The sequence below is a fragment of the Arachis hypogaea genome, chromosome 9 (assembly GCF_003086295.3).
Source record: "Arachis hypogaea cultivar Tifrunner chromosome 9, arahy.Tifrunner.gnm2.J5K5, whole genome shotgun sequence".
In the NCBI taxonomy this organism is placed as follows: domain Eukaryota; kingdom Viridiplantae; phylum Streptophyta; class Magnoliopsida; order Fabales; family Fabaceae; genus Arachis; species Arachis hypogaea.
The window spans coordinates 23,758,668-23,830,756 of NC_092044.1; the positions used below are offsets into that span (position 1 = coordinate 23,758,668).

Consider the following 72,089-nt stretch of genomic DNA (forward strand, 5'->3'; position numbering starts at 1 on the left):
TGACATGTGCGCATACCTAACGCGTGCATGTGATTTAGAGATTTGCACAGCGACACGTGCGCGTACCTGGCCCGTACGCGTGACTGACGTGTACACGTGACATGCACCACGTGCAAAAAACGTTGGCGGCGGTTTCTAGGTTCCATTTTGGCCCAGTTCCAAGCCCGAAAACACAAAATAGAAGCTGCAGAGTGGGGAAATCATGATTCATTCATACATCACTTCTCATTATTCACAATTTAGGTTTCAGATATAGTTTTCTAGAGAGAGAGAGAGAGAGAGAGGCTCTCTCCTCTCTCTAGGTTTTAGGATTTAGGTTTAGCTTTTCTTAATTTCAGAATTCTATCTTGCTTCAATTTGGGTTTCTTCTGCTTTAATTGTTCTAATTCTTTGGTTTACTTATTTCTCTTGTTAATTCGTTTATTCCCCAAATTGGTTTATGAATGATAAACCCCGTTTTGACGGTTTATCTTGTATTGATTTTAAGGGCTTTTATCACCTTTTACCCACATTTATTCAATGAAATAGCATGGTTTTGTGATTGTCTCCTTATTTGTGCTTAGATGTGAAAACATGCTTTTAGACCCTTAATTTGATGGTTTTAATCTCCCTTTGATTCCACTAGATGCCTTGATATGTTTGTTAGTGATTTCAGATTGAAAAGGGCTAGGAATGGATCAAAGGAGTGAAGAGGAAAGCATGCAAAGTGGAGAAATCATGAAAAGTCAAAGAAGTTGAACTCGCCCATGGACGCGCATGCGCACCTGGCGCTTGCGCGCACCTGCGAATTACCCCATGGACGCGTACGCGTGCTGTGCGCGTACGCGTCGGTGCTGGTTTATGATTTTTTAATGAAAACGTGACCAACGAATTCTCAAGGGTTGTGGGGTCCAATCCCAACCAACTTTGGCGCCAAAGATGCTATTTAAAGCCAAGGATTGAAGAGCAAAGGGACATTAATTCATTCACACTCATTAGGATTAGTTTAGAGTTAGTTTCTAGAGAGAGAAGCTCTCTCTTCTCTCTAGAATTAGGATTAGGATTAGGTTTGGTTCTTAGATCTAGGTTTTAATATTTGCTTTCTTCCACTTCTATCTTTCAATTCTTTGTTGCTACATTCATCTTCTTCTACTCTTTTGTTGTAATTCCCTTTATGTTGTTCTTATATTTTGTTGTAGATCTAGTATTGTTCCTTCTACATTCTTCCAATCACTAATCCTCTCATACAAAAATTTGTTTGTCACAAGTACAAACCCCTAAAATCTATAAACCGAAGTATTTAAACCTCGGGTCGTTCTCCCTAGGAATTACTAATAAAGTGTCTTGTTATTGGTTATGAGTTATTTTGGGGTTTTGGATAAGAAGCATGAAAAATAAATGGCAATGAAAATAAACTAACAACTATAAAAGGCTCTTGGCAAGGTATGAAAATTAGAAGTCCTATCCTAGTTATCCTCCTCAATTGTGATGAGAATTGTTCATTGCTACCACTTAGTTAACCCTTACTAAATAAAGGAAAGTCAAGTGGATGAATTGACTTGAGCCACAAGTCCTAGCCAACTCCCAAGGAAAGACTAGCTTTAGTGCACTCCAAACCAATTAGCAATCTCTCCAATTACCAATCAACAAAGGAATTAGATAACTCAAGTGTCACTAATTACTCTACCTAGGCCAAGAGGAACAAAATCTATACTATATCTAGAAGAGGCATTTCAACAAACACATAAAGTGCAATAGAAGTAATCATTATTAAATGCAAGAATTAAAGGAATCTACAACTACAAAAACAAGAGATCAATGAACTCCATGTTAGATTTGATTTTCTATTTTATGCAATTTGAAGTATTTCAGATTTATGATTGTTTTCTTTAATTTATGTTATTGATGCTTTCAATTGGTTGTTTGGATTTTATTATCTCTTATTGATTTTCTACGTTTTTATGTGGTGCCTTCCAAGTGTTTGATAAAATGCTTGGGAGGGTTTTAAGTTAGATTTTTATATTCTTGGCTTTGGTTGAGTAATTGGAGACTCTTGAATTATCAAACTCCTTTGTTGATTGTTAATTGAAAGTTGCCAATTGACTTAAATTCCGCTAACTCTAGTCTTTCCTTAGGAGTTGAGTAGGACTTGAGGATTCAATATTGATTTATCCACTTGACTTACCTTCACAGTTGGAGGTTGACTAAGTGGGAGCAATGAACAATTCTCATCACAATTGATAAGGATAACTAGGATAGGACTTATAATTCTCACACCTTGCCAAGAGTTTTATTAGCTATTAGCTTTGCTCTTGCGATTTACTTTTCTTGTTCAACATTTAAAAACCCCAAAACACACTTTTCCATAACCAATTATAAGCACACTTCCCTGCAATTCCTTGAGAGACGACCCGAGGTTTAAATACTTCGGTTATCAATTTTACTAGGGGATTGTTACTTGTGACAACCAAACTTTTGTATGAAAGGATTTTAGTGGGTTTAGAAGCTATACTTGCAACGATAACTTATTTGTGAATTCTAGACCACACAAAAATCCGTTCATCACCAGACCCTGCCCAGCCTCCATGACATTCTTCCCTTTTCATGTCCCTTTCGCCAAACCCAAAGCATAGCCATCCACCCTTACTCCACTATCGTCATGGACCCTGCTCCCTGACCCCTACCATCAGCTAAACCAGCGTCTTCGAAAATCCTAGAGCCGTCTTCCCCTCCCCTCTCTCCCCTGCTTTCCCCACTCATTTTTTATCAATGTGTTTATTGCAATTAACTTTTTTAATTTATGTAAAAAAGTGAACGAAGACTAATTTTTGGATAATGACACCATATGAATCCTTTATTTTAGCAAGCTTAAATATAAAAATGACGGTGTTATTCTTATTCTTATTGTTAATATAAAGTTCACCATACACTACATACATAAACGTGAAAAGTCTGACATTTAAACTTTATGCTCTATATGTCATACTCTTTTTTCTATAATCTTTTCCTTCTTCCTCTTCTACTAACATAACAATTTTCTTTCCAATATTAATTTCATTGGAGAGGCCTTAAAAAGCAGAAGTGACGCTTTCCATACCCATTGTAATGTCTTCAATCACTTGTAATTTGTTAGTTCGAAGATGATTTAATGTTTTTATCATAAAATTTTGAAAATAGTGAATCATGAAGTCAGGAGTTAAAAATTCTTGTATGGTGATTTTCTTGTATATAACATTCACCAAATCTAGTGATGCTCTCTTTCTTATATCAGTATACTCCGATATTGCTCCACAAACAACCACTCTACCAAATGTGTTCATATTATCAATCACTGTTCTAACATTTTACCCCAGTATTGTCAAAATATGTCAATTCCCTCAGAAAAATACCTAGAACGAAATAAGAACAAAACTACTTATGATACATTTTTTACTGAAAAAAGAATTTAAATTTATGTTATTTTTTTAAACATAAAATAATACAAAAAAAAATTTATTTAGAAATTAAAAAGATATTTAAAAAATTATAAGTAGTTAAAACTTTTAATTATTTTTATATTTATGACACTTCATCTTGTAAAACTCGGTCAAACCGTAATTAATTAAATAATAAATTAAATAGGAGCAAATATGGTTAGAAAATTTAGCAATCAAAATTTGATAATTTAAATATGATATTTGGACTCAGTGAATTTTTCTAAGTCGAAAAACTTAGTTTTCTGCATAAAAATGCGCACTGAAAATTTGATCGGTAATATCGGCTGAGATCTATCTGGTACTGCAGTTGAATAAATTAATTATAAGTGAATAAGGTTAAGAAATGAGAAATTATAATTTGGGAAGTCAGAAATATTTAAAATACGATTTAAAACTCTAATCTTAAAGGTTTTGGCCCAAAGTTGGGCCAACAGACTATAACAAGTAAATCGGGACCAAGTGGACCCAAGACCCAACATATATAAACATTAGCTATGGGTGTGGGGCGTAGCTATGGAGAAGAGAGGAAGAAAAGAGAAAATCCTAACTCCATCAAACTTCAAATCACCATAACTTTTGATCCGGAACTCCGATTGACGAGTCGTTTGTGATCACACGTCACTCTTCTCATCCTCTACAATTCTATCTAAGTTTTGTGGTGAGTATTTTACTGTCCTCTGCCCAGTTTTCGTTTTTCTCTTTAAATTTGAATTTGGTTTGGGTTTTGAGGAATTCTTGTGATCTTGGTTATTTAGGGATGCTCTAATATGAGCCATTGATGATATTCATCATAAAGTACAGTGGGTTAAGGTAAGAAACCTTTCAACCCTTGTGATTTATTATTTTCATGAATCCTAGGTTAACGTATATATGTGAAATTGGTTATGTTAGTGTATTTGGTGATTTTGGTACACAATGGAAAGATTCAATTGGCTTGTGGAACTTTGGTGTGGAGGTTTAAGCTTGTGGGCCTTGGAGAAGAGAATTCAACTTTGGGTGTGAACCGTCGTCATTAAGGAGTACCGTGTAGTGTGATGAGAATTCCTAGGCTAGATGCCCCTAGGATTAAGTTTGGATTGTGTAAATAGTTGGTACTAATATGTTAGTTGATATGTAATGTAAATTAATGATTGGGTTGAGAATTGTGTGAATTTGTATGTTTGGTGTGTAGAAAAATTGATGAATTGGATAATGAATATTGGTTTGTGGAATATGCATTTAAATTGTGAATTTGGGTCGGAGGCCGTGAATCTTGGGGCGAAGGCTAGAAAGAGGTAAGGAAGGTAAGTGATGTGTCTATTGTGTGATGTCATATGAGATTGAATGGAATTGTGATTGTTATTTGGCTACAATGGATTGTATAGATTATGTGATTATTAGTTTTGAAGGAGGAATTGATGTCTTTGTTGATAACGCATGTGAGATGTATATGATGATATGGATTTATATGTATTGGGGGTTAATGAAATTGGTATTGTTGGAGCTTGAGATGTGGAATGAAGTATATGATATGGTATTTTGTTTGCAATTGAGTTATTTGATTGAGATTGGTCAAAATGGTGGATTAGTGGATTGTGAATTTAATGAGAATGTTGAAAATATGAGTTGAGGAGGCTTGATATTGATTTTGGTAAGTTTTGAAAAAGTTTGAAATTGGTTTGTGATGAAAATTTAGTTTTTGTTGGTTTTTATGAAAGTTGTGATTTTGGTCTACTTTGACGGAGCATAAGTTGGTCTCCGGATCCCCGATTTATATCAAGATTATTTAGAAACAAAATTGGATCTGAGATGTTTATGCCGTTCGAAGAACGGGTGGAAAATGATTTGAAACGAAAAAGTTAGGCCCGTCGGAAGTTTGGGGTTTGGAAATGTAATCCTGCAGCTTTTTAAACTTAGTAAAATTTTTGGTAAAACATACTCCGACGCGCATGCATGGCCAACACGCACGCGTCACTCACGATTTTTACCCTCTCACGCGTGCGCTTGGCCGACGCGTATGCGTCGCTGTAATGATGCAAGTGCGTGGTATAAATTCCAGAGAGTTGTGATGGTAGCGTGTTGGTTTTGTGTGAAGAGCACAAAACGCATCCATGCGTACGTGTGGCTGACGCGCACACGTCACCCTGCCTCTCTACTTTCCACGTGTGTGCATGGACGACACTTATGCGTCACCCGCTTTTTTCCGCTTCCCATGCATGCGCGTGGGCGACACGCACCCGTGACCTCGTTTTCAGCAAAAATTGATTCTTGAGTTTTTAAAGCCAAATTTCAGACTTCTAAGCCTCTATTTTCATCCTTTAAGTCCTAAATTTTTATAGTATGCCTAGTAATGAGAAGAAGCTAGGAAATGTGATAACTTGTTGATGAAGAAAGACTTGGAGTAGTGAATTATGATTGAGGAAGTGCAGAAATGATAGTTTGAAAATGAATGTGACGTTTGTCCCCGGGTAGTAGGCAGTGGCATTGTCCCTTGCTCTGGGTATGAGATGGGAAAGGAAAATTATGATAAACGAGTTTAATTATGAAGTTTTGAATGAATGTATGCCTGTGATACCTGGGTAGTAGCAAGGGTTGTGGTTCGTCTCGCTTGCTCCAAGACATTGTTTAAGAATTGGTAATAATGAAGAGTGATTATGAGTGAATGTGGTAAATGAATAATGATGAAAAATGTTGAATGTGAGTATGCTTGTATTTTCTCTCTGGTTGTAATGGTGACACAGCACATATACCCTATAATGGTGACAGGACACATATACCTTCTAATGGTGATGGGGCACATATTCCCTCTAATGATATTAATGTGCAACAGAGAGACTGTGTCCAGGTTAGCTACCGGACACGTCGGGTTGGCTTGATAACCAATAGATGATATCATCAGCCATATGGCAGGCATACATCATTTTCATATGTTTGAATTGTTTGGGTTTACCTATTTGTTTGGGATTGCTATATCATATATGCTATGTTATTTGATTATGTGCTACTTGTTCTACTTGTACCTCATTGTGTATTACTTGCCTGTATTACTTGTGTTTGTACAACTGAGAGGTTCCTCATGCTGGTGTCGGTTGATGCTGAGGGCTGTTCTTGATGAGATGAGTTGATGATGTGATTGAATAATGATGATGATTATTAAATGAGGTAATTGAGCTCCCTGGGTAGATGCAGTGAAGTGATTTCACTTGCTCCAGGTAGAGAATGAGATCATTTGAGCTCCCTGGGTAGACGTAGTGAAGTGATTTCACTTGCTCCAAGTGAGGATATAAGGTAATGATATAGAATTAGTGAGACAGAATAGCTGGGAATGGTTTTGTTTATGATTCTGATTATGAATTGTCGAAGAATTAGAAAGTTGGGAAGCATGAGGATCATGAATCAGATTTAGCATTCCCTTATGACAGTTGCCTATTCATGGATTAGCGAGAACATAGGATGAATATTTGGTGAAAGGAAGTTTAGGATGTTTAGTGAGTTTTTATTACAATGCATTGTATTTATTTGGCACTTTTACCGTACTGGAAACCCATGGGTTGGGGGTTCTCATTTCGTATATATCTCTTGTTTTTCAGATACAGGTCCAGGTGCTCAGAAGTGAGCTGTGGTTCATCTGAGAGACAGCGAAGATCTTTATATTCTCTACTTTATATTTCGCTTAGAATCTCTCCACCTTTATTTTGAAAATCCTACATTATGTATTGAACTCTTTTGAACTTGCCTATAGAGGTTTTTATGTTTCTTTCGAGAGAGATTAGGACATACTATTATCAATTATTATTATATTACACCCTAGCCAGCCTAAACTTTGCGGGTCGCAGCTAGTGGCTATTTACTTATGCTATATGTCTATATACTGTCATTCTCTTATTCTTCTTAATGCCTTTATCTGTATATTGCTTTCGACATCACGCTTTATCTTTTAGTTGTCGATGCGTGAGTGATACGACTTCACGATTGTATTTTTACTTTTTTCAGGCTTCTCGATTAATACTCCTTTCACTTTTACTTATAATTATGTATTAAAAATCCCCTTGAGAGTCGTACCACCTTATTATCATTGACTTATGACTCGAGTATAAGGATTTGAATATTAGGGTGTTACACATCCCATTTGATTAGGAGTGTATTTGGTGTAATTTAACATTTATACGCTATATATATTGATAATAAAAACGTAAAATAAATATTAATTTATAAATAATTTTGACCAAATTTGCAATTTCTTGAATTTATATTAGGGTAAAGTACTAAATTGGTCTCCTACGTATGGGCGTATTTCTGTTTTGATCCTTAAGGTTTAAAGTGTCCGTTTTGATTTCAAAAAAGTTTCATTTAGCTTCAATGTAGTCCCATCGTGAGGTCAAAGTTTAATAATTAATGGAGTGTCTTACATAACAGTAGTATAAGAACAAGATCGATAATCTAGCGAACAAGTACAAGCTCCACAAGCACAAAATCAACCGTGGATGCATCAATACATTTATTTATTATTTTTCTTACCATTTAAATGAAATATTTTTTTATAGAATTAAAGAGAATGATAAATAAATATATTGATGCATCTATGGTTGATTTTGTACCTCTAGAACTTGTATTTGTTCTTCATATTATCGATCTTGTTCTTGTACTGCTGTTATGTAGAACATTCCGTTAATTATTTAACTTTGACCTCATTGTGGGACTATATTGAAGCTAAATGAAACTTTTTTGGATTCAAATAGAATATTTTAATCAAAATAAGATTACGCCCAAACGTAAGAGACCAATTTAGTGCTTTACCTTTTATATTATTTGACAGCTCATATTGATTTATATATGTACTACTGTTATATAGATCAGAATTAAACTCATAAAAAATATTTAAAATTATTTTATGAGTAAGAAATTAGTATTTTAATTAAAAATATTAATCATTCATATTTTAAATAAATAAGATGTAAAATTAAATTAATATTAAAAATTAGTGAATAATTATAATCAACTAATATTTTATTTTAATCAAAGATATAAGAAACCCTTAATTAGTAAAATGTGGGTGAAATATAAGTTTTTTAAAGCTAATGAAATCAGTACACTACAGCCAGAACTTTGTAGCGATTATATTTTGATTTTGTGACAGTTTTAAACCACCTCTAAATCATCGTCCTATAGTAAATAAAGAAGCATCACGGCTTAATACTTCGATTAAACTAAGTACATTTCATACCTTCTAAGAGTAGAACTTAGATCTGTTTCTTCTTTGTAATTGAATGCACATCAAATCGTAACTTATCTTTAAAAAATGCCACCTACATAAAATTACACAAGGGTTACGCTTTGTTAACGATATACGTACTCAATGCAAGTTGGATACCAAAGTGTTAATAAGTGTTGACCTTGTTTTGACTTCCAACACAACCAACAGCATAGCAACCGAAAAGCTTTGCATATTGCCAAACCAAACTTCCAATACTTCCACAAGCTACTGACACAAAAACCTTTTCTTCCCCTTTTGGGTTTGCACAATTCAAAAAATTCCACATAAGCTGTCATTCCCCAAGCCCCAAGAAAAATTCAAGATTTTATAATTTGCACTGATTTCCAAACATAAGCGGCATATATTGATGTAGAGCAAAAAGAGAGATTAACTAGTAAAAGATGTGTTAGCATAATTGGAGAGGTGGAGACAAAACAACAATGCTACATACAAATATTATTATTTTAAATTAGTATTTAATCAGTAATAATTTGTATTTATATTTATAAAAATGTATATACAAAAAAATATATAATTTATATTTATAGTTATTAAAGTTTGCACATAAATTAATATAATTTATACATATATTTATTAAAATTTGTAGAATTTATTTATTAAAAATAATTTAATATTTATACTAATCAAATACTAGTTAAAATTATTATAAAACTTATGGCCTTCAAGATTTTCTAATGTACAAAATATTAAATTTAGATGGATACTATCATAAAGACTTTATAATTGTCTTTATATGAAAATATTTTCTGTTGACTTTTAGATGATAGATTATATAATTAAATTTTGATATGTTCTAAAAATGTTGTTTTTATTTAAAGTGTGCCTAAATAAATAAGTCACATTTTTTAACAAAATATCTTTATAAAAAATGTTTTTGCCATCTTCATTTAAATAGTTGTCTTAAATTTATTGATGCGTTTCATCAATAAGGATGGAGCATCGACGGCAGGTATGGTGCAAGTTTCGACGGAGAAAATTGGGCTGCCACTTGAGAGTCCATTAAAGGTAGGATTGTCGAAGACAGGGACAACATGTTGAGTCTCGGGTTTGTTATTGGAGCTCCCTTTTTGCTGTTTTTTATGGATAGTTTCAATATCATAGCCTGGAATGTGAGGGGTGCGTCTAACAAGATGGCCCGTGTGCATTGCAAAAATTTGGTGAGAATATATAAACCATCTTTCTTCTTTCTCTTTGAGACTCATACCATGTTTAATAATTTAAAATTTTTTTGGGAGAAGTTGGGTTTTCATTGTGTTGGTATTGAGGAAGCAGTAGGACACAGGGGTGGCATTTGGTTTCTATCTTCTATTGCTAATGCTTCTTGTGTGGTTATTGATCAAATTGACCAATGTATCACAGTGAAAGTGAGTGTGGGTAACTTAGTTTGGCTTTGTAGTGCAGTATATGGGAGTCCTCAATTCGAAAAAAGATGTATGCTTTGGGATCATTTGCGTTCTATTAATTCAGGCCATAATAGACCATGGATGGCCATTGGTGATTTTAATGAGATTGTGGCACCAGATGAGAGTACAGGTGCTTATTTTTCTTCTCACAGAGCTAGTCTATTAGCTACTACTCTAGATGACTGTGAGCTCTTTGATCTTAAAGTGACTGGTAGGAGATATACTTGGTATAGAGCAGTTCAGGCTAGCAGGGACTTGGCTAAAAGGTTGGATAGAGCTCTAGTTAATGAGGCGTGGATGTCAATGTTTCCTGAGGGTTATTCTGAAATTCTTAGCAGGCTTCATTCTGATCATTGTCCTATATTAGTTCGTTGTCATGGTAGCCCCAGAGTGAAAGGTTCTCGTCCTTTTAGGTTCCAAGCTGCGTGGGCAACACATCCTTCTTATAAACATGTTATTAGTAAGGCTTGGAATCAAGAGTTTGGAGGCGTTACTGAAAGGCTTAAGATGGTTCAACAGGCTTCTTTGGACTTCAACTCAAAGATTTTTGGAAATATTTTTGTGCGAAAAAATAAGCTCGAATATCAGATTGATCAGATTCAACGGCGTTTGGAGGTTACCGATGTGTTATCTCTGAGAATTAAAGAAGCTGAACTGAGGGAAGATTATAATAGGCTTTTATTGCAAGAGGAACTTTTTTGGTATCAGAAATCTAGAGAGCAGTGGGTCAAGTATGGGGATAGAAACACTAAATTCTTTCATCTTCAGACTTTGGTGCGTAGAAACCATAATAGAGTACATGGATTATATGTTAGAGATGGGTCTTGGTCTACTGATCCAGATATTCTCCAGGAAGAAGCCCTCTCTTTTTACAAGAATCTCTTTGGTACAACGGAAGAGGTTGAGGTTGATTGTTTAGGGGATGTTCCGATGCCCACTCTAAGCACTGAGGCTTGTGCTAGGTTAATTGACCCTGTCTCTTTTGCGGAAGTCAAGTCAGCAGTATTCAGTATGAGCCCTTTCAAGGCTCCTGGTCCAGATGGCTTTCAAGCTTATTTTTTTAAAGAATATTGGGAGATAGTAGGCACTGAGATTTGGAATATTGTCCGGAGCGCTTTTTTGGGAGAGTTCTTAAATCCTAGCATCATGGAAACTCTGATTGTGCTTATTCCTAAAATTGATAATCCTACCTTTATGAAGGATTTCAGGCCTATTAGCTTGTGTAATGTTGTTTATAAAATTATCACCAAAGTATTGACTAACCGACTTCGGCCTTTTCTTCCAGATATTGTTAGTCCTTTACAAGGAGGTTTTATTCCGGGTCGTGGTGCTCCTGATAATATTATTGTGGCCCAAGAAATTTTGAATTTCATGAAGCACACAAAATCCAAGAAAGGTACTCTTGCTTTTAAAATTGATCTTGAAAAAGCTTATGATAGGGTGGATTGGAGGTTTTTGGAGAGTACTCTCATTGCTTTTGGTTTTCCTATCATCACTGTTAATTTGATTATGACTTGTGTCCGTGCATCCTCTCTTTCTATTATGTGGAATGGGAATAGATTGGATAGTTTTGCTCCTAGAAGGGGGCTTAGACAGGGCGATCCAATGTCTCCTTACTTATTTGTGCTTTGTATGGAAAGACTTGCCTGCTATATATCTCATAAGGTGGTCGAGGGTGTGTGGAAACCAGTTTCTGTCACTAGGGGTGGCCCAAAATTTTCTCATTTGATGTTTGCAGATGATCTCTTACTCTTCTGCCAGGCTACAAAAAGTCAGGTCCAAATGGTCATGTATTCTCTTAATATTTTTTGCAAGGCATCTGGCATGAAAGTGAATCTTGAAAAGTCTAAAGCTTTTTGTTCTAAAAATGTGACTGCTCGTAGAAGAAATATTTTTACTAGTGTTTCTTCAATACGTTTTGCTTTGGACTTAGGAAGATATCTTGGAGTTAACCTTAATCATTCCCGTACCAGTAGGGCTTCTTTTCATTCGGTGATTGAAAAGGTGAGGGGAAGATTAGCTAATTGGAAAGGAAGGCTTCTAAATAAAGCAGGGAGACTTTGCCTGATCAATTCTGTTGCAGCATCCATCCCTATCTATCATATGCAGGTATCCTTTTTTCCAAATTGGGTTTGCGATAAATTATCTTCTATGATGAGACAGTTCCTTTGGAAGGGTCAAGTTGATGGTAGAGGTCTTTCTCTTGTGAATTGGAGGACCGTGATCACTCCAAAAAAATTTGGTGGCCTGGGTGTTAGAGACCCTACGTGTGTTAATATATCTTTACTTGGTAAATTGGTGTGGCAACTTTTTCATTGTCAGGACAAGCCTTGGGTTGCTCTATTGAGGGTGAAGTATCTGAGGAATGAGGGAGTTTTAGATGGCCCTGTCCCTTGCAATGCTTCTCATGTTTGGAAGAGTATCTCAAAGGCTTTTGGTGCTCTTAAGGATGCCTTTTCTTGGTGCGTTGGGTCACTTGATCAATCTTTTTGGTTTGACAATTGGAGTATTGAGGGCCCAATTGCTCAAGATGTCCCTTTTGTACATATATCTGACTCTGATTTAACTATTAGAGACGTTTGGAAAGATGGTCAATGGAATCTCCATGATATTTTCTCTATCATTCCAGAAGATGTCAAACAGCGTTTGAATGCTTATAATCCGGATTTGAATGCTGGAGAGAGTTCGGGTTGGTCGTGGGGTGTGGCATCTTCTAGACTCTACTCAGCTAGGAGTGGGTACAATTGGCTAGCCAAAAGAAAGTTTGACTGGAATGAGCATGATAATTGGTTGTGGGTATGGCATTTGCATATTCCTGAGAAGTATAAGTTCTTGATTTGGCTCAGTCTCCATAATGCTATTCCTACAGCAGAGTTTTGTTTGGGTCGTGGTTTAGCTTTATCTAGCACCTGTCATCGGTGTCAGAATGGTTCTGAATCCATTCTTCATTGTCTTCGGGAGTGCCCTAGTGCCAAGGAGGTCTGGACCCTTTTAGGCTTGTATTCAGATAACTCGAATTTACATGATTGGCTCTACAGAGGTGCAAGGAGTGGAGATGCTTTTCTTTTCTTTTCGACTATCTGGTGGATTTGGAGAAGCAGAAATCATGACTTATTTAATATAGATGATTCATGGAGTGCTAGTAAAGTGGCGAGTTTGATTCGTAGTTCAGTAAGGGATTTTCACACTATTTTTGCTATGCATCAATCTCTGTCTCCTCCTTCACTTTGTTTGCATTGGGTTCCACCTCCAGTTCATTCTGTTAAATTGAATTGTGATGCTAGTTGGTTTGCTCCTTCTGGCTATGCTGGTTTTGGTTGTATTATTCGCAATCCTGATGGATGTTGGTTGAAAGGTTGCACTGGAAAAGTCGAAGTGTGCAGTGTTCTTTTTGCTGAATTGTATGCAATTTGGAGAGGTTTGCTTCTTGCTTGGGAGAGTGGATTTCGTGAGGTTATTTGTGAAACAGACTGTTTAGAAGCTCTTTTCTTGGTAAACCAGAGAATGCTTAGTAAGGATATTCCGGAATGGGATTTGGCAAAGCATATTCAGGAGGTTATGAATTGGAATTGGAGAGTCTCTATTCTTTTAATTCAGAGGACTGCAAATAGTGTTGCAGATTGCTGTATGGCTAAAGCAGCTGCTTCTGTCGCGGACATTCACTCGAATTGGAGCCAACCATGGAGTGAGCTTCAACATCTAATAGATTTAGATATGACCCTAGCCAATTAATTTGGTTTTGTCTCTTTTTTCTTTCTTTTCTATTTAGTCACCAAAAAAAAAAATTTATTGATGCGTTTATTGTAATTAACTTTTTCAATTTATGTAAAAAAACGTGAACGAAAACTAATTTTATTGGATAACGACATCATATCAATTCTTTATTTTAGCAAGCTTGAACATAATAGCAACAACATTATTCTTATTCTTATTGTTAATATAAAGTTCACCATACACTACATACATACATAAACTGAAAAGTTTGATATTTAAATCTTCTACTATATATCTCATACTCTATTTTCTATAATCCCTTCATTCTTCCTCTTCTACTAACTTAACAATTTTCTTTCCAATATTGCTTCCATTGAAGAGGCCTACAAAAGCAGAAGGGATGCTTTTTATACCCAATGAGATGTCTTCAGTCACTTGTAATTCGCCAGTTCGAAGATAATTTGATGTTTTTATCATAAAATTTTGAAAATGGTGAATCATGAGGTCAGGAGTTAAAAATCCTTGTATGGTGATTCTCTTATATATAACATTAACTAAATCTAGTGATGCTCTCTTTCTTATATCAATATACTCCGATGTTGCTCCACAAACAGCCACTCTACCAAATGTGTTCATATTATCAATAACTGCTTCCAGCATCTTGCCTCCAACATTGTCGAAATATATGTCAATTCCCTCAGAAAAATACCTAGAATAAAATAAGAGCAAAACTACTTACGATACATTCTTTACTAAAAAAAGAATTTAAATTTATGTGTTATTTTTTTAAAACATAAAATAATACAAAACTTTTTTATTTAAAAATTAGGAGAATAATTAAAAATTATAAATTAAAACTTCTAATTACTTTATATTTTTTACATTTTATCTCATTTTTTTGTTGTCTACAATATTTTTTAAATTGATAAGTCAAACATTAATTTACCAAAAATCTGAGCTCTATTTTTATTTGAATAAGAGTGTGTGTTTAGTGTAATTTAATATATATATATATATATATATATATATATATATATATATATATATATATATAATAGAAACGTAAAATAAATATTGATTTATAAATAACTTTGGCCGAATCTGCAATTTCTTGAATTTATATTATTTGACCACTCATATTGAGTTATATATATGCGCTACTGTTATATAAAATTGAACTCATAAAAAATATTAAAACTATTTTATGAGTAAGAAATTATTATTTATTTTAATTAAAAATCTTAATCATTAGTAATTTAAATAAATAAGATGTATGTAAAATTAAATTAATATTAAAAATTGGTGAATAATTATAAATAACTAATATTATATTTTAATTAAAGATCTCAGAAACCCTTAATTAGTGAAATGGGATAAAATATAAGTTTTTAAAGCTAATTGAATCATCATACCACAGTCGGAATTTTGCCGCAGTTATTTCTTGATTTTGTGACAGTTTTATAAACAATTTTTAAAATATTCTATAGTAAATGAAGAAGCATCACGTCTTTAGAAAAACAAAAAAAATACTTAAAATTTATCTTATTTAATATTTATTAATTATTACAATAATAAATAAATACTAAATAAGATAAATTTTAATTATTTTTTATTAATTTATTTTAATTACTAAACATTTTCGAACGCCTTAATACTTCAATTAAACTAAGTACATTTCATACCTTCTAAGAGTAGAGCTTTGATCTATTTCTTCTTTGTAATTGAATGCGTCATCAAATCCTAGCTTATCTTTAAGAAATGCCACCTACATAAAATTACACAAGAGTTAGGCTTTCTTAATGATATACCCAATGCAAGTTAGATACCAAAGTGTTAACAAGTGTTGACCTTGTTTTGACTTCCAACACAACCAACAACATAGCAACCAAAAAGCTTTGCATATTGCCCAACCAAACTTCCAATACTTCCACAAGCTGCTGACACAAAAACCTTTTCTCCCCTTTTGGGTTTGCATAATTCAAAAAATCCCACATAAGCTGTCATTCCCCCAAGCCCTAAGAAAAAATGAAGATTTTATAATTTGCACTGCTGTTCAAACATAAGCGACATATATTGATGTAAGAATTTAGATTTTCTAAATTTGAGATTTTTATTTTAGAGAATAAAATAAATTATTTTATTATTGAATATTTTTTATATACTTTTTTATAAATAAATAATAGTGATATACTTTATCCTCTAAAATAAAATTTAAAATTTAAAAGATAAAAAAAATTAACTAATAAAAGATGTGATAGCATTATTAAAAAAAGTGGAGACAAAACAATTTTATTATTATTATTAATTTTGAAATGAAATTACCAATTCTATTAAGCTATCATAAGTTACAAAAAAATATCTATGATAACTTATTCGGATTGGTCATTTATATATACGTTAATATATAAATTTTGTTATTTTACCGACCAAAAATAACTTTAATAATTGATAATTGAATAATATGTATAATAAAAAAAAACTCATTGTTATTTGACTTTTGTTACTGACAAAATGGTCTTTAAGATATTTTAAAATTTGACAAACATGTTCCCAAATTCGCCGGAATAAATTTCCGACAAATACAATACTAATATGGCCACCGTATTTTGGTGACCTGGCAAACTACACCCCAAATCTAATTCCTCCCTTACTAATGCAGGCTCATCCTCCATCTCCCTCTCCATTACAGTCCTTCCCCCACCCAACGCAACCCCTTTTCCCTCTCTCCCCATCACAGCATTTCATTTCTCTCTCTTTCCATCGCAGCTTCCCAACACACATTCTTTCCTTCTTTTTCCTGTACATAGTAACTTATCAATTTTTAAATCTGTACTAATTCATAAGATATGGCCCATGTGATTTTTTATCGGGACCGTATGCTTTCTGCTTAAATTTACATTCACAACAAACTAGTACAGCATTCTGATTGTTCTCGTTGCACCACTCTTTTGTTGCTGAAATGGCTAAGAAATTGTAAGAGTGATTTTCAAAGATATTGAGAATGGCTTAAGGGGATTATGAAGTAGAATCAGAAAGAGAAAAAGAAGAATGAAGCAAAGTAAAATCTCTAAAATATTTGTCTCTTTGAAAATAAATAGAAGGGATAAATTGTCTTTTTAGCTAATATATATGGTTACAAATACGTAGTTAGTAGTTGTCAAAGCCATCTTCGATTGGCGAAATAGCATTTTGGTTAATAAAATGTTCTAGCTTAGATTAACATGTTTTAGTGTTTGTGTTTTATATAAGAAACAAAAAAAAAATTAGTTTGGTAAAATTTTTATTTTTTAAAAATTATAGTATCTGTATTTAGTAAATTAAATTAAAAATAATTTTTAATAGTATAAACAATGATAAATATGTTTGGTAAAATGATTTTTAAAATTTAAAATATTATAATAGATATCAATATAAAAATTAAATTTAAATATTAATTAATATATGAGATTATATTAGATTTTTTTAATTTTGATCAGTATAGACCAATTTTAAAAAGGGGGTTTATGCTACAAATCTAAGTATTTTTTTTCATCCAAGTTTATTCAAATAGGTCCAACATCAACAAAAACCACTCTCATTAGAAGAGCGTCATCACACGCACTTTATCTTCTTCTCCTCTCTCACGCTTCTTCTTCTTTCAAATACAGGCATACGTCATCTTTTTCTTCTTTCAAATTCATGTATACCTCCTCCTCCTCCTCTATTTCTTCTTCTCTTCTTTCGTTATCGTCATCACCAATAACACCAATATTTTGCTAATAGATTACTTTTTCAATCGAATTGAATGGAATACAATTGCTGAATTGAATTGAATTGAATTAAATGGACGCAGGTATTTTGAATCTGAATTAAATTGAATTGAATTGATAATCTCTAAATTGTAGATAGAGGTATTTTGAATTTGATTTTATATAATGGATTATGTTTCGTTCATTTAGTACTATACAATTGTTCACCATGAGTACTGTTCATACTCTGGGTCAAGCTATGCGACCCGGGATGTTCTACTGACAAGTCGACCAACCTCTTCAGGTCAAGACAATCCGACCTCTTCTCAAAGAGCTCAGTCAAATCACCAGGAAAGCCCAAAAAGGGCCCAAATGGAGGATCACGCCCCAAATCCTAAGGCAGCCCAAGCCTACAGAGAGAAGGGCGGTTCCCTTGAAGATAAGATGACCTCACTTGAAGATAAGATAAGATAACTAACTTATCTTATCTAAGAAGGTCACTCTACGCCATTATAAATACACTGGAGCACCCAGATATAACTCATACTCTGATTCTACTGAAAACCTGCTTAATACCCTTGCTAACTTAAGCATCGGAGTCCCTTGCAGGTACCACCACCCTCCGGTGATGAAGGATCAGCACCATCACCAAGTCCAACAAGTCGGACACAACAGCTTCGACCAGTACAGAAGATCTCGTCCGAGATCGGCCTACAGTTTCAGGTAACCCTCGGAACATTGGCGCCGTTGCCGGGGAACCTAGAAGTCATCCAATCGTCATGGCGGATGACCATGACAACGACCACAATTTAGATCTAGAGGATAGAACGCCGCACAAAAACGTGGACACTACACCAAAGGATACTTCTCAACTTAACAACAAAAAAATTCTCCAAACGCGGAAGCCATGGAGGCGCTTCAAGACCGTTTGAAAAAACTTAAAGAAGAAGCCATACGTCAATGAGAGGCTGAGAAAGACCTACAAAAGGAAATAAGGTGACGCTGGAAAGTGGAGGACAAACTCCTAAAACTCGAAGCTGATCTCAAGACCAAAGCCAACCGATCCCCTCATGAGGATAGCTCCCACAAGGAACAAGATCTATTCACCAAGGAGATCATGAAGACCAAGATCCCAAAGGACTTCAAAACATAACTTTGTACAACGGCACTACAGATCCCGGCCATCATCTCAGCAATTTCAGAAGTAGAATGTACTTCACCGACGCCTCAGATACAGTTCGTTGTAAAGCCTTTCTGACTACTTTAACAAAGACGGCAATTAGATGGTTCGACAATCTACCTCCTAGGTCCATCTCGAGTTTCGAGGACTTGGCCAAGAAGTTTTTGGCCAGATTCTTCATCTAAAAAGACAAGGCTAAGCATGCCCCAAGTCTATTAGGAATCAAGCAAGGAGAACAGAAAAGTCTTCGCAACTACATGGAAAGATTCAACAAAACGTGCCTGGACATACAGAGCCTACCAACAGAGGTTGCCATTATGGGCCTCATCAATGGCTTGTGAGAGGGGCCTTTTAGCCAATCTATATCGAAAAATACCCCACATCTCTGAACGAAATGCAAGAACGAGCAGAGAAGTACATCAACATGGAGAAAAATTCTCGACTAGGAGAGACCTCAAAATCCGGATTCACCTCCCGGGATAAGGACAAAGAGTCCAAAAAGAAGGAAGATCAACATGGAGAAAAAATAAAAAATACCACAATTACACCCCCTCTTCGGGCGTCTCTTGTGGATGTCTACAAAGAGGTTTGCCACACTGAAAAAATACCTCCAGCTCGACCACTCAAAGGCAAAAAAGGAGGAGAAAATCGGGCCGAATATTGTGAATATCATCGAATCCGTGGGCATTCCACCAATGAATGTTTTGACTTAAAAAATGTCATAGAAAAGCTAGTAAGAGATGGGAAGCTAGATCGGTATCTGCCACCCAGGACGATGAGCAAAGAAAAAGAAGAAGAGAAGAAGATGTCGGACAAACCGAGCGATCATCTTGTACACCAGAAAGACACGTCCACATGATACACGGCGGATTTGTGGGGAAGGAATCTCCAAATCATCTCGCAAAAGACATCTTAAAGAAATATATCATGTTGAAGGGAAGGAGGAAGCACCCGACATCCCCACGATTACTTTCACCAAAGAAGACGCATCCGGTATCATCTCAGGACACGATGATCCTATGGTCATCACTGTTATACTGGAAAACGCAAATCTCCACCGCACACTAATAGACCAAGGGAGCTCCGCCGACATCTTGTTCAAAACTGCCTTTGACAAGCTCGGCTTGGAAGAAAAAGAACTTAGAGCATATCCGAATAGCCTGTTCGGACTAGGAGACACCCCGGTTCAACCACTTGGATACATCTCGCTGCACACAACCTTCGAAAAAAGAAACCAGTCAAGAATACTCAAGATAGATTACATCGTGGTCGACGTAAGTTCAGCCTACAATGCCTTAATAGGTCGGACAACATTGAATCAGCTCAGTGCAATAGTCTGGACTCCACATCTATGCATGAAATTCCCAACTGCAGAAGGGATAGCTACAATAAAGGCAGACCAGAAGACGGCACGCCGCTGTTACCATGAAAGTCTAAACCTCAGAGGCAGAGGAGAAGAATTCCACACAATCAAACTCGGTGGAGTTCAGAGGCGGGAAGAACTCCGCCACAACCTGAAGGTGAAATAGAGAAAGTCTAGATCGGGGACACCACGGACCAAACGACCAATATCGGTACAATCCTAAAAGGAGACATAAAAGAATTACTCATACAGTTCTTACGAGATAACGTCGACCTCTTTTCGTGGAAGGCCGCAGACATGCTAGGCATAGACCCCAAGTTAATGTGCCACAAGCTAGCAGTCTATCCAGGATCTCGGCCAGTACAACAGAGGCATAGAAAGCTCGGACCAGAATGCTCCCAAGCTGTGGAAGAGCAGATACAAGCTCTACTGGAGGCAGGGTTAATAAGAGAAGTCAAATACCCACTATGGCTGGCCAACGTCGTCTTGGTGAAAAAATCAGACGGGAAGAGGCGAATGTGCACCGACTACACTGATCTCAACAAAGCCTGCCTAAAAGATCCTTATCCACTCCCAAGTATTGACACTCTGGTAGATGCCTCCTCCGGATATAAATACTTCTCATTTATGGACGCATACTCGGGATACAATCAAATCCCAAGTATCCACCCGACCAAGAAAAAACTTCCTTCTTAACCCCAAAAGCAAACTACTGCTACATCGTAATGCCTTTTGGTCTTAAAAATGCTGGAGCTACTTATCAGAGATTAATGAATAAGGTCTTTTCAGATCACATCGGAAAAATCATGGAAGTTTACATGGACGACATGCTAATAAAGACACAAAATGAAGAGATGATATTGTCCAACCTGACCCAAGTATTTGACACTATAAGACGGCATAGCATGCGACTCAATCCCACAAAATGCACCTTCGCAGTAGAAGCTGGCAAATTCTTGGGTTTTATGCTCACACAAAGAGGAATCAAAGCAAACCCGGATAAATGCCGGGCCATACTCGACATGAAGAGTCCGACTTGTGTCAAAGAGGTACAACAACTCAATGGGAGGTTGGCAGCCTTGTCCAGATTTCTAGTCAGATCGGCAATAAGATCTCTTCCCTTCTACGCCACTCTAAGGAAGGGAAAGAAGTTTGAATGGACAACGGAGTGCGAGCAAGCCTTCCAAGATTTCAAAAGGTTCCTGGGACAGTCACCTATCCTAACTCGGCCACGGGAAGAAGAACCACTCATATTGTACCTCGCGGTAGGAAGTCAGGCAGTAGCCTCAGCACTAGTTCGAGAAGACGACAGTGGGCAACAACCCGTATACTTCAATAGTAAAGTATTACAGGGAGCCGAGCTGAACTACCAAAAAATAGAAAAGTTTGCCTATGCTCTCATACTAACATCTCGACGACTTCGTCCATACTTCCAAGCCCACATCATTAGGGTTCGGACCAACCAGCCCATAAAAGGGATTTTACAGAAAACAGACCTGGCGGGCAGAATCTTGCAATGGGCAGTCGAGTTGTCTGAATTTGATCTTCAATACGAAGCTCGGACAGCCATCAAATCACAATACCTGGCTGACTTCATTGCAGAATTTACAGACACACCGAAAAACCCCCACAGAATGGAATCTCTATGTGGACAGTTCCTCAAATAAAACTGAAACCGGCGCAGGTGTGATAATTGAAAGCGACCAAGGAACCTAAATCGAACTCTCCCACAAATTCGGGTTTCCTGCCTCAAATAACCAAGCGGAATATGAGGCACTACTAGCTGGTTTGAAGCTGGCTAGGGAGGTTAGAGCTCAAAAGCTTATCATCTTCAGCGACTCACAAGTAGTCACTTCACAAATAGCAGGAAGCTACCAAGTCAAAGATCCCACCATGAAAAAGTACTTGGACAAAACCAGAAAACAGCTCGGACAACTCAGAGAATATGAGGTCCGTCACATACCCCGAGAACAGAATACCCGAGCTGACGCACTCTCAACACTAGCCAGCACCAAACCATGGGGCAACAATAGAAGCCTCATCTAAGAAATTCTGCAGAACCCATCAATTTCAGAAGAAGAAAAAGTCCTAGCCATAACAGGTCAGGATCAAGGATGGATGACTCCCATAATTAATTACCTCAAAACAGAAACACTCCCTACAGAGGAAAAAGAGGCAAAAAGGTTAAAACGGGAAGCACAATACTACACTATCATAAATAACACTCTATACAAAAGAGGGATTTCAATACCATTATTAAAATGTGTGCCAACTTCCAACACAAAGGAAGTTCTAGAAGAAGTACACAGTGGCATTTGTGGCAATCATCTCGGAGCGCAAGCACTTACTAAGAAAGTACTCCGGGCAGGATTTTATTGGCCAACTCTACAAAAGGAAGCTACAGAGTTCGTAAAGACATGTCCATCATGTCAGAAACATGCCAACTTTTACATCGCCCCGCCAAAGGAGCTCATCAGCGTGACCTCACCTTGGTCATTCGCAAAATGGGGACTCGACCTTCTTGGACCCTTCCCTCAGGGATCGGGACAAGTTAAATTCCTCATAGTGGGGATAGACTATTTCACAAAGTGGATCGAGGCAGAAACTCTAGCTAATGCCACTACTCAAAGAAGTCAAAAATTCCTATATAGAAATATTGTCGCAAGGTTCGGGGTTCCATACTCCATCACCACAGACAATGGTACCCAGTTCACAGATGCAGGCTTCAGAAAGCTAGCAGCCGACTTGAATATAAAACAACAATTCACTTCCGTAGAACATTCCCAAGCTAATTGACAAGCCGAAGCTGCCAACAAAGTCATACTGGCCGGGCTGAAATGGAGATTACAGGACGCAAAGGGAGCCTGGGCCGAGGAGCTCCCACAAGTCCTATGGGCGTATCGAACAACACCACATTCCACCACAAAGAAATCACCCTTCCGATTAGCGTACGGAATGGAGGCAATGATCCCAGTGGAGATTAAAGAAAGGTCGCCTAGAGTGATCCACTATAGTGAGAAAGCCAACTCCCAATTTCAAAAGGAAGAACTTGACCTACTTCCGGAAGTCCAAAAAAGAGCTCAGATTAGGGAATAAGCATTAAAACGACGAATGGCTGCGAGATACAATCAAAAGGTAGTACAGCGAGTTTTCGTTGAGAACGACCTCATGCTAATCCGAAATGATATCGGAACAACTTGATCTGGAGAAGGAAAGCTGGCAGCAAACTGGAAAGGACCCTACCGAGTCATATAAGTACTTGGAAAGGGCTACTAGAGACTGTCGAACTCGATGGGTGAGAGCTTCCTAGGTCATGGCACGCCTGCAACCTAAGAAGGTACTATAGTTAGGGATGATAAAGGATCTTAGGATAAGGCGTACTCTTTTTCCTGAAAAGGTTTTTTAATGAGGCACCAAGTCAAGACCTACAAATCACTTGACTTAGAGGATAAACCTCCCGCATGTATATATTTGCATTTTCTTTTGAATAAAATCTGTTTAGATCTTCTACAAATGCTCAAGCCGCATTAATCTGAAACATTCATCGTCCGATTATAAAGCTACAGATCGGCAGAAAGTGAAAATCAAATTCACTACGCGATCACGATAAAGACCAAAGATGAAAACCAAATTCATTAAAAGGTCGACCAAACGAGGGTTAAACCCAATCTCTACAAAATCGGCAAAGATGAAAATATAATAATGCAAGAAGTTATAGAAAGTGATCCATAGAAAGGACCTGATGAGGTCCTAATAAAATGGATTGCTAAAAAATAACTTAAAGACTGGCCGACGTAAAGAAGTCGGACCAGTTGCAATAACCAAAGTTATCAGTAAATCCCTGGAAAGAGGTCTGGCCAGCCCTATAAAAGAGGATTACTATAACTTAGAAGGGCCCGACGTGATGAAGTCGGCCCAAAACATAAGAGTTATAAAAGTAGTCCCTGAAAAAGACCTGAATAAGGTCCAAGAAAGAGGATTACAAAATAACTTAGAAGGGCTCGACGTGATGAAGTCGGCCCAAAATATAAAAGTTATAAAAGTAATCCCTAAAAGAGACCTGAACAAGGTCCAAGAAAGAGGATTACAAAATAACTTAGAAGGGCCCGACGTGATGAAGTCGGCTCAAAACATAAAAGTTATAAAAGTAATCCCTGAAAGAGACCTGAACAAGGTCCAAGAAAGAGGATTACAAAATAACTTAGAAGGGCCCGACGTGATGAAGTCAGCCCAAAACATAAAAGTTATAAAAGTAATCCCTGAAAGAGACCTGAACAAGGTCCAAGAAAGAGGATTACGAAAATAACTTAGATGGGCCTGACAGGATGAAGTCGGCTCAAAGCATAAAAGTTATAAAAGTAGTCCCTGAAAGAGACTTGAACAAAAGTCCAAAAAAGAGGATTACAAAAATAACTTAGAAGAGACCGACATGATGAAGTCGGCCCAAAAACATAAAACTACGAAAGTAATCACTGAAAGAGACCTAAACAAGGTCCAAAAAAGAGGGTTACTAACAACAACTTGGACTAAACCGACATGACGACATCGGCAACCCCAGCGTTATACAATATAATTCCTAAAAAAGACCTGAACAAAGTCCGAACAAAGCGAATTGCTGGAAATAACATCAGGCAAAGGAATCAAGCCAACCCAAAGAGGTCAGACAACGAAAAGTTCCAACACTCCCAAAACCTAGAAAGGTACCAAGACAAGTGTAGACAGATATTATATAAAGACATAAAGTTGTAATAATAGCAAGCTTCAGAGGCCACCAAAATTCAGCCCCAAAAGCTTGGAAACTACTTTGTTTTTTCAAAATAAAGTTGCTAAACAAGCAACCAAAAGAGTGTCAACAGTCAGCAAACATCATTCACAGAATAAAGAGTTTAAAAGCCCACAAGCCGGGCTATCTAAACAAACATCCTGAATAATCATTGGGGATCCAAAGACTTCTCGGTAGCATCAACACGGGGTGAAGGAGGACGAGTCTGAAGAGGCACTGCATCCACTGTCCCATCATCCCGGTTCAGGATGTGGCAATCCGGTTCTGACTCAGGACGATCGACCTCAGCAGTGGGAGTCAAAGAGGTCGGCACGACAGAGGTTTTGGTGGCAGGCAATGAAGGACGATCGATATCATCATCATCATCAGGGTCATCAGGAACAATCTTACCATCCCTAACAATGTTGTCCAGACTAAAAAGGGAAAGGTCAAGCTCCGACGCAAGTACTCGAACTTGCTCCTTCAGATTGTCATAGGAAGCATTAACACTGCCTACAAGGTGACCTTGAAGCTAGGTATAATCGGCCCGGACAGATTCCAAGCTGTTCCTGAGATCCATCATCTCTCTATAAGTGGTAACATAGCTATCCTTATGTTTTAACGCCGTGTCCTCAGCTAATTGTACAGCGGCCGCCAGACCAATAGCCCGAGTCTTTTCCCCCTCCAACTCCTTCTCCAGCTTGGTCACTTTCACCTCAAGCTCCTCTTTCAAACCTTTAATCCGGTCAAACTCTGATTTTGCCTCCTCTATAAAGGCCTTTGTAGCATGGATAGGAAGATCTTGAGCGGTCCAGTATAAAGCTGCTCCCATGTGTGCCAGTTTAATGCCGCTCCGAGTAATAAAATCCAAATGATAAAGAATGGATACATCATCAGTAGGCATGACACCATAAGAAGCAATATGTTGATCTACAAACCCGACAGCATCAAAGTCGGGAGCATCCAAACTAAAAGGCTCGACAGTCCGGGGTCTTTTTGGAGGAGGAGTTGCAGAAGGAGAAGAGGTACCAGCAGAAGTTTGTGAATGATCAACCAAATGAACCCGAGGAGTAGGGATCATCCTCCTCGGTCCAGGAGAGCTCGGAACCAAAGGCTTCGATGAAACTTGAGAAGACCCCTCCCCGGCCGGCTTGGCCGAGACGTTTTGAGCTACAGTAGCCTTCCTTTCCCTTTTAAAGGCCTTCATGGATTCGTTATTTTTAATCATCTCTGCAAATAAAACATCACAGCGGGAAAACAAATTACGAATCAGAAAAAATCTTATAAGAGATAAATTCGACAAAACAAGCAAAACCAAAAGAAGAATTGACCACTACCCAGCTCAGCTCAGAGAAGAGAGAGGTTTGCTAAGAATTTCTTTGTTTCGAGATGAGGAGGCTGCCCCTAGTTTTCTTCCAGCACAGTCACAAAATCTTGCTCAGTCTCATCTAACATCTCCCACGTATATTTAGATACCATTACATTATTTTGCCATTCCAAAGGAAAGGTGGGCTCATCATTTTCATCTAGAAAAAAGGGCCGAGCTCCTTCAACAGCTTAGACCCTAAAAAAGTAGTTTTTGAAATCACAAAAAGATTCATCAAACATGGAGAAAACTTTTTTTCCCTGAGAAGCTCGAAAAGAAACCCAAGCGACTTTCTTCTTAACTACACCAGGCTTTGTCAAAACGAAAAGATAAAAGAAGAGGGATTGTGAAGCAGGGATACCAAACTCACGACACAGCAACTGAAAGATTTTTATAAAACCTCAGGAATTGGGGTGAAGTTGGGATGGAGCTACATTACAGGACCATAATAGGTTGGTCTCGAAAGGGGTAAAAGAAAGAGTAATATTCATCTGACTAAAAAAGAAGTCGTATGCATAGAAAAAGGGCCGCTCTCTAGCAATTCGGGTAGAAAAACAGACCCTTTCCTCATAAGTTGGAAATACAAGCTCATAGTTCTTCTCATCACTACCATTACCACAAATCCTGTGAAATTGCCTAAGTTGCTGACAAAACTCGGAGTCAACCAATGAAACACACAAAAGAACCATAGAATCTACCCAATCAGCCATGCCCTCAAGGACTTGGGAAGATGTCTCAACAATATTTTTGCGAGAAGACATAAGGTCAACTAGTCCTACAACAGGAAAAGAAGAATTGGATTACTAAAAAAAATCTCGGACAAAGCAAAACAACTCGGATAATATAGTCCAGCGCAGTACAGGCAACAAAAGGAAACCCCAGGACCCATTCCAAAAAGATCCAGAGGCATCCTTTGGAGGTAGAACAAGGACTCAGGAAAACCTACAAGACTAACATCCCAACAAAACTTTCATCTAAAGCCCTCTCCCAAAAGGCAACATCCCAAAAAGAAAGTCATTACCCAGAAAGCTACAAATCAAATAAAGGCATCAAAATAACTACCTTCCAAAGTCACGGTCTCAGCTTATCAGCAAACGAAACTACCAAAAATAAGTCATCAAAGATGCCACCTTTTTCAGAAAAATAAACCCTCAATCGGGCAAACGACACAAAATCAAAACTTTCTACAAAGGTTCATCAGCAAAATTATTGTTCATACCCAAAGTCATCACAGTTACCAACAAGGAGAAAAAGCATCAAAGGAACAATCTTTCAAAAGCTTCAGTGACAACATGCATTACAGCAAAATCAAAAACCAAATGCAAAACAATGAAGGAAGTAAAAGAGCGGAAAGAAGAACCAACCTGGGAAAGCCGAAAGCCTCAACGAAATTAAAGATAGGAAATGGAGTCAGGAAGTCACCCTTTCACAAACAAGGAAAGCACAAAATAATCGCTGAAGCAGCGTCGCAGGAAGAAAAACAAAAACTGCAAACTTCAGGCAAAAATAGAAAGAGAGAAAGAAAAGGGAAGTTACAGAGAAGAGAAACCGTTTTTCTGAAAAATGAAAATTTAAAATGGAAAGGCTAAGAGAAACAGCGCAATCAAAAATAATTAATGAGGGCACTAAACCCTCGCCTGTTCCCAAGGCTAAAAGCGCTAATGTAAAAGCACGCACTTTTAAAGAAGAAACAAAAGAAAACGTTCCGCATTCAAAGGAGAACTCTACAAAGAAGAAGTCGACAAAATGCTCGAGTTCGGCTTCACCAAAGAAGGATCGAAGTTCTAAAACTAAGACTCGACCTCAAAAGAAAGACCGAGTTCGAGCAGGGGCACTGTTCATACCCTGGGTCGAGTTGTCCGACCCGGGATGTTCTACTGACAAGTCGACCGACCTCTTCAGGTCAGGACAATCTGACCTCTTCTCAAAGAGCTCGGCCAAATCCCTAGGAAAGCCCAAAAAGGGCCCAAATGGAGGATCACGCCCCAAATCCTAAGGCAGCCCAAGCCTACAGAGAGAAGGGCGGTTCCCTTGAAGATAAGATAAGATAACTAACTTATCTTATTTAAGAAGGTCATTCTACGCCATTATAAATACACTGGATCACCCAGGTATAACTCATACTCTGATTATACTAAAAATATGCTTAATACCCTTGCTAACTTAAGCATCGGAGTCCCTTGCAGGTACCACCACCCTCTGGTGACAAAGGATCAGCACCATCACCAAGTCCAACAAGTCAGACACAACAGCTTCGACCAGTACAGAAGATCTCGTCCGAGATCGACCTACAGTTTTAGGTAACCCTCGAAACAAGTACGTATTCAGTTCATTATGCATAAAGCTGTTTGAATTTGATTTTATATAATGGATTATGTTTCGTTCATTCAGTACTATACAATTGTTTCACCATGAGTACGTGTTCAGTTCATTATGCATAAAGCTGTTTGAATTTGATTTTATATAATAGATTATATTTCGTTCATTCAGTACTATACAATTATTTCACCATGGTCCATGAGTACGTGTTCAGTTCTCAAAAAGCTGTTTGAATTTGATTTTATATAAGGATTATGTTTCGTTCATTCAGTACTATACAATTGTTTCACCATGAGTACGTGTTCTGTTCATTATGTAGAAAGCTGTTCGAATTTGAATTTATATAATGGATAATGTTCCATTCATTTAGTACTATACAATTGTTTTACCATAATAACATGTTCGGTTCATTTCTGTTCTGTATAATTCAAAACTCTCCTTCTTTACATTCTACTGCTTCTTCACCAGAGAGAGAAGGAAGAAAAGACAAAAAAATATAGCAACAACAACAACAAAAGAATGACGATAAGGAGAAAACACGTGAAGAAGAAGGAACGTGAAGAAGAATGCGAAGAAGAAGAAGACACTCTGCGCTTAGATGAGCGTGAGAAGATGAAGAAGAAGCGCGGGGAAGAAAAGAAGAAGCATGGGAAAGAAGAAAGCGAAAAAAGCGCGTGACCTAAAATTACTTGAATGAACTTGGATACCAAAATTGCTTGGACGTGGAGAATATCTCTTTAAAAAGCTCCTTCTTAAGTGCTTTTGAAAGCGACCATAACTTTTAAAAGCAGTAAGTACAGACACGCTTTTTGATTTATCAATGCTTTTGAAAACTACAAACATCTCTTCGAAAAGTTTTACCAAACTAAGCCTAAAGTTTAGTTTGATAAAGCATTAAAGCTTTTATTTATCAAAAATAGCTTATAAAAACTAGCTTTTTAAAAATCGTAGCATATGTGTTTAGTAAATTAAATTAAAAATATCTTTTAATAAGCATAAGCAACAACAAATGTATTTTGTAAAATAATTTTTAAAATTTAAAACTATTATAATAGACATTAATGTAAGAATTAAATTTGAATATTAATTAATGTACGAGGTTATATTAGTCTTTTTAGTTTTGTGATAAACACAAGCCAACTTTAAAAAACTTTTTTTAGGCTGCGTTTGTTTTTTAGAACAGGACAAGATAAGACACTGAAAATAAGATATAAATGATGGAGACACATATTTTAATATTCTTATATTCTATTTGTTTATAAAGTAGAACATATTATAAAAATCTATTTTAGTCTCATTTTTTTTCATTCAAAACGATTTGAGAAAATAATATAATTGTGAAAAATTAACAAGAATAATAAAAAAATAAAAAATAAGTTGTGTTCTTTATTAGTATTTCTGTATCTTTTTTGTTAGGATGAACACAAAATACATTAATTTAATGTCTTTAGATATAATATCTCTATTAATGTCTTATCTGTCAAATACAATTTTATGTTTCTATGTCTCTGTCTTAGTGTCCTGTCACTGTAAACAAATATAGTCTTAGGTGTGTTTTTAAAAATATCCTAACTTTTAAAAACTGCAAATACAAATACATACATAAACTTTTTAATTTACTAAATATAAAAAATATAAATATCTCTTAAAAATACAAGAGCTTTTTGAACAGTGGAACTACAGTATCATCACACATGCTATAAATTAATCTTTAAAAATTATCAAACTGATAAAATAAAAAATTATGAAATTAATTACTATTGAATTTTAAAACTTGTGTATGTTCTAAGAGTAAATAAATACTCTTATTCTGTGTTATTTATTTATCAGTTTGATATTAGTTTTTATTTTAGAGTATAAAATTTTAAGATATATATGTGGTTTAAAATTTAAAATTTAAAATTTAAAATTTTAGTTGACTAATATTTTTTAAATTTAAATTAAAAATAATAACAAGCATATAATACTAATATGAAAGACAATTAATTTATCATAGTTAGAAGGTTGATCTTAAAACACTTTAAAACTTAAAAGTTTCTCATAAAATTATAACTTTCATCACCCGTAAATTTCACTATATCTTAATCTGAAAATAATTAGACTTTGCACTTTTTCACTTTACTAATATCATTCTTTATATATGGGATTGATCCAGGGACATTCAGTTTAAAGTGTTGGGTGAATATGAAAGATTTTCCATAGAACGATTCCAATATACTCACAAGGACCAATACGACGATGATGACACATATTTTAGGGGAGAAAAACATGATATTACTCTTCCAATTTTTTTTTTTTTCACAGGGCATGATTTACTTTGCTTTAATTAATTAAAAAATCAATTAATAATTAATTAAAATGTGTAGCCAATTGTGTAATTTTGTATAGGTAAGTATAGCACAAAGTGCTTGGGCATCTCTATAATAGCGAAGTATCCATGCAATATCCATGAGCCATGTAATTAATAAATAAAAAGCTTACCTAGAACCCCAAGATGATAAGTGAGTGGAAATTCAGAGGGCTCTAGTTTTCTCATGATGGTTCTTTCTTTCACTAAACAATACTCAGCCCAAGTGAATACTCCAAGAACCAAATCACCTTTCACGAACTTATTGTTACCAGAAGCCACAACTTTCCCAATACCAGGACCATCAATTGCCTGGAAAGTGAATACATACATCAACATATAACATTTGATTAAGTATTTTATTTAATTATAAGGTTTTATTAATTTTTAAAAATGGGTAATATATATATATATATATATATATATATATTTAATAAATTAAATTATAAATAAATTAAGTGTAATATATGATCCTTTTGGGCTTTTTTATTGAAATAAATTAAAAAAAATTTATTATTTCTCTATATACACATCCATGAAAATTATTATCTAAATACACAGCATCATTTCTTGGTCATTACCCACAAAATAGGTTTAGCCTCCAATTCAAGCAAAGTGCTCACGAATTGGACCAGGGTGCCATTATGCGCCAAGAGCTCAAAAAATGGGCATTTAAGACAGAGCACCCACAAATTGGGCCATTTCCTAAGTGGTACAAGCGAAATAACAATAAGTAGTATACTATTTACTTTACATTATTGTATCATATATCTTTTAAAAATTATAATAATGTGCACTACAAATAATTTATGTATACTACTTATCTATCATTGACACTAATTTTTCGTAGGAAAAAGAATAGAATAGCTATACGATGCAAATATTTGAGATGATGTCACAAAATTAAATTAATTGACTTTCTACCTTGGCTAATTAATTAACAAAAATTATAATAATAAATATTAAAAATTAATCATTAAATTAATTATTATATATTTATATATATTTTATATATATTATTTTATATTTTTTAATTAATTAAATAATTAAACCCGTCATAATAAAAATCAAATTGATAATAAACGAGTATAACTAAATTTATTTGCAGTAATATTAAATTTTTAATGAGATACTAAATATGTATTTTTGTGTTAGTGTTTGGTGTATACAATTATTTTATTAATAACAAATATAAATTTATTTCATTATTTAATCAAAATATCTATAATACATCATTGTGTTTCGTTTTAATTAGAGTGAATTATCTATTACCTTAGAATCAAGTACCAATTAAAAAAGTATTAGAGAATTCATCCTAGTTATCCCTATTATCATGGAATATGAAAATGTCGCATTCGAATCCTACTGCAAGATTATCTCAACTAAATAAATGAGACTTCACGGAATCTATTTAGAATAATAGCATCTAATAACTTTGCATCCACACTTAATCTATTTTTATTTTATTCTCATACCAAATCTTTAAACTTTTCTTGCAAACTAAAAAAGAAAGAAAATTGAAAAACGTCAAACAATGATGTGCCCATTTTGCTACTGTCTCCAATAATGTGCAGTCCTCCATTTCGCAGGTAACGGTTTTGAAACGGTGGTCAACCCACTCCTGTCATCCTGAGTTCCATTTCGTGAGAGGCATTCAAGAAATGGTAGCTAAACTTATTTCGTAGATGATGGCCGAAAAATAGTGCTGCGTATTTAGATAATAATTTTTATGGATACGTATTTAGAAAAATAATAAATTTTCTTTATTTATTTCAATAAAAAAGCCATTCTCTTGCAACATATTAAAGGTAAGTTTGGTAAATATTTATTTTTTTAGTGTGGCCTGTTATAGTTGGCTTTTGAAAGATATAGATTTGTAACTATCTCAGTTTTTGTTCCAACAAAATAAGATCATTTTACAATATGATTTGGATCCATTTAAAAAGTAAAAAATTAGTATAATTTGTTGTAGTATTAAAATTTTAAATTTTTTAATTTAAATCATAGATTATTTAAATATTACACTTTAAAATTTATTTAATTCAAAAATGTTTGAATTTTAATTTTTTTTCAAAAAATTAATAAAAAACGTAAATTCATGTAAAAATAATTAATGATTTAAAATTTAGATTGAATTCATACCATCAATAACAACCATAATTAATAAAATTTAAAATAAAATAAATTATTAGTACCACAACCGTAATCTGTTAAAATGTTCAAAAGTTTTAAAAGTTTAAACTTTAAATTTAAATTAATATTTTAAAATCTAATAGAAAGACATCTTCCATGATATTGCCCCTAAATTTTTCTTGCTTTACCTGGAACAAATTCAATTTGATTTTTTTTTATTATTATTTTGAACTCTACTGTAACTAAATCTATTTAGAAATAAAATTTGTATTAGATACAATATTTAAAATAAGACTAAAGAGAAAATATAACTTTTAAAAAAATGATTAAATATTACCACTTATATATTTCATTGAATAAAACATTATTGTAACATTATAACAAAAGCTCAATTAAAATAAATAAAATGTATTCAGTTGTACCCTTACATTTTATTACTTTATTTTTCATCATATTTTTATTAATTTTATAAAAAAAATGGATTCAAACTAATTTAATGTAAATTCTTTGTCAATTATTTATAAAAATTTTTTTTCAATTCAAACGCACAAAACTTTCAATTCTCACATCTATAAAATTATAATTTTTTTATTAGAATTTTTTAAATTTAATGAGCCAAAACATGTGATGTCTCAACCATGTAATGTGTTTTTTTTTATTGTTGTTATGCTTAATTAAATAAAATTTAGATAATATTTTAAAGTTTATTTTTATTAATGTGTTATATTTTTAAATATGGTATATAATTATTAATGGTGTAAGTCTATAATTTTTATTTTAATTAATTTTTCATAATTTAACTGAAATTATTTGAAATAATTAAAAATCATAAAAAATATAAATTGAATTGAGACTGAGAATTGAAATGATAAATTTTATATTGAATTTCAATTTATTTTTTAAGGTAAATAACATAAACAAACTAAATAGTCTTCGTTTCTTCAATATTACACCAATATCCTAAAACAAAATAGCTTACATGCATGTTCTAAATGTTTTTATATAAATCGAATCAATTAGATTTGATTTACACTTTTTAGCATTAAATCGATTCAATTAGATTCGATTTAGCATGTATTTATTGTACCAGTAATAAATTGAATAAAAGAAATTTGATTACTACTAATACAGCATTAATTGATTCGATTTACTATACATTTATATACATTATTGATATTTATTACTTTTAAATTGTTTGTTTATTAACTTTAAAACATAAATGTCAATAAAAATATCTTCATTTAGATTTAAATAAAATATAAAAAAATCAAAATAAATAAGAATAAAAATTCAACTTTTGTGTTTTAGTTCAAATTTTAGAAAGTTTATATTTTTATAAAGGGTAAAGTACTAAATTGGTCAGTACGTTTGAGCGTAATCCTGTTTTGATCCTTAAGGTTTAAAGTTTCCTATTTGAATCAAAAAAAAATTCATTTAGCTTCAATGTAGTCCCACCGTGAGGTCAAAGTTAAATAATTAACTGAATATCCTACATAACAGCAGTACAATAACAAGGTCGATAATCTGGAAAATAAGTAGAAGCTCCAGAGACATAAAATCAACCGTAAATGCATCAAACATTTATTTATCATTCTCTTTAGTTTTATAGAAAATATTTCATTTAAATTATAAGAATAATGATAAATAAATGTATTGATGCATCCATGGTTGATTTTGTACCTTTGAAATTTGTACTTATTCTCCAAATTACGGACTTTGTTCTTGTATTACTGTCATGTAGGACATTTCGTTAATTATTTAACTTTGACTTCACGATGGGACTATATTGAAGATAAATGAAATTTTTTTAGATTCAAATAGGATACTTTAAACCTTAAAGACCAAAATAGGATTACGCCCAAATATAGGGAACCAATTTAGTACTTTACCCTTTTATAAACTTATGAATTTGAAACGAAATAATAAACAATTTCTAAAAATTCATTAAAAATCATCTGCATCTAAAAAAACAGGGTAATTTACCAAAATAAAATAATTGAATTTCAAATTTACTAAAATATAACTTTTACAAAATGGATACCAAAATACAACCTTTTAATAAAAATCGAGTTAAAATAATTTAAAATTTTTATTTTATTTTTTAATTATTATTATAATAAATAAAAAATTTTAAATATAATAAACATATAGTTTTAGATATTATATATATAAGTTATAGATGTTAAATTAAATAAAATAATATTATTATTTTTTTAGCATTACTTATAAAAAATGGGTATAAATATAATAGAAATAAGTCATAAATTAATTTAAATTAAATGAACTTTGAAAAAATTGATACTTAAATTATTTTTTTATTAATTTAATATTAATATTAATTAATATTTTTTTATGTACACATTTTAGTAATATTTCCCTATCTAAATGGAGTGGTTAAGAACGTTTCTGAGTTGTGGTCATCCAAATTCTAATAGTAATATTTTGAGGATAATCTTCCTCTCCATGATGACTGTGTGATATTTAAAAGTAATATCCTAAAATAATCATGAGTTGTTGAAATTGCGGCTGAGGCTAAGACTGAGACTGAGGCATTTTGATGAATTGGATCTTAAAATTATTATGTGAAAGCATCTGTCCTATCGCGGTTTATACCTATTTACAGCCTTCACAGAAATCGCAAGACCTATCGCGGTTTTTGACCAAATTTTATAAATCGCTAGAGAATGTAACGGTTTATGTATGTTTGGAATTCGTAGAACTCTTCTCGCGACTTACATAGTTTACTAACAAGTTGTATTTTGGTATCATTTTGTAAAAGTTATATTTCGATAAATTTAAATCTCAATTGTTTTATTTTAGTAAATTGTCCAAAGAATCATTACCAAAACTTTTGATGTTGAAAAGTTAATATAAAGTATAGCTCTCTAAGATGGTATAGCAGTTAAAACTTAAATTTTTTTTAGCATTAAAATTAACAAATAGTTATATTTGTATAAGAGGGTAAAATATTAAATCGGTTCCCTACATTTGGATATAATCCTGTTTTGGTTCTTAAAGTTTAAAATGTCCTATTTGAATCCAAAAAAGTTTTATTTAACTTCAATATAGTCCTACCGTGAGGTCAAAGTTAAATAATTAATGAAATGTCATCCATAACAGCAGTATAAGAACAAGATCAATAATATGGAAAACAAATACAAGCTCTAGAAGTACAAAATCAACTGTGGATATATCATTATATTTATTTATCATTTTTCTTACAATTTAAATGAAATATTTTCTATATAACTAAGGAGAATGATAAATAAATGTATTAATAAATTTACAGTTATTTTGTGGCTCTGGAACTTATACTTATTTTCCAAATTATCGATCTTATTTTTGTATTGTTGTCATATAGAATATTCCATTAATTATTTAACTTTGATTTCACTTCACGGTAGACTATATTAAAGTTAAATGAAACTTTTTAAATTCAAATAGAATATTTTAAATTTTAAATATCAAAATAGAATTACATCCAAATATAAAAAATTAATTTAATATTTTATTCTAAATAAAATAATTAATTATATTTATATAATATGTAATTAAAATAATAAGTACCGTGCCGGGAGTTATGCGGGTGGAATAACTGATAACATCTTGGGAAGCGCTAAAGCTCTTCATGCGGTTGATCTGAAATGGGTCAATAGAGATATACAGATTCTTCACTATCATATCATCACTTCCTTCCTCTACTGACAAATCTAAAGTCTCTGTTTTTATCTCAAAATCTGACTCTTTTAGGACATCTTCGAAGTGATGCTTTATCACTATATATTTGTTACTCACTTCCATTTTTTTTTTAATTTCACCTTTGCGTACTTGCTCTGCTTGTTCCTGTGCCTCTACAGGTTGACAGAAAAAAATGAATGCTTGCATGTTGCATGAGGCTTTTAAAATGCGGGAAGGATATTGAAAAACGTGTAATTCTTAGATATATAGAGGAAGAAAGAATTATTTTTTTTATAATTTTTTGAAAAATAACGAGGTCCTAACAAAAAATATTATTTTCGACTAATGATATTTAATTTTGTGAGGTTAGTCCATTTTTTGTTAATAATATTTCTTTTGAGTAAATAAAATGTGTTTATCTAACACATTAATTGTTTAATTTATCTATTAAACATCAATTAGAATTGACAAATTTTTTTGTTAGAGATCTCATTTTTTTTGGATAATTCTCAGAAACTATTTATTATTATTTTTTCTGTATTTTTGGTTACATTTTTATATATTTCACTAAATTTTTTATGTAAAAATTATGAAATATTAGTGATTCTTAAATTTTTCTTTTACTTATAAAAATTGAATAAAAGATATACATATTATTATATTAATAAAAATAATATTATTATTTATTGTTATCAATCGTATTTATTTGTTACTAGTTATTCTAAAGTATTAAAATTTGAATTTTAATATTATATCTACATGATTAGTTGACATAAATATTCTCATTTATTATATCTATTTTAAATAAAATATTATGTCAACTTTTTTTATTATCTATTATAAAATAGAATATGTACTTCTTCTAATAATGAATTTTTATGTGAATTATTATGATTAATTTAAATTGACTACACCTAAAATTTAACATAATCCTAATAATATAATATTTTAACAATTTTTTTAAACAACAATAAAAAAATTAAGAAAAATATCCTCCATTAAATTTTTATAAATAAAAAATTAAAAATCTCTAATATTTTTTAATTTTTACACAATAAATTTAGTTACTATATATAAAAAATAACAAAAAATAAAAAAATCTAAATAGCTCCTGAAAATTATTTTCAAAAGATAATGAGACTCCTAACAAAAAAAATCTGTCAATTTTAATTAGCATTTAACGAATAAATCAACAATTTAATATATTATATAGATATGTTCTATTAACCCAAAATATATATATATATATATATATATATATATATATATATATATATATATATATATATTAACAGAAAAGTTAATTATTATCACGAAAAATAAAAATTAAGGGCAGAAAAAGGATTTTTTTTTGTCGAAAAAATCATTATCTTTTTTCTCTAATTATTATCACAAAATAGTTGAAAATACTTAATATAAAAAGGGGTGTATATATATATATATCATATTAATGTATAGTAAAATTAGTAATTAATATATAATATATATTAAAATATAAAATATATATTAAAAACAAATTGAATAATATATATTTATATACAAATATATAATAACTTTTATATATATATGCTCCATAAAATTTTTGTTTTCGTATTTCTGTCTAAGGTTGAATTACATACATAAATAATATATTATGAATGGAGGAGAACTTACACTGTGTGTCTAACAAATAATAAAATGATACATGCATCACTGTTGTGTATATATATGTTTTTTAAAGAGAAAGTACAAAGAATTAATTTTTAGCTAATTGATATTAGTTAATTTTTAAATTTAAAAATATATTTTTTTAATTTAAAATTTAGAATTTAAAAATTAAGATTAAAAATTTATAATTTAAGATCTAAATTTAAGATAAATAAAATAATTTTAAAAAATTAACTAATATTGATTGAAAATAAAATTAGTTCTCTAGTAATTTTTTCTTTTTACACCTTAAATTTTCCATCATCTTATTAGTACCATTCCTTATTCTATTTCGAGTTTGAATTCTCAAAATTTTAGATTTTTACTTTAAAAAATAAAATAATATCTCTCGTCATTTAATTTTTTTTATATTTTTTTTGTCATATTTATGAAATAAATAATAATAAATTATATTTTATCATTTAAAATAAAATTTAAAATTTAAAAATTTTAAATCCATATTATAAATTATCCCTCCCCATAGAGTATAGACTCCAGAGGAACGACACCAAACGGTCCAAATATTAGCAATTTAATTTACTTCTTTAGTTTTTTCACTAACCATATACCAAAGCAAACTGCATTATTCTACGATAAAATTGATTTCAGTTAAGTACCCTCAGAAACAGAACATGCACCTTAAAACAATAAAACTAACCTTTTAACACAAAAGGGAGATTGTTGATCCTGGTAGGCACAACCAACTGGAAAAGAACTGCGGACGGGAGGAAGGAAATTAATTAATTAATTATGATTAGAAAGTGAAGAGACAAGTGCAGCATATCAGTCACTACCATGTTATATTGCCCCCAAAGTAGAAAAACAATTACTTCTTGAATTCGTTATAGCCACAAAATAAAATTGAGGATATCCTCGTAATTAACCACGAAGAACACGTGCAAGTAGATAAGCAACCCCGACAAATCAAGCTTATCAATAACGTTTGGAAGGTTGGAAAAAATAGTTCAAATAATATAGTTATTTTATTTAATTTTATTAATTATTACTATAATTATTTATAATTTTAAATACAATAAATATATAATTATAAATATTATATGTATAAAATTATATATATATATATTAAATTAAATAAAATAACTTTAGGTGTTATCTTTCAGTCTTCCTGATTTTACAGCTAATATAGGCTTATTAGTTACCCATTCAAATCTTCCTATTTTTTTTTCTTCCTCATTTGACTCTCCTTTCGAGTTTGTTTGCTCCAAACGGAAAAGAAACATCTTTTTGTGTTACTTCCCTACCCTTTTTCCTTTTTATTTTTTTATCTATACATAATTAGAATATAAATAAAATTCTCTTCTAGTTTGCTCTTGTTTGTCATCATTTTTATTTCGTTTTTTTTTTATGTTTCATTTATTGATTTATTAATGATATTGTTGTTGTTTATTTATTTGTTATTTTTATTTTTTAGCTGCAAATACTCTTCTTTACTTAATTTGGGTAAAACAAATGTTATTTAAATTATATTCATTTGCATATTTTATTCTAAGCTAAGTTAAGTGCTTTACAATGGATGTGTTAGAGGTCCAAGTTAAAAATGACAAAGACGTAAGACAAGAATGGGGTTGAATATTAGGATAATTTTCGTTGAAGCAAGTAAACTATAAATTCTATCAAGTCTTTGAACTTGTATGCAATGGAATATGTTAGCATATATAGTTCAAGAAATTCTTTTAGCTAATTGATTTAATTTGAAACAACTTCTAATATTAAAGAATAATCATGATGTGTTTTAAAAAAAATTTAACCAAGACAGTTTGTTGAGTTTGAAAAAATATTTTATTATTTATTGTGATAACAAATATTTAGTTAATTTATTGAAAATTAATTTTAATCTTTGATTTCATTGAATGTGCTATAAAATTTTAGGATTATCAATGATATTAACACTGAGTTTGTTATGTTTAGAAAGAATCAACTATCAACAATAAGACACAAAAAGAATATGTAAAGATTTGCTACTGTCAAATAGAAAAAGAAAGTATCATGATAATAATGAAAAATAATTTGCTACAGCGGCTGGTAAAGCTAGGATTTCGCTACTAGAAGAAGAATTAGTTTTCAAAAAAACTAAAGGAGAAAATTCAGAAATCAACCACTACACATTGAGTGATATTCTTTTTTATTTTGGTCTCAATATAGATATATTAAGTTTTTGTTTGAGTCTTCCTTATATACAAAAAAGGCTTATGATGAAATGAGATACTATTTGAAAAAGTTTACGAGTGAAAAGTCTTCAACTAGAAAGAAAGGTCAATTCATTTCCACATTAAGTTTGTGTCTTTGTTTTGGCGTTATTATTTGATTTTGCGATTTGTTTTGGTACAAGAAATTCAACGGATACCGTCAAGTTTATCGATGAATTTATGCCAGTAATTTATTTAATGTTGGAATAAATTTAATGGTATAAAATTCATTGGTAATTGTTTATTGACGATTTTTTTTATCTGCCGTTAATTACCATCAAAAAATTCTATCAATAATTTTTTCATCGGGTTTATTCTCAAGAGAATCTAACGATAATATATTATTTACTAATAATTAAATTAATAACTACAGGAAGATTTAACTCACGATAAATTCGCCAATAAATTTAAATTTTAAATTTTTTTTTCAAAATGTTAGATATTTTATAAAATCAATAATTTGTGTACCTCGAGCCATTGCCAATAAATTCTTTGATTTAATTTGGAACTTCTAATTCTTGAATCATAAAGTCAGATGGAATCAAAATGTGTTTGTTTTTGTTATGTAATCAGAATTGAGGACCCAAACTTTATAAAGTTTACGAATAGTCATGTTCTTTCCATCAAAGAATAGACCAACTGCCAATATAATTAATTAATAATTACAACACCACCCAAACTAATTTCTATACTAACAAATTGTACCACAATTAGAATAAAAATTCTAACATTCTCCCACTTGGTCCAACATTTGTTATGTATAGTCTATAATTACATACTATGCTTAAACAACTAATACATATTACACGAATCATAGCGGTAGGTTCTCATTAATTGAGTACTACCTTCTATGTATTACAATGTAGCATCTCCTAATTGAATAAACTCTTTATGTGGAATTTCTGTAGGAATAAGCCCAATGCTTATTCTATGTCCTTCACTAAATTTTATTTATAATTCTCAATCATGTATGCGCATATATACTAACCAAATGAGAAACAAACAATAATAAGAATTTCATATTCAAATATGTCATATAATATAACATAAGTCATATAAGTGACGTTACAGAACATAAACCACACTAGTAACATAATCCTTAAACAATCCTGGTGGTATGTCTTTTGTCAAAGGATTAACTATCATCTGTTTAGTACTAATATGCTCTATATGTACCTCATTAAATTTAACTCGGTCTTTAATGGCTAAGTACTTAATATCGATGTGCTTACTTCAACTACTACTTCTATTATTCTTAGCCATTAAAATATAGCAGCTGAATTATCACAATATATTCTCAATGGCCTAGAGATACAATCCATATCTTAAATCCAGAGATAAAATTCTTTAACCAAACACCTTGTGATGTAGCCTCAAAACAAGCAATAAACTCGGCTTCCATGATAGAAGTGGCTACAAGTGATTGTTTTGCACTCTTTCAAGATATTGCTCCATCAGCAAGCATAAAGATGTATCCTGATGTTGACTTCCTAGAATCAACACATCCCACCAAGTCTGAATCTGAGTATCTAAATGATTTTGGGACTGTGAACTTTGGAAAGGGGTAGAGTGGGTGTGGAACTTTCAATGGAGAAGAGATCTATATCAATGGGAATTAGGGTTACTGAACCAACTACATGGTGTTTTACAAGAGGCCAAATTGACAAGAGGAAGAAAAGTTATAGTTGTATGAAAATTTGATAAAAATGGATTGTTTACTACTAACTCATTTGTGCAGGTATTGTAGGAAGAAATGTTACCAGAAGATATATCAAGCTATAGTTTCACTAAAGTTATTTGGAAGGGACTGGTTTCACTTTGAGTTGAAGTTTTTACTTGTTTTGTACTAATTGGTAGAGTGAATATTAAAGATAGGCTGAGTAGATTTAGTGTAATCAAATCTAGTGACAATTTGTGTGTGCTATGTGGTAAGGACGTAGAGAGTGTATATCATTTGTTTGTTGCTTGAGTTTTCGTGGCAGCTGTGGTGTGCTTGGGCTTGTGATGGTGGCCGTTCATGAACTATCCCAAGTATAATAAAGGAACATTTCGAAAGTTGGACAGGGATAACAATGAGAAAGAATCATAGGAAGAAGTGGTTGATAGATTTTTTTGCTATTGTTTGGAATATCTGATGAGAAAGAAATCAAAGGACCTTTTAGAATAAGGCGTCCGAAGTTGCTGATGTTGTTCAACATTAGTTTAAAAGCTACAAAAAGTGAAATTGTGCTGATTCTTTTGGTTATTGATGGCAATACCGAAAATGACAAAAGAATAGAATTTATAACCAGATTTTTATTCTTGTTTCTTTACTCCATTTTGTTGTGTTGAGTTTTGTGTTTCAAAAAAAAAAAAGTTAGCCATTATCAATAATTGAGTGCCTGTGTCTATAGATAGAATACAACAAATTAGTAGTTCATAGAACAAGATTATAAGTCTTAGTTTAAAGGGGATATAATGAATTTATTCTCTAACTTAGCTCATAGATAGCATCATATAAGATTTCGTTTTCAATGAAAACTTGTCTATAAATTTAGCAGTATTAACCATAAATAAAAGCTTAAAAAAATATATTTACAAAGATTAGACTTTTACAAAAGTTGAGTAAATAAAAAATTACTTGTTTAAAAAATGAATGCTACCCTAATAATTTAAATAGTAGAATTTCTTATAAAGTGGTTCAGATCTCCAGTACTAGAGGCACAAAGACTAGAAATAAGAAACACAAGAAAGTGACAAGTAATGTAAATACTAAACCTTGCTAGCTTGCTACGTTGCTATGGCTATGGCAATTAGAAAAATAATCATTTTGATTTTAGGAATTTCAACATATAAAAAAGAAGTAATATTAATTAGAATAAATATGTAATTAATCACATTGGTACATATCGAGTACATTATTATATCCGTGTATTTAAATTATACTTTTTTTTTTAACAAAAGAGCTCAACACAAGTGGAGCGACAAAGTCTCAAATAGAGACACAACCATCAAAAACAAAGAAAAAGCCTAAGAACAATTCCTAGTATTATCTCCAGCATTGCCATCAACAACAAAAGAGATCCAAGTTATTTTTTTCTCTGTAACTGATCAAGGATCTGTGAAACACTTCTTTTACTCTGGATTCCTTGTTATTAAAGATTCGCCCGTTTCTTTCTAACCACACATTCCAAATAACTGCAAAGAAACATATGATCCACTTGTTACGCTCCTCTTTTCTATTAGCAACACCTGTCCAACTCTCAAAATGTTCTTTCAGTGAACCCGGAATAGATCACAGCCTCCCAAAATCAGGTAGCCAATCACACCACACTTGAACTTTGCTGCCGACACTGTTAACCTGTCTTGACCTTTCCTCTCTTCAATCTGTATGACCTCAATAAAGTCTCCCATATAGCATATCGGATCTTAACATAACCCAGTTACAAAGCTCAGTTCCTCCCACGCAACCAGTTTTTCCATCCTAGTATGAGCACCATATACTAAACAGAATGCACAGTTGAACTCATTTATTAAAAACACTCCTTCAACAGTTAACCATCTTTTCCCTTTGTAATAATTATTCATCTTAAATTGCACATCATCCCACATTAACAACAAAACCCCAGATGTGCCTTCTGACTCTACAAACTCCCACCCCACAGCATCACTCCCCCAAATACGTAATTGATGAGCGGATATTTTGTACGCTTTTTGGGGGTAATTTCATGTAGATTTTAGTATGTTTCAGTTAGTTTTTAGTAAAATAATATTAGTTTTTAGGCAAAAATCATATTTCTGGACTTTACTATGAGTTTGTGTGTTTTTCTGTGATTTCAGGTATTTTCTGGCTGAAATTGAGGGAGCTGAGCAAAAATCTGACTTAGGCTGAAAAAGGACTGCTGATGCTGTTGGATCCTGACCTCCCTGCACTCGAAATGGATTTTCTGGAGCTACAGGAGTCCAATTGGCGCGCTCTCAACGGCGTTGGAAAGTAGACATCCAGGGCTTTCCAGCAATATATAATAGTCCATACTTTGAGCGAGGATAGACGACGTAACTTGGCGTTGAACGCCAAGTTCATACTGCTGTCTGGAGTTAAACGCCAGAAAAACGTCATGATCCGGAGTTGAACGCCCAAAACACGTCATAACCTGAAGTTTGACGCCAAGAAAGGCCTTTGCACGTGGAAAGCTTTAGTCTCAGCCCCAGCACACACCAAGTGGGCCCCAGAAGTGGATTTCTGCACCAATTATCTTAGTGTATTCATTTTCTGTAAACCTAGGTTACTAGTTTACTATTTAAACAACTTTTACAGACATATCTTGCACCTCATGACATTTTCAGATCTGAATTACATACTTTGTGACGGCATGAGTCTCTAAACTCCATTGTTGGGGGTGAGGAGCTCTGCAGCGTCTCGATGATTTAATACAATTCCTTTGTTTTCCATTCAAACACGCTTGTTCTTATCTAAGATGTTTATTCGCGCTTAATTGTGGAGAAGGTGATGATCCGTGACACTCATCACCTTCCTCAACCCATGAACGTGTGCCTGACAACCACCTCCGTTCTACATCAGATTGAATAAATATCTCTTAGATTCCCCAACAGAATCTTCGTGGTATAAGCTAGATGGATGGCGGCATTCATGAGAATCCGGAAAGTCTAAACCTTGTCTGTGGTATTCCGAGTAGGATTCCGGGATTGAATGAATGTGACGTGCTTCAAACTTTAACCTGCTGGGCGTTAGTGACAGACGCAAAAGAGTGATTCTATTCCAGTAGGAGCGGGAACCAACCGGTGATTAGCCGTACTGTGACAGAGTGCGTGCATAGTTTTCACTACGAGGATGGGAAGTAGCCATGGAAGGAACCTGCGTGTGAGAAGAGGATTTCAAGGAAGAGTTGAAGTCAGAGGACAAAGCATCTCCTAAACTCCAACATGTTTCCCATTACTGCAAATCAAAGTAACATTGTTCCCTCTTTTATCAATTCCAGTAATTTCACTTTTAATCCAAATTAATCCTTGTTGACATCCTAACTAAGACTAATAAAATAAATATTGATTGCTTCAAACCAATAATCTCTGTGGATTCGACCCTTACTCACGTAAGGTATTACTTGGACGACCCAGTACACTTGCTGGTTAGTTGAACGGAATTGTGCCCACTCGTACCAAAAATCCTAAGTCCCATAATTCTGCAATAAATATATTGATACTATATTGATGTGATCACAATTTCGTCCACCAAGTTTTTGGCGCCGTTGCCGGGGATTATTGAGTTTGGACAATTGAAGGTTTATTTTATTTCTTAGATTAGGAATAATTTATTTTGCGTTTTTATTCTTAATTTTCGTGAGTTTTAGTGTCTTGTTCTAAGTTTGGTGTCAATTGCATGTCTCATATTTTTCTTTAAAATTTTCGACTTGTGTCTTTGTTCTTCATTGATTTTCAAGTTGTTCTTGTTTATTTTTCTTGTTTGATCTTGAGTTTTTCTTGTTCTGTATCTTTTCTTGTTTTTCTTTTACTAATCCAAAGCATTAGTCTTTCAAAAAGAATATACCTGCCCAGAACAATTGTTACCTTTTCTGCCCATTTGGCTAGAATAGAAGGGTCATATTCTTGACAAGGGAGCACCAATACTTTTAAAAAATCTTTTTCAAAAATAATTTTTCTTGATTTAATCTTGTGCCAAACTCCAAGTTTGGTGTTTTATTATTAATTTTTATAATTTTCGAAAATTTTCTTAAAGTTTTCTAAAAATTTTAAGTTTGGTGTTCTTTCTTTTGTTCTTGGTGTTCTTGTGAATCTTCAAGGTGTTCTTGAGTTTTTCTTGTGTCTTGATCTTAAAATTTTTAAGTTTGGTGTTCCTTGGTGTTTTCCCTCCAAAAATTCTCGAAAATTAAGGAGCATTAGATCTAAAAATTTTAAGTCTTGTGTCTTTTGTGTGTTTTTCTCTTTCATCATAAAATTCAAAATTCAAAAAAATTTTATATTTTCTAACTAATTTTGAACCACTTTTTCGAAATTTTTATATAAATTTCAGATTTTAATTTCAAATTTTTCGAAAAAAAATTTCAAAAAAAAAAAAAAAAATAATAATAATAATAATAATAAATAAATTTTTAACTCCTTTTTATATATTGTTTTTACTTATTCCATTTTTTTTCTAAATCAACATATAAATTATCTCTTGTGTTCCAATTCTAAAGTAAGTATGAATGGACAAGACAAGAGGACCCTGGGGTCATATGCTAACCCCACTACTGCTTCATATGGGAGTAGTATTTGTATACCCTCCATTGGAGTTAGTAGCTTTGAGCTGAATCCTCAGCTCATTATCATGGTGCAGCAAAACTGCCAGTACTCTGGTCTTCCACATGAAGAACCTACAGAGTTTCTGGCACAATTTCTGCAAATTGCTGATACAGTACATGATAAGGAAGTAGATCAGGATGTCTACAGACTATTACTGTTTCCATTTGCTGTAAAAGATCAAGCTAAGAGGTGGTTAAATAACCAGCCTAAGAACAGCATAAAAACATGGAAACAGCTGTCAGAAAAATTCCTGAATCACTATTTCCCTCCCAAACGGATGACACAGCTAAGGCTAAGCATCCAAGGCTTCAAACAAGGAGATAATGAATCCCTTTATGATGCATGGGAGAGATACAGAGAGTTGCTAAGAAAATGCCCCTCTGAAATGTTTTCGGAATGGGTGCAATTAGACATCTTCTACTATGGGCTTACAGAAAAAGCTCAGATTTCTCTAGACCACTCAGCTGGTGGATCTATACATATGAGAAAAACAATTGAAGAGGCTCAAGAGCTTATTGATACAGTTGCCAGAAATCAACATCTGTACTTAAGCAATGAATCTTTCAGGAAAGAAGAAGCTAAAACAGTAACTGCAGAACTCAGTCCAGTGGATCAGGCTAATGAGTTTAATCAGCAATTAGACTTTCTAACTCAGCAGCTAGCCGAATTCAAGGAAATGTTACAGGAAACAAGAATGGCTAACAGGAACATGGAAGTACAATTAAAGCAGACAGAAAAACAACTGTCAAGACAAATAACAGAAGAATGTCAAGCAGTTCAATTAAGAAGTGGGAAAACATTAAATACCTCACTTCAAAGCAGCAAGAAACCAAGAAATAAACAAGTGGATACTCAAAATCCTCCTGAAGACAGTCCGAGCCCAGAAAGGGACAAAGCTGGTGCTGAACGCCCAAACCATGCTCATTCCTGGCGTTCAACGCCAGAAACAAGCATGGATCTGGCGTTGAACGCCCAAAAGAAACATGGTTCTGGCGTTCAAACGCCAGAAACAAGCAGGGAGGTGGCGTTTAACGCCACCCCAGCTTCCACCCCTGGTATTCAAACGCCAGTGGGTGATCAGTCACATACAAGTGCTGATAACAATCCTTCTAAAAAGGCTTCCCAACCCACTTCTGTAGGTAATAAACCTGCAGCAACTAAAGTTGAGGAATACAAAGCCAAAATGCCTTATCCTCAAAAACTCCGCCAAGCGGAACAGGATAAGCAATTTGCCCGCTTTGCAGACTATCTCAGAACTCTTGAAATAAAGATTCCGTTTGCAGAAGCACTTGAGCAAATACCTTCTTATGCTAAGTTCATGAAAGAGATATTAAGTCATAAGAAGGATTGGAGGGAAACTGAAACAGTTTACCTCACTGAAGAATGCAGTGCAGTCATTCTAAAAAGCTTACCTGAGAAGCTTAAAGATCCTGGGAGCTTTATGATACCATGCACATTAGAAGGTGTTTGTACCAAGCAAGCTTTATGCGATCTTGGGGCAAGTATCAACCTAATACCTGCATCTACTATCAGAAAGCTTGGTTTAACTGAAGAAATCAAACCAACCAGGATATGTCTTCAACTTGCTGATGGCTCCATTAAATACCCATCAGGCGTGATTGAGGACATGATAGTCAAGGTTGGGCCATTTGCCTTTCCTACTGACTTTGTGGTGCTGGAAATGGAGGAGCACAAGAGTGCAACTCTCATTCTAGGAAGACCTTTCCTAGCAACTGGCCGAACCCTCATTGATGTCCAAAAAGGGGAAGTAACCTTGAGAGTCAATGAGGAAGAGTTCAAGTTGAATGTTGTTAAAGCCATGCAACATCCAGACACCCCAAATGACTGCATGAGTGTTGATATTATTGACTCTCTGGTAAGAGAGGTCAATATGGCTGAGAATCTCGAATCAGAGCTAGAGGAATTTAGACTCAATGCTTTCGAAAATGCAAAGATTTACAAAGAGAAAGCGAAAAGATGGCATGATAAGAAATTGTCATCCAGAGTCTTTGATCCGGGGCAGAAAGTTCTGCTATTCAATTCTAGGCTCAGATTATTCCCTGGGAAATTAAAATCCCGGTGGAGAAGTCCATATGTCATTACAAACGTATCACCATATGGATACATAGAGCTTCAGGATAATGACTCTAACAAAAAGTTCATTGTTAATGGACAAAGAGTCAAACATTATCTTAAGGGCAATTTTGAGCAAGAATGCTCAAAACTGAGACTTGATTAAAACTCAGTCCAGCTAATGACATTAAAGAAGCGCTTGCTGGGAGGCAACCCAGCCACTCACAAAATATAATTTTATTTGATCTAGTTTTACAGGTAGATGCTAGAGTATCTTCAAAAGGTGAAATAGCAATTGATTGAAGTCACAGAGTTACAAGGAAAATTGGAAGCTCACTGGCGTGAAAAAGCCAGTAAGAAACAATTTGGGCGTTGAACGCCCATGAGAAGCACCCACTGGGCGTTTAACGCCAGTAAGGGTAGCATCTGGGCGTTAAACGCCAGAAAGATGCATCAGCTGGGCGTTGAACGCCCAGAAGAAGCAGCATTTGGGCGTTAAACGCCCAAACCATGCAGCAGTTAGGCGTTTAACGCCAGGATGGTGGGGAGGAGGACAAGCAAACCTCTAAGTTTGGTGTGATTTGCCATGATCACTGAGCTAAAACTCATTAAGATCATGGCACCTAAGAGAACAGGAAGAGCAAGGATGTGAACTTAAGGGAGCTGAAGCGTCAGAAATTAATTCTTGAAGGCACCCCACAGACTAGAGGAACATCCACTTCCCAAAATACAGGTTGTTAAGTTCTAATTCCAGCTTTAACTCTGTGATAGTATGATTATAGGATTTTACCTTAGAAGTTATATAGTAGTAGTAGTAATTAGTATGTCTATTTTGATTTTATTTCCAATTAAGCTATAATTTATTTTTCTCATCATCATTAGGCATGAATAAAGTAGTAGATTTTTTTTAGAATAAAGAAGTAATCTATATTTTTCGAGTTCTTAATAATAAAATTTATAATTAATTATATGTGGTGGCAATACTTTTTGTTCTCTGAATGAATGCTTGAACAGTGCATAATATGTACTTTGAATTTGATGAATATTGGCTCCTGAAAGAATGATGAACAAAGAGAAATGTTATTGATGATCTGAAAAAAATCATGAAATTGATTCTTGAAGCAAGAAAAAGCAGTGAAAAAAAAAAGAGGCGAAAAAAAAAAGAAAAGAAAGAAAAAGAAAAAGCCAATAGCCCTTAAAACCAAAAGGCAAGGGTAGCAAGGATCCAAGGCTTTGAGCATCAATGGATAGGAGGGCCCAAGGAAGTTAAATCCAGGCCTAAGCGGTTAAATCAAGCTGTCCCTAACCATGTGCTTGTGTCATGAAAGTCCAAGTGAAAAGCTTGAGACTGAGTGGTTAAAGTCGTGATCCAAAAGAGTGTGCTTAAGAGCTCTGGACACCACTAACTGGGGACTTTAGCAAAGCTGAGTCACAATCTGAAAAGGTTCACCCAGTTATGTGTCTGTGGCATTTGTGTATCTGGTGGTAATACTGGAAGACAAAGTGCTTAGGGCCACGGCCAAGACTCATAAGTAGCTGTGTTCAAGAATCAACATGCTTAACTAGGAGAGTCAATAACACTATCCGAAATTCTGAGTTCCTAAGGATGCCAATCATTCTGAAAATTTAAAGATACAGGGAGATGCCAAAACTGTTCAGAGACAAAAAGCTACAAGCCCCGCTCATCTAATAAGACTCTGAGCTTCATTTAAAATTCGAGAATATTATTACTTCTTTATTTCTGTTAAAACCTATTTTATTCATCTAGTTGCTTGAGGACAAGCAACAGTTTAAGTTTGGTGTTGTGATGAGCGGATATTTTGTACGCTTTTTGGGGGTAATTTCATGTAGATTTTAGTATGTTTCAGTTAGTTTTTAGTAAAATAATATTAGTTTTTAGGCAAAAATCATATTTCTGGACTTTACTATGAGTTTGTGTGTTTTTCTGTGATTTCAGGTATTTTCTGGCTGAAATTGAGGGAGCTGAGCAAAAATCTGACTTAGGCTGAAAAAGGACTGCTGATGCTGTTGGATCCTGACCTCCCTGCACTCGAAATGGATTTTCTGGAGCTACAGGAGTCCAATTGGCGCGCTCTCAACGGCGTTGGAAAGTAGACATCTAGGGCTTTCCAGCAATATATAATAGTCCATACTTTGAGCGAGGATAGACGACGTAACTTGGCGTTGAACGCCAAGTTCATACTGCTGTCTGGAGTTAAACGCCAGAAAAACGTCATGATCCGGAGTTGAACGCCCAAAACACGTCATAACCTGAAGTTTGACGCCAAGAAAGGCCTTTGCACGTGGAAAGCTTTAGTCTCAGCCCCAGCACACACCAAGTGGGCCCCAGAAGTGGATTTCTGCACCAATTATCTTAGTGTATTCATTTTCTGTAAACCTAGGTTACTAGTTTACTATTTAAACAACTTTTACAGACATATCTTGCACCTCATGACATTTTCAGATCTGAATTACATACTTTGTGACGGCATGAGTCTCTAAACTCCATTGTTGGGGGTGAGGAGCTCTGCAGCGTCTCGATGATTTAATACAATTCCTTTGTTTTCCATTCAAACACGCTTGTTCTTATCTAAGATGTTTATTCGCGCTTAATTGTGGAGAAGGTGATGATCCGTGACACTCATCACCTTCCTCAACCCATGAACGTGTGCCTGACAACCACCTCCGTTCTACATCAGATTGAATAAATATCTCTTAGATTCCCCAACAGAATCTTCGTGGTATAAGCTAGATGGATGGCGGCATTCATGAGAATCCGGAAAGTCTAAACCTTGTCTGTGGTATTCCGAGTAGGATTCCGGGATTGAATGAATGTGACGTGCTTCAAACTTTAACCTGCTGGGCGTTAGTGACAGACGCAAAAGAGTGATTCTATTCCAGTAGGAGCGGGAACCAACCGGTGATTAGCCGTACTGTGACAGAGTGCGTGCATAGTTTTCACTGCGAGGATGGGAAGTAGCCATTGACAACGGTGACACCCTATATAGAGCTTGCCATGGAAGGAACCTGCGTGTGAGAAGAGGATTTCAAGGAAGAGTTGAAGTCAGAGGACAAAGCATCTCCTAAACTCCAACATGTTTCCCATTACTGCAAATCAAAGTAACATTGTTCCCTCTTTTATCAATTCCAGTAATTTCACTTTTAATCCAAATTAATCCTTGTTGACATCCTAACTAAGACTAATAAAATAAATATTGATTGCTTCAAACCAATAATCTCTGTGGATTCGACCCTTACTCACGTAAGGTATTACTTGGACGACCCAGTACACTTGCTGGTTAGTTGAACGGAATTGTGCCCACTCGTACCAAAAATCCTAAGTCCCATAATTCTGCAATAAATATATTGATACTATATTGATGTGATCACAATTTCGTCCACCAAGTTTTTGGCGCCGTTGCCGGGGATTATTGAGTTTGGACAATTGAAGGTTTATTTTATTTCTTAGATTAGGAATAATTTATTTTGCGTTTTTATTCTTAATTTTCGTGAGTTTTAGTGTCTTGTTCTAAGTTTGGTGTCAATTGCATGTCTCATATTTTTCTTTAAAATTTTCGACTTGTGTCTTTGTTCTTCATTGATTTTCAAGTTGTTCTTGTTTATTTTTCTTGTTTGATCTTGAGTTTTTCTTGTTCTGTATCTTTTCTTGTTTTTCTTTTACTAATCCAAAGCATTAGTCTTTCAAAAAGAATATACCTGCCCAGAACAATTGTTACCTTTTCTGCCCATTTGGCTAGAATAGAAGGGTCATATTCTTGACAAGGGAGCACCAATACTTTTAAAAAATCTTTTTCAAAAATAATTTTTCTTGATTTAATCTTGTGCCAAACTCCAAGTTTGGTGTTTTATTATTAATTTTTATAATTTTCGAAAATTTTCTTAAAGTTTTCTAAAAATTTTAAGTTTGGTGTTCTTTCTTTTGTTCTTGGTGTTCTTGTGAATCTTCAAGGTGTTCTTGAGTTTTTCTTGTGTCTTGATCTTAAAATTTTTAAGTTTGGTGTTCCTTGGTGTTTTCCCTCCAAAAATTCTCGAAAATTAAGGAGCATTAGATCTAAAAATTTTAAGTCTTGTGTCTTTTGTGTGTTTTTCTCTTTCATCATAAAATTCAAAATTCAAAAAATTTTTATATTTTCTAACTAATTTTGAACCACTTTTTCGAAATTTTTATATAAATTTCAGATTTTAATTTCAAATTTTTCGAAAAAAATTTTCAAAAAAAAAAAAAAAAAAATAATAATAATAATAATAAATAAATTTTTAACTCCTTTTTATATATTGTTTTTACTTATTCCATTTTTTTTCTAAATCAACATATAAATTATCTCTTGTGTTCCAATTCTAAAGTAAGTATGAATGGACAAGACAAGAGGACCCTGGGGTCATATGCTAACCCCACTACTGCTTCATATGGGAGTAGTATTTGTATACCCTCCATTGGAGTTAGTAGCTTTGAGCTGAATCCTCAGCTCATTATCATGGTGCAGCAAAACTGCCAGTACTCTGGTCTTCCACATGAAGAACCTACAGAGTTTCTGGCACAATTTCTGCAAATTGCTGATACAGTACATGATAAGGAAGTAGATCAGGATGTCTACAGACTATTACTGTTTCCATTTGCTGTAAAAGATCAAGCTAAGAGGTGGTTAAATAACCAGCCTAAGAACAGCATAAAAACATGGAAACAGCTGTCAGAAAAATTCCTGAATCACTATTTCCCTCCCAAACGGATGACACAGCTAAGGCTAAGCATCCAAGGCTTCAAACAAGGAGATAATGAATCCCTTTATGATGCATGGGAGAGATACAGAGAGTTGCTAAGAAAATGCCCCTCTGAAATGTTTTCGGAATGGGTGCAATTAGACATCTTCTACTATGGGCTTACAGAAAAAGCTCAGATTTCTCTAGACCACTCAGCTGGTGGATCTATACATATGAGAAAAACAATTGAAGAGGCTCAAGAGCTTATTGATACAGTTGCCAGAAATCAACATCTGTACTTAAGCAATGAATCTTTCAGGAAAGAAGAAGCTAAAACAGTAACTGCAGAACTCAGTCCAGTGGATCAGGCTAATGAGTTTAATCAGCAATTAGACTTTCTAACTCAGCAGCTAGCCGAATTCAAGGAAATGTTACAGGAAACAAGAATGGCTAACAGGAACATGGAAGTACAATTAAAGCAGACAGAAAAACAACTGTCAAGACAAATAACAGAAGAATGTCAAGCAGTTCAATTAAGAAGTGGGAAAACATTAAATACCTCACTTCAAAGCAGCAGGAAACCAAGAAATAAACAAGTGGATACTCAAAATCCTCCTGAAGACAGTCCGAGCCCAGAAAGGGACAAAGCTGGTGCTGAACGCCCAAACCATGCTCATTCCTGGCGTTCAACGCCAGAAACAAGCATGGATCTGGCGTTGAACGCCCAAAAGAAACATGGTTCTGGCGTTCAAACGCCAGAAACAAGCAGGGAGGTGGCGTTTAACGCCACCCCAGCTTCCACCCCTGGTATTCAAACGCCAGTGGGTGATCAGTCACATACAAGTGCTGATAACAATCCTTCTAAAAAGGCTTCCCAACCCACTTCTGTAGGTAATAAACCTGCAGCAACTAAAGTTGAGGAATACAAAGCCAAAATGCCTTATCCTCAAAAACTCCGCCAAGCGGAACAGGATAAGCAATTTGCCCGCTTTGCAGACTATCTCAGAACTCTTGAAATAAAGATTCCGTTTGCAGAAGCACTTGAGCAAATACCTTCTTATGCTAAGTTCATGAAAGAGATATTAAGTCATAAGAAGGATTGGAGGGAAACTGAAACAGTTTACCTCACTGAAGAATGCAGTGCAGTCATTCTAAAAAGCTTACCTGAGAAGCTTAAAGATCCTGGGAGCTTTATGATACCATGCACATTAGAAGGTGTTTGTACCAAGCAAGCTTTATGCGATCTTGGGGCAAGTATCAACCTAATACCTGCATCTACTATCAGAAAGCTTGGTTTAACTGAAGAAATCAAACCAACCAGGATATGTCTTCAACTTGCTGATGGCTCCATTAAATACCCATCAGGCGTGATTGAGGACATGATAGTCAAGGTTGGGCCATTTGCCTTTCCTACTGACTTTGTGGTGCTGGAAATGGAGGAGCACAAGAGTGCAACTCTCATTCTAGGAAGACCTTTCCTAGCAACTGGCCGAACCCTCATTGATGTCCAAAAAGGGGAAGTAACCTTGAGAGTCAATGAGGAAGAGTTCAAGTTGAATGTTGTTAAAGCCATGCAACATCCAGACACCCCAAATGACTGCATGAGTGTTGATATTATTGACTCTCTGGTAAGAGAGGTCAATATGGCTGAGAGTCTCGAATCAGAGCTAGAGGAATTTAGACTCAATGCTTTCGAAAATGCAAAGATTTACAAAGAGAAAGCGAAAAGATGGCATGATAAGAAATTGTCATCCAGAGTCTTTGATCCGGGGCAGAAAGTTCTGCTATTCAATTCTAGGCTCAGATTATTCCCTGGGAAATTAAAATCCCGGTGGAGAAGTCCATATGTCATTACAAACGTATCACCATATGGATACATAGAGCTTCAGGATAATGACTCTAACAAAAAGTTCATTGTTAATGGACAAAGAGTCAAACATTATCTTAAGGGCAATTTTGAGCAAGAATGCTCAAAACTGAGACTTGATTAAAACTCAGTCCAGCTAATGACATTAAAGAAGCGCTTGCTGGGAGGCAACCCAGCCACTCACAAAATATAATTTTATTTGATCTAGTTTTACAGGTAGATGCTAGAGTATCTTCAAAAGGTGAAATAGCAATTGATTGAAGTCACAGAGTTACAAGGAAAATTGGAAGCTCACTGGCGTGAAAAAGCCAGTAAGAAACAATTTGGGCGTTGAACACCCATGAGAAGCACCCACTGGGCGTTTAACGCCAGTAAGGGTAGCATCTGGGCGTTAAACGCCAGAAAGATGCATCAGCTGGGCGTTGAACGCCCAGAAGAAGCAGCATTTGGGCGTTAAACGCCCAAACCATGCAGCAGTTAGGCGTTTAACGCCAGGATGGTGGGGAGGAGGACAAGCAAACCTCTAAGTTTGGTGTGATTTGCCATGATCACTGAGCTAAAACTCATTAAGATCATGGCACCTAAGAGAACAGGAAGAGCAAGGATGTGAACTTAAGGGAGCTGAAGCGTCAGAAATTAATTCTTGAAGGCACCCCACAGACTAGAGGAACATCCACTTCCCAAAATACAGGTTGTTAAGTTCTAATTCCAGCTTTAACTCTGTGATAGTATGATTATAGGATTTTACCTTAGAAGTTATATAGTAGTAGTAGTAATTAGTATGTCTATTTTGATTTTATTTCCAATTAAGCTATAATTTATTTTTCTCATCATCATTAGGCATGAATAAAGTAGTAGATTTTTTTTAGAATAAAGAAGTAATCTATATTTTTCGAGTTCTTAATAATAAAATTTATAATTAATTATATGTGGTGGCAATACTTTTTGTTCTCTGAATGAATGCTTGAACAGTGCATAATATGTACTTTGAATTTGATGAATATTGGCTCCTGAAAGAATGATGAACAAAGAGAAATGTTATTGATGATCTGAAAAAAATCATGAAATTGATTCTTGAAGCAAGAAAAAGCAGTGAAAAAAAAAAAAGAGGCGAAAAAAAAAAGAAAAGAAAGAAAAAGAAAAAGCCAATAGCCCTTAAAACCAAAAGGCAAGGGTAGCAAGGATCCAAGGCTTTGAGCATCAATGGATAGGAGGGCCCAAGGAAGTTAAATCCAGGCCTAAGCGGTTAAATCAAGCTGTCCCTAACCATGTGCTTGTGTCATGAAAGTCCAAGTGAAAAGCTTGAGACTGAGTGGTTAAAGTCGTGATCCAAAAGAGTGTGCTTAAGAGCTCTGGACACCACTAACTGGGGACTTTAGCAAAGCTGAGTCACAATCTGAAAAGGTTCACCCAGTTATGTGTCTGTGGCATTTGTGTATCTGGTGGTAATACTGGAAGACAAAGTGCTTAGGGCCACGGCCAAGACTCATAAGTAGCTGTGTTCAAGAATCAACATGCTTAACTAGGAGAGTCAATAACACTATCCGAAATTCTGAGTTCCTAAGGATGCCAATCATTCTGAAAATTTAAAGATACAGGGAGATGCCAAAACTGTTCAGAGACAAAAAGCTACAAGCCCCGCTCATCTAATAAGACTCTGAGCTTCATTTAAAATTCGAGAATATTATTACTTCTTTATTTCTGTTAAAACCTATTTTATTCATCTAGTTGCTTGAGGACAAGCAACAGTTTAAGTTTGGTGTTGTGATGAGCGGATATTTTGTACGCTTTTTGGGGGTAATTTCATGTAGATTTTAGTATGTTTCAGTTAGTTTTTAGTAAAATAATATTAGTTTTTAGGCAAAAATCATATTTCTGGACTTTACTATGAGTTTGTGTGTTTTTCTGTGATTTCAGGTATTTTCTGGCTGAAATTGAGGGAGCTGAGCAAAATCTGACTTAGGCTGAAAAAGGACTGCTGATGCTGTTGGATCCTGACCTCCCTGCACTCGAAATGGATTTTCTGGAGCTACAGGAGTCCAATTGGCGCGCTCTCAACGGCGTTGGAAAGTAGACATCTAGGGCTTTCCAGCAATATATAATAGTCCATACTTTGAGCGAGGATAGACGACGTAACTTGGCGTTGAACGCCAAGTTCATACTGCTGTCTGGAGTTAAACGCCAGAAAAACGTCATGATCCGGAGTTGAACGCCCAAAACACGTCATAACCTGAAGTTTGACGCCAAGAAAGGCCTTTGCACGTGGAAAGCTTTAGTCTCAGCCCCAGCACACACCAAGTGGGCCCCAGAAGTGGATTTCTGCACCAATTATCTTAGTGTATTCATTTTTTGTAAACCTAGGTTACTAGTTTACTATTTAAACAACTTTTACAGACATATCTTGCACCTCATGACATTTTCAGATCTGAATTACATACTTTGTGACGGCATGAGTCTCTAAACTCCATTGTTGGGGGTGAGGAGCTCTGCAGCGTCTCGATGATTTAATACAATTCCTTTGTTTTCCATTCAAACACGCTTGTTCTTATCTAAGATGTTTATTCGCGCTTAATTGTGGAGAAGGTGATGATCCGTGACACTCATCACCTTCCTCAACCCATGAACGTGTGCCTGACAACCACCTCCGTTCTACATCAGATTGAATAAATATCTCTTAGATTCCCCAACAGAATCTTCGTGGTATAAGCTAGATGGATGGCGGCATTCATGAGAATCCGGAAAGTCTAAACCTTGTCTGTGGTATTCCGAGTAGGATTCCGGGATTGAATGAATGTGACGTGCTTCAAACTTTAACCTGCTGGGCGTTAGTGACAGACGCAAAAGAGTGATTCTATTCCAGTAGGAGCGGGAACCAACCGGTGATTAGCCGTACTGTGATAGAGTGCGTGCATAGTTTTCACTGCGAGGATGGGAAGTAGCCATTGACAACGGTGACACCCTATATAGAGCTTGCCATGGAAGGAACCTGCGTGTGAGAAGAGGATTTCAAGGAAGAGTTGAAGTCAGAGGACAAAGCATCTCCTAAACTCCAACATGTTTCCCATTACTGCAAATCAAAGTAACATTGTTCCCTCTTTTATCAATTCCAGTAATTTCACTTTTAATCCAAATTAATCCTTGTTGACATCCTAACTAAGACTAATAAAATAAATATTGATTGCTTCAAACCAATAATCTCTGTGGATTCGACCCTTACTCACGTAAGGTATTACTTGGACGACCCAGTACACTTGCTGGTTAGTTGAACGGAATTGTGCCCACTCGTACCAAAAATCCTAAGTCCCATAATTCTGCAATAAATATATTGATACTATATTGATGTGATCACAATTTCGTCCACCAGTAATACATGAAACTTACTCATAACTTGCATCTTAGTTTCAACCAACCCTAACATGTTCACTTTTTCTTTCTTTTTTAGTTCTTTCACCATACTCAATTTTCCAACACCCCATAACCCCCTAATATTCCAATATCTAAAAATTATTTTAAATCTGTTTTACATACCTTTTTGAGATTTGTCGATCTGCAACGTCGCGCCTTCTCTTTTTACTTTGCTAATCTCCTCTTCTGAGCTAATACCTCATTCTATTCTTGAAGGATTGTCATGATGTCATCTTCATCGTTATACTGCACGGCTCCTGATTCAACAGTTAGCTCCCACGTCCTCTTATTCTCCAGCATCTGCTCTTTCCGTTCCATATCCTTTCCATTACTGTTTTTCGGATTACCGATACTGATGTCCTTAGCACACCCAGCCCCGACACTGCCTCTATCAACCCCCACACCCTTCAAGTTTAAACCATCCCCAAGCGTGTCATCTCCATATTTAATCAAGCTCTCTTGCGAATCAGCAGCAAATTTCCGAGGCAATAAACAACGCCTTTCTGCTTCTTGGTCAGGCTCGCCGTCCATGGCGGCACGTTGCCCCACCAACGGTTGTAGATCGCGGGTAGCTTCTAGCGCTGTAGGTACGACGGCACCCTTTCCTCTACTACCCCCTCGCTCCTCGCTGGGTATGAGTGCATCCACGCTTCGTGGACCTGTAGCGCCGTCCAACGGAGAGGTCTTGATGAATGGATTTTTGACGGTTTAGAATTTCTCAAATAAAATCTCGTCGAAGTATAGTTTCTAAACCAAGCAATAATCCTTTCATACAAAAAGTTGTTTGTCACTAAAACAAACCCCTAAAATTTATAAACCGAAGTATTGAACCTCGGGTCGTTCTCCCTAGGAATTACAATAAAGTGTCTTGTTATTGGTTTGAGTTGTTTTGGGGTTTTGGATAAGAGACATGAAAGTAAATGGTAATGAAAATAAACTAACAACTATAAAAAGCTCTTGGCAAGGTATGAAAATTAGAAGTTCTATCCTAGTTATCCTTCTCAATTGTGATGAGAATTGTTCATTGCTACCACTTAGTTAACCCTTACTAAATAAAGGAAAGTCAAGTGGATGAATTGACTTGAGCCACAAGTCCTAGCCAACTCCCAAGGAAAGACTAGCTTTAGTGCACTCCAAACCAATTAGCAATCTCTCCAATTATCAATCAACAAAGGAATTAGATAACTCAAGAGTCACTAATTACTCTACCTAGGCCAAGAGGAACAAAATCTATACTATATCTAGAAGAGGCATTTCAACAAACACATAAAAGGCAATAAAAGTAAACAACATAAATTGCAAGAATTAAAGAGAGATCTAACTACAAAGGCAAGAGATCAACAATAGAAAAGCAAAGAAGAACAATTATTATGAATTACCTCTTCTTGAATTGGAAGAAAATGGAAAGAACAATAGTAGATCTACAACAAAGTATAAGAACAACATAAAGGAAATTACAATAAAAGAATAGAAGAAGATGAATTTAGCAACAAGGAATTGAGAAGATAGAAGTAGAAGAAGATGAATTAAAATCTAGATCTAAGAACTAATCCTAATTCCTAATCCTAATTCTAGAGGGAAGTGAGAGGTTCTCTCTCTAGAAACTAATTCTAACTACTAAACTAAACCAATGGTAACTAGATGTCTCATCCCTCTTCAATCCTTGACTTAAATAGCATCAGAAATGAGTTGGATTGGGCCCACAAGGCTTTAGAATTCGCTGGCCACGTTTTGCTTTAAGTGAACCAGGTGGCAGCAACGGCGCGTGCGCATACTATGCACGTGCGCGCCATCATACGTATGGCAACTATAGCAAATCTTATATCGTTTCGAAGTCCCAGATGTTAGCTTTCTAACCCAACTGGAACCGCATCATTTGGACCTCTGTAGCTCAAGTTATGGTCGTTTAAGTACGAAGAGGTCGCCTTGACAACTTTTCGGTTCTTTCATTTCTTCATGAGTTCTCCAACTTTTCATGCTTCTTTCTTCATTCCCTTGATCCAATCTTTGCCTTCTAAATCTGAAATCACTTAGCAAACATATCAAGGCATCTAATGGAATCAAGGAGAATTAAATTTAGCTATTTTAAGACCTAAAAAGCATGTTTTCACTTTTAAGCACAATTAAAGGAGAATATACAAAACGATGCTATTTCATTGAATAAATGTGGGTAAAAGGTGATAAAATCCCCTAAATTCAATACAAGATAAACCGTCAAATTGGGGTTTGTCAGGTCTCCCCTTCAACTTGAGGTGGCATCGCGGTACATAGCCCAGGGAATGGAGCGTCTTCAACCTTGTAAGCCCCTTCCCGACCTAGATTCACCAGCCCATCTCCTCTAGCAGCTTCAGCTTGAGTAATAGCATGAGTTGGGCTACCAGCTAAAAGAATGGAGCCCAAGCTCACTCCTTTGGCACAACTTTCACAAAAAATCGTTTTGGGCCTCCTAAGATGCTTGCTTTGGGTTTCTTTTTTCTTCTAAATGTCATTTTTCTTCAGTCCATTATTTATATCATCACAACTAATTGTATTTTTTGATTCAGTATCATTAATAATTAAATCATATATCCCGTAAAATATTCACTTTCCTCTAAATTAGAATCATCCATTTCTCTTGCTGCACGAATATGAATTGAATTGCAATTAATCCATTCATTCAAAATATTCTTTGGAATTACAACTCTACCTTTGTCCATTTCTTCCTCCTTTGGCACCGCCATCACCATTTCAGCCACCGGATATCTGCTTTCTACTGGCATCATGGCGCTTGAACTGCGGGTAACCATCTCACATGCTTTTGGGAGACGAGGATCACCTACCTCTTCAATCTTGCATTCTCCTCCATAACTCTCACGACCAACCTCTTTAACCAGGACATCGAAACCGCTAGTGCCAATGTGACGTGAATCCACTCGTTGATGATATCCATAATGCAAATATCAATTTGCACCCGTCCCACACTGAATGAGGGGCAAGATTCTGTGGCTTTATCACACCCAATCACTTCTCCCCATTGGCTTCCTACTACTTTAAACGTCTCCGCTGACCAAGTATGTAGTGGAACACCAAAACATTCTATCCAAATCCTTCGAGTTTCACTATGCTCCTCCTCATCCCATCTCCATACGCTACGAAATAATTACAGCATGTTGTTTATTTAAATTATACTTTATACTTGCAGTTCATTCTCTATACAAAAAAAAAAATTATATACTATACATATAATGTTGATTGGTGACTGTGAATTCATATTATTTTATTATAAAAATTTTATTAAAATTCAATATCTATTCTAAGTAGCAAAAATCACAACATATTATCTTTAATAAAGTAAATCAACATCTTATTTAAAAATTGTAACAACCAAAGTAAGATCAGTTCGCAAGACATCACTGTTAAAAAATGAAGTGGCGAGTAAAGCATAAATGAACCTGTGGTGAGATGAATAAAATGGATGCATACGCCAAAGAGATAAAGAGAGGCGATAAAACACAACAGAAGAAGAGGAAAATAAGAAATAAATCGGATCTCTCTTGTCTGATCTCACTTGACCAAGACGAGCAACATCAAGTCAACGACAGAGGAAACCGGTGTATGGATCAATGGCAAGAAGCAGCATATTTCTGCTCATTTGCGACTGAGGATAAGGAGTGTGTAATGGTGTGAGAAGCAAAGTAGTAAGTAGATGAGTGCAGAGAGGGGTATAGATGGAGTGTGGTGGTTATGAAGTAAAGGGAGGTGGTAAGGAAGAACGAAGTTGGATTTTTAATTTTAATAAATAAAATAAATGTGATAATTACCAAAATATACAATTTAAAAATTATTTACCGATTTAAATTTTCCTCTCTTATCTCGTTTATACTGTAAACGAGATGACTTTTCATGTATCTCGTTTACAGTGTAAATGAGATAAGACACGTCAGGCAGCCACGAGATAAGGTCGGTTGACGCCTATAAGTATATGTCGTTCACAACGTCATTCTGAACCCTAGTTTGACCTTGTCAACCACTTTCTCCTCTCTATTATCCTTTTCTCACTCTAATTTTGAGTGATATTGCGATGGCGCACCAGGCGGGAAACGACGGAGACATCAACAGGCTGAACGAGACGTTGTATTACGCCGAGCGGCCGACTTTGAGGTTAGTTTTGTTCTGTTTGTTTAATCTAAGTATGTGGCCATGGTTAAGGTAGTCCCGAAGAACCAGAACGTAGTTGGCAGGTTTAGTAGTAGGTCACTAGGAGGAATTTAGAACTCTATTTGCTTGTGCAAAGTTGTTACGACATAATTATTAACTTGGAACTCTGTTTTTTTGTGTGCTAGGTTGATAGTATTTATAACGTTGTAGTTAGGGTTTGTTTAGTATGCACTGTGTAATTTAGAAATATGTGTAAGTTAAAAACATGGAAATATGTTATTAAGTAGGAGTAGATGTAGGTAACAAAGAAATATTTATTTAACTTTAATGTTTTGTATATCATGTTAGCTCATTCTAATTGCAAATCTAAAAAGAAATTGTAAGAAATAAATAAACCAAAAATGTAAAATTATTTTAAGGCTGAATTTTTTTTATTCTTCAGAGACCTCGTCTTCTACTACCCCGATGAGTGAGTCATACCCTCTCTCCACCCGATGCCATTGTCCCATATCTAGTTGAGGTTGGATTCGGTGATACGGTGCCAGGGATTTCACTTTTGACAATTTCCCTCAGTCACACATGCTCGTCTCCTTTAAGTTGGGAAAGTCGAAATCGGAAAACTCCGTTATCCATGGGTGCCAACAACCTATACCCCAAACCCTTCCGATTTTTCTCACTTCTGTACCACCGATTTTGCTCAATATCAAACTCTTCAACTCTGACAATGTATTCAGACGCTGAGTGCGCAACAATATCGGATTCTCACACTCAAATGTCACTCCGTTGTCGCTATTTCTCATATGATAATTGGGATAAACACACACAATTATATATACACTGTTATTGGCCATTGTTGCCTTAGAAAACGAGATCGAGAAAGGATATAAAATGTGTGTGGAGAATACCAAGAGTTACACATTCTTTTAACAGTGGCTACTATTTATCTTTTTGTATCTCGTTTATAGTGTAAATGAGATATACACGTCTCAATCAGATGTGCCTTATCTCATTTACACTGTAAACAAGATATATGAAATATCATCTTGTTTACAGTGCAAACGAAATAAGAACAAAAAATTTAAATTGGTAATTAATTTTTAAATTATTTATTTCGTTAGTTATTATATTTATTTTATTTATTAAAATAAAAAATTTGAATGGAGTTAGAAAGAAAATTGTTCTGTTGACCTAACTTTTTTCCTAAAAAAACAAAGATAAAAATCACAATAATAATACAATAATAATAAAATAAAAAGAGATGAAAAGTATAGATTTTAGTTATGTGCGTAAATTTACCACGAACAACAATTTTGGTGACTAATTCAACCACATAACTTAATTTAGTGGCTAATTTCGAACATGGTAAATTAAATTTATTATTATTATTAATACGTAGATAAAATACTGTGGCAAATTTCTTTTTTAGTAAATTTATTTGAAATTTAGTGAAAAATTAATATATTTTTTAAAATAATATTATTTACATTAAAAAAAAGCTCGACTCACTTGAAATATTCGTTGGGCATAATAGCTATAAAAAAAAGTCAGAAAAGTTAAATCATATTATGAAAAAGATCAAACATAACAAGGTGAAGAAATTGGTGGTTTCCATGTGATTTTTCGCCAACCTTGGTGAAACTTAAAAAATGGGCAGATGTTTCTTCCTTACAATTTTAACGGTCCATGCTAGCACTACAACATTTTAAATTTATGGTTACAATTTTTTTGTCACGATAAAAAACTGTGACCATAGATCTTCTATAATTACAGTTTTTTAGAATAACAAAAAAAAAAGGTTATGGTCACAGTTTTTTTCGAAAAGGTGACTATAGAGTACTTATGGTCACGGTTTTTTAAAAAATATGACCTAAAAAGATTTATGGTCACAGTTTTGAGAAGTGATCTAAAAGGATCTATGGTCACCGTTTTTTACAGTGACAAAAAAGAGTCTATGGTCACGATTTTTCAAAAAAAGTGATCTAAAAGAATCTATGGTCACGATTTTAAGGGATGACCTAAAAAGATTTATGGTCACAGTTTTAGAAAATGGCCTAAAAAAATCTATGATCACAATTTTGGAAGTAACCTAAAAAATTACCTAAAAGGGTCTAAGGCTTTTTTTTGTAATATAGGTTAAGTCATGAAATAAAAATGTCTCTTTTTTATTTTTAAAGCTTTTTGAACTTTTAAAATAATCCCAGAAAATTATTATTATTAGAAAACTTCAACTCCTGATTCTTAAAAGGCTGAAATAGAGAATATTAACTCCATACGACACAATCTTTAATTGAATATGCTTCATCGTCGATAATAGCTCAAGTGAAAGGTTTTATTATTAATACTTAGTTGAATATCTTTGATAATTCATTATTAAAAAAAAATATTAAGGGTATCAAAATTTATTATTTTTTGTTATTATTTAGCTATTAATTCAATTCTTTTAATTTAATTCTTTTAATATAATAATCCAACAACATATTTTATCTCATACTTTTAATCATTAGATATTAATAATTAAGTGATGGTCAAAAACAATAAATTTTAATGGTCTGTAGCATTTCTCTTATTATTTTTACTTTATAAAACTATTTTCAATGAATCTAAATATCAGTAATATTAGAGAAAAAATGAATTTATCTTATTTAACATTTATTAATTATTGTGTTTGGCAAATTTTTTTTTGTTATTAAACATTTTTGTCTAACAATATACCAACCCAAATACCTAAAATTAAACAGACTGCTACACATACAAGTCTTTTTGGCTTACAAGTCCTACAAGTTGGCCTAAGCCCAACAAAAACGACGCGCACCACACTTCTCACACTCGAATGTAAAAATAACGCGCCTTAATCAACCGTTTCGTTTTTCCAAAGCGCGCTAATAATGAAAGACTCTTCCTCTTCTTACTCAATCAATACCCACTTCCTCGAGATTCAAGCCACATTCGAAACAAAAGAAAGCTCTGAAAAAACCGTCCAACTCCTCGCAAAAAGTAGAACAAATCAAGAACGAAACATTCAAATCTCCATCAAAAATACCAAAAAGAACGAACAAACATTATACAAGGTACTATTTTATTTTTCTTCTAGGTTTTTCACATTTTTGTTTCTGATTTGGAAATCGAAGCACCATATCATCGTATTTCTCTCTCTGTTTCACTATTCTTGGTGTAGATCTCATATTACTTTTCTGATGAAACTCTTCAAGTCATTTACGCTATTTTACTTACTTCTAGTGAAATGATCTTTGAGTGTATACATATAAACTCTGTTTTGTGAATGTTTGGACGTTTTTTAAGTAGGTTTGTATACATATAAACTCTATATAGCATATTTCTGGGTATATATGTTAGTATTGAATATAACTAGTGCTTCTAGTGGTATTTTGAATTTAAATATCATTCTGAACTCGTTTAATTTATGTTGAGTTGAATATGATTTTGAACTCATTTAGTTTCATTTAATTGAAAAAAGAAAATGTTTATATGATTGAATTTGGGTGTATGTGGTAGATTTTTGGGTGCAGGTGACTGGTTTTTGGGTGTATATCTCTGGTATTTGGGTGTATTTTTATTTATTGACAGTATTTCTTTTTCCTTGCAGTAAAAATGACAACAAAAAATCAAGGTGAAAAAAATACAACGTAAACGAATATATATATCTTAGAACAAGTCAAATTTTCCTAATACAAATATAGGTTATTTAAATGGCTCTAATTTTGCTTTGTTTACAGCAAATAAAGGACTTGAAGTGTGCCACCAGACTACTGAGCGAAAAGATTGAAAAGATGAACGAGCCGAAAAAAAGATCGTTCGTGAATTAGGTTTTGGTGGACTCATGCACATCCCGCCAATGAATGTGCCTCACAAACTATTAAAGGAGTTGGCTAACTCCTTTAAATTGGGCAAAAACACATTGGAAACAAGCTATGGTTTCTTTAAGCTTAAACCCAAAATAATAGGGGCTGCCCTTGGCATCAATGCATCAGGTAACTGATTACAGAAAATCTCTATAGTTCCATTATATGTAATATATTCTTTGTAATATCTTATTCGGATCTCATGTAATCAAGTAATAAATTTAGGTGCATATGAGTGATATTTGGGTCCACATAAGTGATATTTGGGTGTATATAAGAGATATTTGGGTGCATATGAGTGATATTTAGGTGCATATCAAGTAATAAATTGTTTTCTTTTTTGTAGGAGATCTATTTCCTGATAAAGTGAGTTATAAGAATCTTTCTGAAAAGAACAAACTCAGTTTTAGAAGGTTTCAGGGCAACACTCTGAAGAAGCTGACCGATGAGATGATGAGTATCGGTGTTGAAAATGAACAAGATTGGCTGATGTTTAAGAGGATTTTCATCTTCTATATTCAGATGGCGTTCTTGTTTCCAAGTACAATAACCAAAGTATCTCTCGTACACATTGCTCCAATTTTTGAGATGAAGAAAATAACGGAAGGCAACTGGGGAGCCCATGTGCTAAATTTCATCATTAAAGGCATAACAAATTACCGTTTGAAAAAGAAAAAATAATCGACGAGTGCCTCTATGCCTTGATGATAATCTATTTCCATCTCGCAAAAAATAAGGACTAGAAAGGAAAAGAAAAACCTAGACTACCATGGGTTAGCAACTGGAACAGAAAGCAACTAGTTGCAAGAATTAGAGCAGAGATAGATGGCCATATGGTAAGCAAACAAAATACCTTCTCTAATTTGTGTGTGTTTTATTTATGTAGATTCTATAAACTAACATTTCTACTATTTTAGGGCATCGTCAAGATGGTGGAAACAAAAAAGAAATTGAAAGAAATGAAAGAAAAAGAAAAGAAAGAATAAAAGAAAGAAAAAAAAGAAACCAAGTTCTTCGTCTGAGAGTGATTCATCAGAGAGTGATATTGAGATTTCCTCTGAGTCTGAGTTGAAAGAAGACTCAGAGGAACCTAGAAGGAAACAACCCAAAAGAGCGACCAAAAAGTAAGTAATATTTTTGGGTACATTTTGTCAGTTTTATGGTGTTTTTCCCGAATAATTGTTTGCTTTTCAGAATGGAATCCAAAAAGAGGAAGCAGATTATAGAGGATTCCAGTTTAGAAAGCAAAACTGAATCCACTGATGAGTAAGATTCTAAAATTATTATCACTTTTTTTTCTGTTTCTATCAAAATTTAATATATTAACAGAGGGTTTCTCATTTAATTTCGGGAGTGAAGAATCCTTGACAATTAAAAAACAAAAATCAAACAAAAAATTCACACTGATGACAGTACTGATGAGTATGATGCACTTTGTACACTGAACGTCCAACAACCGTTGGTGTTGTTGATGCACCACAAATTCATGGTACATCTTGTGCTTAATTAATTGAGTGGATTTTATCCACTATTTTCACACTTATTCATAGAAATTGCATAAGTTACATTTTCCTTCCCAATTTTGTATTTTAATTGAAAACATGCTTCTTTGGCCTCAGATTTGCTATGTTTAATCCTCTCTTATTACCATTCGATGTCTTGATATGTGTGTTAAGTGTTTTCAGGAGTTACAGGACAGGAATGGCTTAGAGGATGGAAAGGAAGCATGCAAAAGTGGAAGGAATACAAGAAGCTGAAGGAACTGCAAAGCTGTCAACCCTGACCTCTTCGTATTCAATCAATCATAACTTGAGCTACAGAGGTCCAAATGAGGTAATTTCAGTTGCGTTGGAAAGCTAACATCTGGGGTTTCGAAATGATATATAATTTGCCATAGTGGCCATACAGCTAGGTGATGCACACGCGTGCATCTGCAAAATTTTAGCGTACCAGAATTCGCACCCAGCGATTTCTGGACTATTTTTTACCCAGTTTTTGACCCAGAAAACACAGATTAGAGGCTGCAGAGTGAAGGGATCAATGTACATTTTTTCATTCACATAATTTTAGGTTTTAGGTGTAGTTTCTAGTAGGATTTAGGATTCCTAGTTTTATGCTTTTGAGTTGGATATTGACAGACTTCCTCGAAGTCTTTATCATTCTAGTTCGTTTCCTTTTTCCCTTACTCTTTCATATCCTTAATCTCTGTTCAGAATTACAATTGGATTGTTTTTAGGATTTATTAGCAAGAAGTATTTTTCCATTTAATTTTATTATTTGTTTAATTGCTTCCATTTAATTTCAATTTCATGTTCCCTTTTTACTTCTTTTATGAGTTTATGAAAATGACATCCATGTTAACCGAGTAGACTTCCAACTTGGCTTTGGAGTTGATTAATATTCGGAGACCCTTGAGTTGGGAGACTCAAGAGTTAAATTGTAATTGGAAATTGTTGGCTGGCTCTCTAATCACTAATGCTAATCCTTCCCAAGAGAGAGGATTAGGACATGTGAATAGAAGTTGGCTCACTACTTGACTTTCCTTTATTCGATAAGGGTTAACTAAGTAGAAACAACAACTTACTTGGAAAATCCAACAAGGATAGAACTTTCGATTAATCTTCTCCAAGTCAAAGCTTTTTATTTTAATTATATAAACCTCACGTTAATTTTCATTGCTTTTATTTATTATCATTTATTTTTTCATTTCTCAATTCCAAAATTTCTCAAAAAATCTCATAACCAATAATAAACACACTTCCCTGCAATTTCTTGAGAGACGACCCGAGGTTTAAATACTTCGGTTATTACTTTTTAGGGGTTTTGTTACTTGTGATAACCAAACTTTTTCATGAAAGGATTCTTTGGTGGTTTAGAAGCTATACTTGCAACGAGAGTTTATTTGTGAAATTCTAGACCACACAAAAATCCGTTCATCAGTTGTCAAGAGTCCACTTTGCATTTTTAAAACCTACTTCACATATTGAAGCTGACGTAAGATTAGAATAAGATTAATGATTATGTTATGACATGTGACTGCAATATTGATTGATGCAATTAATTTGGTTGTTTTGTTTTTTTAGATTGTGACTGCCATGTGCCTGATCCTCAACCAACAAAATATTAAAAGATTACAGGAAGAAATTTACTGTCTCCCACCTAATATTGTGGTAAGGTGTAATGTATCAACATTTGGGTGCATTTTGTTATATTTTGGGTGCATTAAAAGATTTCTTTTGGTGTTTCACAAATGCTGCAGAACATGGCCATTGAAAATCATTCAGATGGGGAGTTCTTACAGCCAAAATTCAAAAAGCCATTTAATGTCGAAGACTACCCATCGTTTATACTCTTTTTGGACCGGAAAAAATTAGCATCACATCCATATGTAAGTTTTCATTTCTAAAACTTCTTATCACAATTCTTTGGTTATCTATGAATTAAACTAAAACATTGTTCAATGTGGAGATGTTTCAGATTTTTGCACTTGTTTGCTATTCAGATCATTAGTAGATATGGGTAGCTGATCTAAGAAGGAAAAAATTTTATATACTTGACCCCTATCACAAGACGTGTCCATCAAAAGCTAGAATGAAGCTAAATAAATTTATTATAAGTTGATTATATTTTTTGCGTTTTGAAATTTGGGTGTATTTCAATTCAAAGTAAGGTGTATATTGTGATCCTTTGGGTGTATTGATTTATTAGACTTATTCCTTCTTATATTCAGCTTTGTTTTATGCTTTTAGGGATATGTGATTTCAAGAATTAGGGTATATACTGGGGGCACTTCTCAAGAGAAAAGATCTTGAAATTGAGCCTCCTTACATTGACATTTCAGGCCAAAAAATATTGTATAGATCTTTCACTCTGAAAAATTGTGTTTTCAATTGCTGTCCTATTTTAATTTGCTAAATTATTTTTGGTTTTCAGTTATGATTGTGCTGTTTATGTCATGAAATGGCTTGAAATAATCGAGCCTCAAAACATTAACAAGAGGAAGTATGAGTGGGACAATTGGACTCGGGTAATTGTGTTTAAAACTATATAACTCTCTATTACTTTTCTAAATTAACAGATTTAATTCAAATAATATTCTTTCAAACTGTAGGCGGAGGTCGACCACTTCAGAGTTGAATTTGCTTCCCGAATTCTTTTTCATGACATGAATCGTGACAAAGATGCAGCAATCAAGGGAAGTGAAGCAATGAGATTGTCGAAGCCATCTGCAGCTTTGTTGAGTCCATATTGTCAAGTAAATTCTTATGATATTGACAATGACAATGACAGTGATTGACTTCAGTTTTATTTAGTCTTCAAATAGTTTGAACACTTGTAAATTTTGTGAATATTTAATGCATTTGTATTATAAAATTCGTTTGCATAAATAAATTATCTGTACTGTATTCAAAAGCTGTAAATTACAGGTACATAAGAAATAAAGGAAAACAACACCAAACCAACTAATACGCCCAATTACTTTAATTATGCACCCAAATATAACTCGTATACACCCAAATATATACCCTAAAACCCTAAACCCTACACCTTAATTATGCACCCAAATATAACCCGTATACACCCAAATATATACCCTAAAATCCTAAACCCTAAACCTAAAACCTAAAACCTAAAAACTAAACCCTAAAACCCTAAACCCTAAACCCTAAACTCTAAAACCCTAAAACCCTAAAACCCTAAACCCTAAAGCTTAATTATGCACCCAAATATAACCCGTATACACAAAAATATATATCATAAACCCCTAAACCCTAAACCTAAAACCCTAAATCTTAAACCCTAAAACCATAAACCCTAAACCCTAAAACCCTAAACCCTAAAATCCTAAACCCTAAAAACTAAAAAGAACACTAATTTTTAACATAAACAACATTATCTGAAAAATATAAAATTAAAACGGCAAACACAATAATGTTCAGAAATGCACCCAAAAGCTGAGCTTTACACCAATATCCTTTAACTATACACCCAAAAACCTATCCGCTGCAACTAGATCACTGAACTGATAATTCATAATATCTTCGTGATATTGGCTGGAATTCGGTTGCACCACTGATGGAGCATCAAAAAGGTTTAACTGAAAATAATAAACTCAGATATTAGCAAAACTAC

General features: G+C 34.2%; 1 protein-coding gene and 1 long non-coding RNA gene across 6 annotated transcripts; both read right to left on the reverse strand.

Annotated features, from left to right (window-relative positions):
- Positions 1-14,014: 14,014 nt before the first annotated feature.
- On the reverse strand, positions 14,015-39,292 carry LOC112710709 (2-alkenal reductase (NADP(+)-dependent)). Of its 5 annotated transcripts, none has more exons than XM_072202767.1 (8): positions 39,183-39,292; positions 39,047-39,103; positions 36,843-36,875; positions 36,592-36,663; positions 31,026-31,203; positions 15,675-15,841; positions 15,509-15,591; positions 14,015-14,535 (listed from the first exon to the last, which is right to left on the reverse strand). In XM_072202767.1, the coding sequence occupies exons 4-8, from the start codon at positions 36,652-36,654 to the stop codon at positions 14,148-14,150; spliced, it is 879 nt and encodes a 292-aa protein (XP_072058868.1). In that variant the 5' UTR covers positions 36,655-36,663; positions 36,843-36,875; positions 39,047-39,103; positions 39,183-39,292; the 3' UTR covers positions 14,015-14,147. The 5 variants fall into 5 exon arrangements, with proteins under 5 accessions (XP_072058868.1, XP_072058867.1, XP_025618869.1 ...); XM_072202766.1 differs by having other exon boundaries at positions 36,820-36,875; positions 39,183-39,234; XM_025763084.2 differs by having other exon boundaries at positions 36,592-36,875; positions 39,183-39,258.
- Positions 24,797-27,107, reverse strand: LOC140175300 (uncharacterized). The gene is made up of 2 exons (XR_011865569.1): positions 26,197-27,107; positions 24,797-26,089 (listed from the first exon to the last, which is right to left on the reverse strand). It is a non-coding gene; the product is annotated as an uncharacterized lncRNA (long non-coding RNA).
- Positions 39,293-72,089: the final 32,797 nt, after the last annotated feature.

Excerpts from the sequence above, each read along its gene's own strand:
- LOC112710709 (XM_025763084.2), bottom strand. The coding sequence starts at position 36,825 with ATGGAAGTGAGTAACAAATATATAGTGATAAAGCATCACTTCGAAGAT. Across the intron at positions 31,204-36,591 it reads CCCGCATAACTCCCGGCACG|GCAATTGATGGTCCTGGTAT; the intron begins GTACTTATTATT and ends TTCACTTTCCAG. Across the intron at positions 15,592-15,674 it reads GTGTTGGAAGTCAAAACAAG|GTGGCATTTCTTAAAGATAA; the intron begins GTCAACACTTGT and ends AATTTTATGTAG.